This window comes from Corylus avellana, chromosome 6 (assembly GCF_965113065.1).
Source record: "Corylus avellana chromosome 6, dhCorAvel1.hap1.2, whole genome shotgun sequence".
Classification (NCBI taxonomy): domain Eukaryota; kingdom Viridiplantae; phylum Streptophyta; class Magnoliopsida; order Fagales; family Betulaceae; genus Corylus; species Corylus avellana.
This window is the reverse complement of record NC_142495.1, coordinates 1,743,612-1,804,559: the sequence shown is the minus strand read 5'-3', so window position 1 is coordinate 1,804,559 and position 60,948 is coordinate 1,743,612. Positions and strand designations below refer to the sequence as shown.

Here is a 60,948-nt window from a genome sequence, read left to right as displayed (position 1 = left end):
ATCAATCCACATCACCTTGATGAGGCAATGATACAAGACTATATAGGTCAAATTTAACCCGTCTTATTTAATTAAACGGGCAAACTCTCAAACCATAACAAGCTACTTTTGTGTTGAATTTGTGTCATGTACGCGTAAATCGTGTAAAAATCTGTCGGGCCTACATTTCAGCCCTATGACTAAGGGCTGCCCAACCCAAAATTTGAAAATAGACGCTCGACTCTAATGGGAAAATAAACTTATATTAAGGTAATACCACTACACAATCCTTCAAATGAAAAGTTCTAAAGAGGTGAGGAAACTGGCTCCCCCGGTTAGGGGGGTGGCTGCTCATCAAATAGACGAAACAATATAAAAAATTCAGAGAATATATTCTTCCTCAGATTTGTCTTCTTCCTCACCCTACTCAAATCCATCAATTGGATCTACTAAATTTCCCTGCAACCTATTCACAATTTGCCACAAATCTCCGGCACTACTCCGCACGATATGAGCGGCGCTTTCAACAGGGTCGTTCGGTTGGTCATAAAATTTCTCCAGCTTGTTGTGTAGCAAGATAAACTTCCCAGATGGTTCAAGATTTTCCACACCAAATGCTGGAGATAAGGATCGCCCCACAACTTGAACATAAGTCATGCTGCAATTTGAAATAAAGTGCATTAGAAATACCAATTTCTACATTAGAGTAATGCTACTCTTTACACTTATTTCACACTAATGGACGTGGTGTGTTTTAAAGTAGTTTTCCTTTGTCTTACAAGCAGCACACGGAGATTGAGATGCATTAAATAAGGAAAGAAAAAAAAAAGCATGTATACAATATCATATCAATAAAAGTAATACTACTCTAATACTTTTTATATTCATTTATCACACTTATTTCACATCAGTTGATGTTACGTGTTTTAAGTGGCTTCATAGTTAAAGATAAAAAAAAAAAAAAAAAGGAAAAAAAAAAGACATTTAAAATATGCCACGTTAGCTATGTAAAATGAGTGTGATTGATAAGTATGAAGGGTAGTATTACTCTACCAATAACTTTGAACCAAAGTTCATTCGTACACTCCACAAGTTCACATTCCACAGAAACTAAAAGAACCAAGCCACCAGCTAATCCAGACCCTAGTCATTTCGACAGAAGCATAGGCTAACATTAAAAGGAAAGTCAAAAAACAAAACCAGATCTCCAAGAGGATGAGCTGTTACTATAAAAATCTCTACATATGGAAGGAAATAAATTTCCAAAAATTCCTAATATATGTCAGTGGACGAGGTGCACCAAGAGCAAACTAGTGACAGAAAAGATACGAATCTTCTTGTACAAAAAAAGGGGCATGTATATAAACCAAAAGCAGTAAGACAAATACATCAACTTTTGAAAATTATTTAAGCCTATACATAATGGTACATACAATATTATAATTTATAAAATAGCAGTGCAGGAAAACAGACATGTTAAAATTAGCATTTCAAGGCTTTAATAAGTCATCCATAGAATAACCACAAATGAATATGAAACAAGACTAAAGAAAAAAGAGTTTTTCGAACAAACCAAATATAGAATAAGCCATCCGCTTTGTTTCTCTGAACCCTACCCAGGAGCTCAATCTGCAAAATTCCACCAACGCAAAGAACAGGTTCTGGAAGCTTGAACTTTTGAATGTCACTTTTCTGTTCGCGAAGAAGCCATTATAGAAGTCAGCTTTTTCTAAACAAGCATAAGTTCAAGAGAGAAGTATCATTCAGATAGTGCTCAGCTAAAAACTATTGAAGAGATATAAATAGCAAGAAAGAGTAAGTGACTAAAGAATTTATCTTATCAACCTAACTTATCATCAAAACCAAAAAAAATTTAAGAATTTGTCTATGTTATCTTAGACCAGTCCACTTTCCTAAAACAGAAAATTAGTTCTTAATGTCTGGATAAGAAGGGCACCTCTCACAAAAGGACGTAGTTATGATGGAGAGAATAACTTCTATAGGGACTTGGCACAAACCAAGTCTTTTGTGCCCCCCATTAAGAGGATAATACATCAATATGAAACAGCAAAAGTGAGTGTTATGAAAACACCAAATCTTTATTTTTCTCTTTTGATTTCTTCTTTATTTCATGTTTTTTTTTTTTTGAATTTTGTGGAAAAGTGACCGATTTGATGTTTCCACAACAATTGTTCCATGCTAATGTGTCACCTCTTAATGGAAGGCACAAAAGACTTGATTTTTGTACGAAGTCCTTATACAAGTTATTTTCTCTGACGGAAGGATCCATAATGTGAAGAAATCCACTGTTTTATCCCACAAAAGGATGTGCGTAAAATCCATTATGTTATTTTTGTGGTATAACAAAAATACAAACAAACTGAAACGCAAACAAAAATTGTAGGAAGTAGAAGATTCACAGAAACATATATTTCTGTGTCACTATGCCTTAAGGGAATTGCAGTCTCCAACTCCATTTCTGTATGAGATGCTGATATTAATGTCTGCTTCATAGCTTGTGATTGATTGTGAGAAGCCCGAATCAGGTCTCACAGAGCAGGAATACTGAGGGAATCATTAAATTGCATGGAATATCCTAGTAGCTTCAGCATTAATTCTACTGACTAAAGCGAATACGTCACATATGCGCAGATATCAGGGAGGCTCTAAACTCCACTGTTGAAGCTTTGCAGAGTGGAATGTCACATATGTGCAAAAATCAGGTTGACTCTAAACCGTTTTGTTGCTGAAGCCTTTGCTGGGGATTTCATTTGATGACTGCTGTCAAATCCAGCTTCCTCTCGCTTCAGGTTCTTCATGCAACAAAGGGGGGTTGGGGACAGGCGGCCTATACTTATAGTTGCACTCCTAATTGGCAAGTCATACCCACTATCACCTTTTCAATTTTGCTGCAATCATATATAAGCATGAACAGTGTTTCACATAGGGCAGCTAAATCAAAGGAAAAGCATATTTTGTTGGCACAGGACATTGCATTTTTAGCTCAGTGTTGACAGAGCAACTTCTGCTAAAGATTCCACTTCAGCTTCTTACTGGTTGTAATGAAATAGATACCCCTGATCCCTAACAATCCCCTCAACCCAGAAATCGGAAAAAAAAAAAAAAAAAAAGGAAAAAAAAAGTGGAGTAATATAATATAGAAGTTAGTACTACAACACACCTGAGCCATTGGAAATTCTTGTGAAGTGTAGGTCCATATGAACTTGTCATCAGCAGAAGGGTATGAGTAAGCCAGACGACCTTTCCCTACATCATCAGTACTGGTTTTGGAATAACCCAACCGAAATCGCACAGATTTGGCTGAATATATAGGTGAACCCGATTGAAAGTAAGCTGAAAAAATAAAAATATTACGTCATCATCAAAAAATGTTTAAACTGGAAAAGCACATATTTTGCAGAAATTTTGACCCAATACCTTGGAAAGGGCAAATATTGATTTCAGTAATAATACAAAACTTGCTGACCAACTCATATGTTAGTGCCTCAGGCATTGCAGGATTGCTTTGTCCTTTACTTGACCAGTAGAAAGCTCTACATGCTGACAGAGTATTCTCAACTCTTTTCCCTGGATAACTATCAGTGCTAGAAGCACAAATTGCTCTTTGAATGCAACCGTAGACGTGAGATGATCTACAACCTCGAGCTAAAAAAGTGTACACCCTATGATCCTTTTCCAAAGTTTCCAATTCCACTGAATAGCTAGATCCAACTGCAGGCTCTATTTGTGCGCATTTGTTCAATTCAATAACACCAGAAACTCTAGATAACTGAGGAAACATTCTCAAGCACAACTGCTGACAAAAACCATTCGCAATTACTGCAGAACATTAGAAGGAGGTCAGTATCTTTAGATCCTGCAGCAACTGAAACCCTTTGAAGAAGAGCTTTCAATTATTATCATTACTTAAAAAAGTTCAATCACATTGGGAATGAAGTAGTGATTAACACAACTTTCAGAGTTCTCAAAGTATCAAATTGATGGAAACACAAGGCCTGCAAGAAGTATAACATATCAAACCAAAGGATTACACCATAGGCATGGTATCCGGTAACACGCCACCTACTATTTCAAAGCTGTAATCAGACTACAACTCTAAGAGCAGAGGTTAAAAAACTGCGTTTTCAATGCCTTTCTCATTCTCTTTCTTATTATGAAGAAGATGTATACTAACACCACATCATGATGGAACGCTCTCCTAATCAAAATTCTACCACCCGTAATCCATCTGTTCTCAACCCATTCTTACACCTTAAATCGTCTATTCCCCTAATCTAGTAGGTTACCTACCAAACCAGTCATCTTTCTAATTGTTTCTACATGTTGCAAAGACTACCCATATGATCAAGTTTCTACATACATCTTTATCATATGGTAATCACTCATAAAAACCCTATATTAATTACTTGGGTCAAAATGAATTAGGGTTATGTGTTTTAGAAAACTGAGCCCATGGCATTCATGACAGCAGAAGTTAGAGCTCACCAAAATGTCGCCAAGACCGTGAGACGGAACTAACACGGACAATATCAGATGGATCCTCCAAATTCATTAGAATCTTCGACGAAAGGTCGACGCCGAGCCGATCCAAGAAATCCATACAAGCTTCCATATCAAGCAACCACTCCAAATTGTAACCCAAACCCAGTTGTCCGTTCTGCCTTCAAAACCTGAATTGGCATTGTAAAACACGATCTGTTAAAAGCATACAGTGATAATTCAGTTCCCTAGCAGAATCACCCAAACTCATCATAGACCCTTATCGGTATAATATAATTACTTCAATTTGTCATTATTCACGAAAAAAAAAATCAAAAATAATAACAAAATAAATAAAAGGAAGAGGCTAAAAAAAGGATTGCATGAATAAAGGGCAAGAAGCGTACTTCGTTTTGCCGCAGAAAATTCAAGCACAGAAACTCCGAGATAATATATATTTTTACAAGATGTTTAATTATTTCTCTAAACTTGGGTTTACGAGATACAAACCCAAGGAGAGTTTCTTTTTTAAATAAGGGTTAAATACCAAATACCCTATGGGGTTTGGTAACTTTATTTTTATCTCTTTGGGGTTTTATTTTTATCACAGGACTCCCCTAGGGTTTTGATAAAAGATCAAGTTAGTCCATCCGTTAGTTGACCGTTAGGACTGACACGTGCACCAATCAGATGTTGACACGTGGCACATATTTATTTATTTTTAAATTAATTTTTTTAAAAAAAAAAAGAAAAAAATTTGGGGGTGGCTCCTTGGCCATTTGGGGGTGGCCGAGCCACCCCCTTTGGCCATGCACCATTGGGGGTGGTTTCGGCCACCCCAAGGCTCCATGGGGTGGCTCGGCCACCTCCAGTTTTTACAGGGGGTGGTTTCGGCCACCCCCTTGGAGCCCAAGGCCACCCCCAATTTTTGTTTTTTTTTTTTTAATTTAAAAAAAAAATTAAATATGTGCTACGCGTCAACATCTGATTGGTCCACGTGTCAGTCATAACGGTCAACTAACGGATGGACTAACTTGGTCCTTTATCAAAATCTCAGGAGGGTCCTGTGATAAAAATGAAATTCCAGGGGAGTAAAAATAAAGTTACCAAACCCCAGGAAGTATTTGGTATTTAACCCTTTAAATAAATATAAAATACCCAAGATGCTTTATTTAAAAACTATTCTTCTGACTTTTTATTTTATTTTTAATTCGAAAATAACAGGAAAGACGCAAATAATAAACTTTGATTCATTCTCTACTTCAATTACAAAGAATTTGAGCAGAAAATGAGAAAGGAGAGACCCTATACTTTGAGGTGTCCGGCAAGTCGGCTTTGCACTCAGGCTGCTTGAGAAATTACCGAAGCACTTTAAGGTTGACGCCTGAAGGTCCCCGGACCCCTATCATGGATTCATGGGAGTCAATGTAACTGGTAGGAGTAGTATATTTAGGAGTCTTTATATTAATTGTTGTGAGGTGTCGTGTGAATTTCTGTTGTCCTATCCACTTAAATCAACAAATTTCTTTCTCCCTTTAGTTTTCTATTTTCAAACGAAAAAAAAAAAAAAAGCACTCTTCAAAGTATATTAAAAAAGGGGAGGGGGGGAGCCCTCATCAACAAAGCAGATACGAACAATACATGTATTTAGAGATGAACAGTGATGACTGTTTGTCACAGCATGCACACTCACCTTATATAGACGTAATGTCTTGACAAAACATCTAACAGCAAAGAGACGGTTACAATAGTACAGGAGAAGAAACAATATTCAAGGCTATGCAACTCTTGATAGAAAGACAGCATTGGAAGAAAGAAGGATTTTCTGACATAATCCTTCGTACGGAAAGGCCTTAAGAGACAAGAAACTTAGCGAAATTCTGTTCATTGAACAGCCCCAACCACCACCCCCCCCCCCCCCCCCCCCGCTGTTTTGGAGGGGGGTTGCGATTAAGTAGATACAATATATGACAAACTCAGAGATGATCTGCTTCCAAGGCTTCGTTGTTCTCTTCACCAAATTCATATTCATCAAGATCTTCTACCACATTTCCCTGCAACAGATTCACAATACGCTCCAAATCCATGAGACGTCTCTGCAAGCGATCAGCATAGATTTCGCCAGGCTCTTCCTTAGGTAAGCTTGGGTGGGTATGAAACTTGTGCTTCAAGTCATTCTTCAAGACAAACTTCCCAGATGGTTCAAGAATTTCTACACCAAATGCTGGCGATAAGGACCGCCCCACAACTTGAACATAAGATATGCTGCAATTTGCAATAAAGTGCATCAAACTAGAAACTATATACAACTTTCAGCCTTTTGTTTATTTGCAGCACAAGAAGAATGTCATGCAAAATATTAATTTGGAAAGAAAAAAAAAATGCCCCCTGCAAGCCCTTCTTTTGTAGGATGCTGTGAGGGCAGAAAGGCTGGATCACAAGCATTGATTATGTAGAACCATGCATCTTATGTATATAATAGCATACCAGTACTGCAATACTTATAATCCCTTGCAACAAAGTCCATTGGTATACTTCTCTCCACAAATTCATATTCCACAGAAACTAACAGAATCGAAGCTTAGATATGTGCCAGTTAAGCTAGTCCCTAGTCATTCTCACAAAAGCTTAGGCTAATATCAAGAAAGTGTTATAACATGGAAGTGAAGATAAAACTAGAGAAAAAAAATAATCAAACTTCCGAGAGCATGAGCTATTACTATAAAAATATCCCCATGTGGAAGAAACAAATTTCCAAAATTTACCGATATTTGTCGAAGTGGTGGAGGCAAACCAAGCAGCAAACTGGTGACAAGATACTGATCTTATCCATCCTCTCCCCCTTTTATTTTTTTAATCCTATCTGGGTATGCCTTATCCTTCTCTCTCCAGAGGTGACCTTTACCACGTGTTGACCAATTCACAAAAATGACCATGCATGAACCAGTAGTATGAGACAATACACATCACCTTTTGAAAATTATTTAAGCCTACAAATAGTGGTGCATATAATAGATTATAATTCATACATAGTGAAGGATTTTTGTGTGTGTGTATTGACCTTATGGTACTGATCTTGTTGATCAGAAAATTTGCACTTCATGGGCCTAATATGTCCTCCGCAGTATAACCACAAATCAGTATTAAACATAAATCATGGAAAAAGGAACGTATGAAACAAACCATATATAGAATAGGCCATCCATTTCTTGTCTCTGAACTCTACCCAGCAACTCAATCTGCAAAATTCCACCAACACAAAGAACAGGTTCTGGAAGCTTGAATGTCTGCAACTGACATTCCTTTTCACGAAGAAATCATTAAAGAAGTCAGCTATTTCCAAACAAGCATAAGATCAAGAGAAAGAAAAGATTTCAGATAGTGAAGGTTTAAATTGCAAAGAGTAAGTAACTAATCCAAACTATCATTAAAACTGCTAAAATTTCAAATGTGTCTACCAGTGTAATCTCATATATCATAAATAGCTTGCTTCTATATTATCCTAGAACGGTCCACTTTCCTAAAACTGAAACTTGGTTCATAATCTCTCAATAAGAATGGGAGTGCACTTCTCATAAAAGGAGGCAATTACCATGGAAGGATCTGTAATGCCAGCTTTTATGGGTTGAAAACAATGCTATTTTCTGATCAATGGTAAAATCCACCATTCCTTACCACAAGAGGGTGTACATCAAATCCATTACGTCTTTTGTTATATATCAGTTAATCCATATGCTAGTTTACTAACTAGGGTTCTTTCAAGCACACGAAATCAAACACAAACAAAAACTTTAAAGAACATAGAAGATTCACAGAAACATATATAGCTGTCATTATGCCTAAGTTCACAGTATTGCTGTCCCCAACCCCATTTTCTGTATCAGATGCTGGTATTGATGTCTGTTTCACAGGTTGTGATTGATTCCGGGAAGCTCTAATCAGGTCTCACAGAGCAAGAATACTGATGGAACCATTACATTGCTTAGCATACCCCAGTAGCTACGGAAATATTGCTATCAACTGCCCGGAGCATGTCATATATGTGAAAACTCTAAATCCTTTCATCCGAAGCTTTTGTGGAGGGGGATATGTCATATATGTGCAGACATCAGGTTCACTCCAAATCCCTTCATTGTTGAAGCTTGTCCTGAGCGGTATTGTCAAATCCAGCAGCTTCTTGAATTCGCTTCAGATCCTTGATGTGATGAAGGAGGATGGAGATAAATAGTTTATATCTATAGTTATGCTTATAATTGACAAGTCATACCCACTCTCAACTTTCCAAATACATTGCAATAAAATATAAGCATAACCAGTGTTCCACATGGGACAGATAGATGGGCTGCTACTTTCAGGTTCAGGGAAGGTGATCAGCAATGGACTTCCTAGTTGGGTTAAGACCTCTGTCCCTTTCCTGATCCTTAGTCTGCTCTCTTTTTTCAGTAGAATAAGAGAGGGGAGGAGGGCTGATTAAAGTGCTTACAAACTATTATGACAGAATGGAAAGCAGACCAGAAGAAAGAAACATATTTTCATGCTAAAATCAAAAGGAAAGCAGATTTGGACGGCATAGCACATTGAACTTTTAGTTAAGTGTCAACAGAGCAACGCCAGTAAAGATCACACTTCAGCTCCTTAATGGTTGTCATCAGAAATAGACACTTCTAATCCCTAACAATCCCTCACCCCAGAAACCACCTAAAATAAAATGTAAAAGGAAGGAAAAAAAAAAAAAAAAGAAGAAGAAAGATATAGAAAACAGAAAGTAGTCCTAGAACACACCTGATGCATTGGAAATTCTTGTGAAGAGTAGGTCCATACGAACTTGTCATCAGCAGAACCAGGCAATGAGTCACCAGGGAGATCACACGCTACATCCGCAAGGCTTCTGGGATGGCCCATTCGAAATCGTACAAATTTGGCCGAATATATAGGTAAACCAAATTGAAAGTAAGCTGGACAAGTAAAGATATCATATCATCATCAAAAGATGTGTAAACAGTCGAAACAAACTGGAAGAGCACATAGTTTGCAGAAATTTTGACACTATACCTTGGAAAGGGCGTATATGGATCTCACTAATAACACACAACTCACTGGCCAACTTGAATATTAGTGTCTCAGGTACCGCAGGATTTCTTTGTCCTTTACTCGACCAGTACGAAGCCCTCCGTTCAACAATATCCGCTGGTTGCAGAGTATTTTCAACGCTTTCCTCTGGATAATTATCAGTGCTAGATGCACTAATTGCTTCTGAAACGCAATTCCCATCAAGAAATGATGTACAATATTGAGCTAAAAGAGCATAGACCCTATCATCCCTTTCCAAAGATTCCCATTCCATTTGATAGCTACATCCGACTTCCATAGGCTCTTCTCCGCTGCCATTGTTCAATTCAATAACACGAGCAACTCTAGATAACTGAGGAAACATTCTCAAGCATAACTGCTTCCAAAGACCATTTTCAATTACTGCAGAACATCAAAAGTGCAAACCAATCATTATCTTTAGTCTCTACTGCAAATGAACCCCTTTGAAAAAAAGCTTTCAATAATTATTTTTCCCTTAAAAGTTGCATAGGTTATGCAAGAAGCATAACATATGAATCAAAGGATCGCCTCGTAAGCATAATATCATGTAGGAGAGTACTTACCATGTTAAACCTGAACTCAGACTACAACTCTATGAGAAGAGGTGAAACAAAAAAAAAAACAAAAAAAACTGGGCATTCAATTCGTTATCTTACTTTTCCCTTTAAGAGAAAATAGAAAATACGCATCTTACAAAATGCTCTCCTATCAAATAAAATTCTACCACCCATCATCCATCTGCTCTCCACCATCCAATTTTTACAACTTCACTTGATTCATCTATTCCCCTAACCTAACCTAGTAGGTTACCTACTAACAATGCCTCTTTCTAATTATTTCTACATGTTACAAAGATAACCAGAATGATCAAGTTTTCCTTTTACAGTTATGTACGTACAAATAGACAGACCAGGTTCATCAAATGGTACTTCCTCCCTTCGTAGCAAGGCGAAGGGCGAAGTTGTGGGTTCAAGTTTCATTGGGTGCATGTGTAACTTACCAATGAAAAAAAAAAATTACCATTGTATGCATAACTAAAAAGACATTTAACTGTTTTAGCTCACCCAAATGTCGCCAAGCCCGTGAGACGCGACTAACATGGAAAAGATCAGATGGATCATCCAAATACATTAGAATCTCCGAAGACAGGTAGGAGCCAAGCCGATCCAAGAAGTCCATACGAGCTTCCATGTCAAGTAACTACTCGAAATTATAATCGAAACCCAGTTGTCAGGTCTGCCTTCAAAACCGGAATTAGCATTTACAAACACAATTTTATCAAAGCTTACAGTGATAGCTTCGAAAATCACACAAAAGCCCCCACTTCATGAAAATGACCATCAAACTTCAACAGAATTACCAGAATTCTCAACCTCATCACAAACCCTTATACTCTAGGTTACAATTACAGTAAATTTTCACTAATTCTGGAAAATATCAAATTTAAAATAAAGAAAAAGCAAGAAGCTAAAGGAATTAATTGCATGGACAAAGAGAAAGAATTGTACTCTGATTTTCTAGAAAGAAAATGAAGCACGGACACTTGGAATAAAATATTTATGAAAGATCTTTATTTATTCGGAATACGAAATAGAGCAAATTAAAGCAAATGATCACCAATTTTCACATGGATACGAGGAAAAGTTGGGAGTCTTTTTTTCTTTTTTACCTTTGTTCATGAACAAGAAAGTATGACTCTTTCTATCTCAAAGACGCCCAATCTCACAGCGAGAGGGGGGGGGGGGGGTGGGGTGGTGGTTGGCGATAATCGCAGCGGAGAGAGATGAGATATTGAGTGGAAGGCAGAAAGCGACACCGAGGAAGCCTATTCGGCGATCAGACTTGCAATTCTTCCGTCTCCAATTTATTTCTTTTTTCAAATTTATCATTAAATTTGTAAATCCTATAAATTTAATGTGAATTTAAAATATATATATACGAGAGATAAATAAGAGATGAAAAAATAGCATTTTTCATTGAATTATTTCTCAGTTCCTTAACTTCCTTTCTTTGTGTTTTTTGTTTTTTATAATTTTGTTAGAGAAATATTATATATCATAGTTGAATTTTTTTTTTATTATTTAATAATGATTAATCTAACAGTTAATTAATTAAGAGGTCAAAATGGTAAGATAAAAATGTAACTTTTAATAATAATAAAAATTTGTCTTTGTTTTCTGAGGCCAGAACTGAGGAGAGAATCTATTCATAGGTAGATAATATTTCATTTAAAAGAAAAGGAAATAATTTATAAACATACCAATTTCAACCAATTATTGTGGGATTACACACGTGTAGAATCCATTGCCTAGACCCAAAAAAATAGCTCAATCGGCTGGAACTACGCTTAATGAAGCTGAGGTCACTAGTTCGAATCTCCCTCCTCCCTCTTGTGCGAACATGTAAAAAAAAAAAAAACCTATTGCCTAACCTGTTGGGTATTGGTATGAATATCATACAAATCTCTAAAATTATTATTCATGATAAACACGAAAAAAAAAATTTAATGAATTTATTTTTCTTTGTCTTTAAACTATTCATGGTGGATTAGATTGTTTATTTATTTCAAAGAAGTGAGTTTAATCTCAAGAAAAGTTAGGGAAAAATTAAGTCTTTAATTTTTTGTTTTATTAGACATGTTTTTGGTAAATTGTGCAACGATTAGGTTTAAAATTGTACTTTTTGTCTACAAAATTGTATACCCAATACGAAACTGAATAGGATCCTCTCAATTTTCGTTAAAATGGAGAATATCCATTGAGTGTAAAATGAGAAGTAAAATTGTAATCTCAAACGTACCCAATACGAAACGGAATAGGATCCTCTCCATTTTAGTTGAAATGGAGAATATCAATTGATTGTAAAATAAGATATAATATTCTTCTGGAATCAACACTGGCTGAAGCGATTGCAACTTTCTATGGGGCATCTCTCTGTCAAGTTCTGCCGGTTCAACATATCTTTTTATAAAGTGATTCTCAGGTGGTTATTGATGCTTTAGTCTCTATTGGCCGCAATGAGAGTACGTTTGGGCATATTGTGGATGATACAAAAGTGATGCTTAATTCTTTCTCTCAATGGAAATGTGGACATGTGCGTAGAGATGCAAATAGAGTTGCCCATCACTTAGCTAAGGAGGCAACAAAATATGTCATGGATAGAACTTGGTAGAATGAACTCCTGGGTTATATCAATAATATTGTAAGGCTTGAGCAATCTGCTCAGTCTTGATTTCTTTGTTTAATGAGAAGTTCTAAAGTATTATTTTCCAAAAAAAAAAAAGGAAAGTTAATATTGTCTTAACATTAAAGTTGAATAACAAAGTTTATAATATTATCCTTGATTTTATACTAAATGGATAATGGAAAGGATCCTATTCTATATGAAACTCATTGCAAGGATGATAAATTCCATTATATATAGTATTAACACCTACCATGAGCACAGGAAAAAAAGAAAGAAAAAGAATTCTCCTTTTTTACTGCTTATGACGGTGTTTGAAGAAGTGGGTCTTGTTTTTTCTTTTTTTTTTTCTTTTTTTTTTTTTTTTATAATATTGTACGTCTTCATAAGTTGCTTAATTTTTACCAATAGGCAATTTTTTTTTTTAAAAAAAAAAATTACTTTAAAAAATCTATCTGTGTTTGTGTTTTGATTTTCTTCCCCTTGTAATAGCAGTTAGAGAAGAACTTGCTACTTGGAGGCAAAAACTTGTTTGGATAATTGTTGATGAACCACCATTGACAAATCAGGGGGGCAGAAGGCAGGATATGTTTCATGTTCTGCAAATACCTGCAAGAACACCATATTGCAAGCATTATTGAGAATCATGGAATCCTAAAACACCCACTTTGATTTCATTGTGCTGTTTGTGTTTATGTATTGTGGTGTTACAATGACTGAATTTCAATTGATTTAACAGTCTTCTTTCCTTCTACTGTCAGATCTTTGTGTGAAATCTTGATCTGTTTTGGCGGCTGCTTGAAACAGAGGATCAGATCTTCTTATAGGATTTTATTGGGGTGTTGAATGATCGATTTCCTGGTGTTATTCTCATTAATTCTCAGAATGAATAGGTTGGACTTTATTCACTCCATTCTAATCCAGTGGTAGCTGCTTGCCCTAGACGAGCGGTACAGTTAGAGATTAGAGGCAATAACCACCGTCACCACTTGTACAACTCTACTTGTTAGGTTGTTCCGGGGAGAGGTTTTGAAATATCTTAAATCATATAGTAACATATTTAGGTCCGATTCCATTGACTTAGAATCAAACTATCAACGACTGGTATGTGTACCACATGCCGCATAAACATTATTTTAATTTTTTTTTAAAAAAAATAAGCTAAAGAAAAAAAGGAATTGTGGGAGAGATTCACCTTGATACTCACAAGGGGTGATTCACTATTGAGTGGCAGGGTGAATCTATCTAAGCCGAAGTTCAGCCAATGCCGAGTTCAAGCCAGCTCTGTTACCCAACAACGTGCCTTATCTAAAGGGGAATAAAGGAAATGGAAAACGCGCAGAACTTTTGTCACTTGTCAACACTGCAAACGATGTGGTTAACGATTATGGATTTGGAGCTAGTAAACAAAGTACAGAGTAAGAGTGATGCAATCACTGCTGATAGCCTGGGAAAACATACCCTAAAACTTCCTCGGCAGAAAGAACAGAAAGAAATAACAAAAATAACAAAGAGCAAGGCCAAAACTACTAGCCGCAGCCACAAACCTCTAGGCGTTGAGCAGTACTTCAATTGCCATCCTCAGTATTTCCAAGGCCAGCTTTCAGTTTCCAGCCAACTGTAGCTCCTATAGGAAATCATTCCCAAAATATATCCCAATTCCCCATGTACTGCGATGAACAAACTCAACCACCTGCAAGTCAATTCCCCAAGGACAGTGAGAGTGCCTGCCATTACTATTGATCGAATGCCAGAAACACAATTCCATAGATCAGCTTCGCTCAGTACGTACAATTCTTAAAACAGTTTCATTCAATACCCTAAGAACATGTTGAAGGAGCCAAAGGCAGTCAGGCATTCAAGCTATCCCTTTTAATTTTTTTTTTTTTTTTGATAAGTAATGAGCTATCCCTTTTAATTTTATGAGTAACAAAGCAGGGGAAACCAGAAACAGAAGGGAAATCTAAGATGGGGAAGCAAAGATAAAGCACGCATTTGACAATCTTATTAATTTGGTCAAAAACAACTGCAAACAATCCAAATAACTAACAATATATAGAAGCAAAGATTACACAATTATACATGGAAAGAACATTATGGGCCCCTAAACAAGACCTCTATTTGAATGTCCTTCCTTTTAGGGAAGCCAAGCATCTATTGGGCGGCACACCTATATATTTTTACAGCTCTCCTGCCTATAAAAACAATCTAGACTCTTTCCCTACATTTTTGGGGTATATGAACACAGAGTCTACACAGAGACCACCTTTGGTGTGAGTACAATCGATCTGAGTCAAGGAAAATTTGATCTTCATCGATGATGCATTGGTGCTCCCAACAACAAAGTCTCCCGCATGGTAGTTGACCCAGCTCCCAGGATTGTCCAAATAGCACTTGGACACAGCATGCTGACCATCAGAAGTTGTTAGCTGGAAGCTTACAGGTTTTATCTCCCAGCCATGGATATGCTCGGAATTACAAACCCGACGTCCCCTTCTCTTGGAGGACTTGCCAAGCTGGAGTCTGAAGTACAGACTGTATGTGCCAGCAGGGAATTGGAACTCAAACTCACCGTCTGCTTCCAACCACCAGATTTGTTGGAGATACGCCACCGTCTGGAACCTATATGCGAAGAAAACATGACAAGTTAATCATCTCGAATTCTCATAACACAAGGAAACAAGACCATAATAGAAAAGTACTACAGATCAGTAAAATAAAAGTTAGATTGATCACATGTATAGTCTGTGTAGTTATAGATCAACATTAGAATGTTGTCAATAACAAGTTAAAACCAACTTGTTATTACCTTAAAACCCAAAAATGGTATCAAACTTGGCAATTCATCTATCATATTTCACTTGTGGAGAAAATCGAGGGGATGAGAGTTTACGGAAACCGAGATACCCCACATTTTCAGAAAGGAATATCAATTCGAAAGTTGAAACAACACAAAAGCATGGAGACGATCGATATCTGCGTGGCTGCTTAGCAAAATGATTATCATCTGTCTAAAGCAAGCCTCATGCAGGACATATAAAAGAGTTACTTTATGAGATTATTCCTCAAACATGAAACTGAAACAATGGCATAATCACATCGTCTTTATGATAATTATCCCACCTAGATTCCTCAGTTGAAATGTGATTCCAGTATCTCCGGTCATCTATTCCGGTTATTCGAAGACCCTTCGACGAAATCGACAAACAAACGCCGCCCGTACTTTTATCCAGCCAAAGTTCCTTCACAAAACAAAAATTCCCAACAAATCAATAAAATAAAAATAAATCTTAACAGCTAGACACAGAGAGAGAGAGAGAGAGAGAGAGAAAGAAAGAGAGGGTACCTTTGTGCCATTATCAAAGGGATTAGGTCCGCAAAGCCTGGCGTAGATATCCCTTTTCCCCAATTTCACCAAAGTTTCCTCATCAAACACTTTCTCCACAATATACCGATAGTTCGGAGGCAATTTCGATTCCCATATAAAATCCGCCGAAGAAGCTGCCCGAAAAGCGCGGTTCAAAGGCGCCAATTTGCAAATCTCGGGTGGGTCCAAGTACATCAGAACCAAGGCCACACAACTCTCAGGCATATCCCCCAGCCTGAGCTTCAACGGAGGATCCGTGTCCGACACGCCGACAGATATATTACCACCCATTTCAACCCCGGAACCTAAACCCCCGAATTTGGATCCAAAAGTTTAGATCTTTGATCAAAGACGGAAACTGAATTTGGGGTTAAAGCTTGAATTTGAACCTGAATTTGTAAATTTTCTGGGAGAGATTAAGGGAGAGAAACGCAATGTCAAACCCAGAACTGGAATTCAAATTCATGGAATTTCAAGTCCCAGAATCAGGGAATTCAATTCGAGGATATTTGGATAAGGTCGAGTGATACAAATGGCATCGGATTTCAGAGGAAGCCTGAAAACCCAGGAATTTAGCCCAACTAGAATAACAAAAGAGCAATCTGCGCTCAAAGCTCAAACGGTGACTACTTTGTCAGAAAGAGATGTACTTAATGGTGGGACAGAAAGGTTTGGGCAGCGACGAGCAGAAATGATAAATCTGAAAAATCAGTATTTGGAACATGTATTTTGTGGTGGAGCTCAAAGGGTTGGGTGTGGATGAGCATGAATCCAAGGATACGGTACTGTGCGGATGCGTACAGACCCACACGAATACACAGCCAAGATACAGAAAGTTCCAGACAGCTAGAAAGAACACAAGAGCTCCTGAATCTGCTCCTGGTTTTGTTCTGGGATTAACAAGATTCTTAATCTACTTATCTATCGCCAAAATGTTGAGAAAAATGCGGACCGTTCGTATTTGACATACGGCGGCTTATGCGTTGCCACGATGGTGCCACGTCAGCCAACATAAATATTTGACAACAAACCAAGTCCTTCATGTCTACTGTTTTTTTTTTTCGTTGTTGTGTTATCCTGATCTAGATTAGTGAGTTAAATTTTTTTTAAAAAAATAATATTCATATATAATTAGGAGAACACCATAAAAACTATAACAGCAATGGTAGAATAAATACGCGCTTAACCGCCATTTATCAAGCGCTAACAGTGACAATGCAAATGACATTCATTGCATCTTTCAAAAAAAAAAAAATGACATTCATTGTGATGTTTGTGGATAAGTATAAGATACAATGTGCTAAATTGACGTGGATTTAGTTTTTTGCTAATATTTAATTAAGTCAAGGCAAGGATCTGATTTTGATATTTAACAGATTAATATTAATCAACCAACTTTGGTCACCATTGAAATTGTCAAACCAGGATATAGAATTCTATAAGGTGGTCATAATTTATCTCCACAACCCATGCATTATTATGTTAAATAAAATCCCTTTTCTTAACTCCTCTCTATCTTTTCAACAACTTTGTATTAATTAAATTAAATTAAATTAAATTACTTTCCTAATCCATCCATGGCGTGCTATGAGATTAAATATAAAATAATTATCCCTTTTTGTCTCACTTTGTGCTGTGACCAAATTTCGGTCATGCAGATAACCACAGAAGATCTCCTGATGGATAAATTCGGAACATTTGCCCAGGAAGATTTATGGTGTCACATGGTTCCAGATAATTTTTGTTGCATTGGATGAAGGAACCATGTGACTCATGATGTGCCACATTAATGCCCATTAATGACTTTTAAAATTACAGTTAAATTTGAAATATGATTTATTGACTTTTAATCTATTAGTAGTTTTAAAAAGTATATCACATTTGAGATGACTCTAAAAAAACTTATAAGGATCCGATTTACATTTTGTTATTGTATATTGTAGTTTAAGCAACAGTCAATATTGAATATCTCAAAATCTTTCTCCATTTTATTTCTCATATCAAAAATTTTTCAAAATAAATAAACTTTAAAATTTAATCTTAACCGTTACTTACACTACAATATCCGTGTTGTAATCAAAGAGTCCATCATTTTCCCATTAATTTTCGACTTTCTCTTTCATGGGATTATGGGAAAAGGATGTTGGTAGCTTAAAGATAAGTTGGTGTTACGCTAAATTCTGAATGGAGAAAATCGAGATCAAGGAGCACAAAGTGTTTTGTCGGATTTCGACAGGGTCAATAGATCTAATAGACTAATACTGAAGTTAGAGTTTGTAGAGAAAGAAGTATTTGATTAGTGTGAAGGGTTTGTACATAGTCAGCAAGTCCCCCCTTTTCTCTTTCCGAAGTGTTTTTTTTCGTAAAAACAAATGAGTTTATAAGATAACTGATTTTTTTATTTATTATTATTCAAAAAAGGTTAGAGAGGAAGACTAATTGTAGCTATACCATCTGAGTGTGATTATAATAGTATCAACCCGTGGAAGACTGCTCAGGAGAAACTTGGCCGACAAAAATTGCAAGCACACTCTCAAAATCAACCTTAATTTTGATTATATGAATGTCCTTTTATCCCTAAAAATAAAAGAGCGTTAGAAATACAAGAGATGGTAGTCAAATACCATACGCATGTCATTCGATTACTTGTTCATCCATCCATTTGAACCTGGTTGAGTTTAGTCGATTCATAAAACTCATTAAAAATGGGGTTTTCAGAACTAATTTTAAGTCGAAAATTAAGGCTCATGTTTTAGGGATTATTTTTGGATAAACCACTACCTAATTTTCCTTTAAACCACTAGTTTGGTTGATTACAAAGATAACAGCTTACTTTCAAGAAAACAAAGAACAAACTGAAGTTAGAGTTTGTAGAGAAAGAAGTATTTGATTAGTGTGAAGGGTTTGTACATAGTAAGCAAGTCCCTCCTTTTCTCTTTCCGAAGTATTTTTTTCATAAAAACAATCGAGTTTATGAGATAACTGATTTATTTATTTATTATTATTCAAAAAAGGTTGGAGAGGGAGACTAATTGTAGCTATTCTATTTGAGTGTGATTATGGTAATACAAACTCGTGGGGGACTGCTCAGAAGGAAGATAGACGACAGAGCGTTAGGAATACAAGAGATGGTAGTCAAATACCATACGCATGTCTTTCGATTACTTGTTCGTCCATCCATTTGAACTTTGTTGAGTTTAGTCAATTCATAAAACTCATTGAAAATGGGGTTTTCAAAACTAATTTTAAGTCGAAAATTAAAGCCAATGTTTTAAGGATTATTTTTGGATAAACCACTACTTAATTTTCCTTTAAACCACTAGTTTGGTTGATTACAAAGATAACAGCTTACTTTCAAGAAAACAAAGATAAAAGCTAACAAGGCAACGTTACTTTGTAAGCAATTAAACCATTAAGATAATGAAAAAGAGGAGCTGTCGCAGACCAGCACAATCATGATAAAGCTAAGTGTTCTCTCCCCAGCTGACTCAGCAGAGAGCCTGTGGGCCACAGATTAGTGATCATCAATTATCTCTTTCTTTTACTGTTGAAAGCTTTATACATTTCCATTTGTTTGTGTTTGTGTCTCTGTTGCTTATGGAGCAAAGTTGTTTGTCAAGACTCGAGAGTTTCAAAAGACAGCAAATTAGGAACAATGAAAACAACAAACTCATAACTGTGTTGGATCTAAAATGTACACGGACACAAAGCAAGCTCAAAAACTATTCAAATCAGGAATTTCAGAATGTCATCAAGTGAGCTCTTAGTGGAGGAAAATTCTAGAGGCTCAAAGAGCTATCCACTATGGATGGGTGGATGCTGCATGATTACCAAGTTAGACACAAGCGATATAATTTTTTTGAAAAAAAATAAATGATTTGAATCCCTTGTCATTTCCTGCCCCAAAAAAGAGAGCAGAAATAATACAAGAGTTGTGATAGGGGGCTTCATGGCTGACCAAGACTCCTCTGTTAGGGCAGAAGAGCCCATCTCACTTCTCACTTATCTTTATAAGAAAAGGAGGGATAAATATAATGAGCATGAAGATAAGAGCATACCTCTCCAGAGAAGTTTAATTATCAGGTCCTTATCCAAATGGAAAGGTCTTAATTGATGACCTTTGACTTGACGTTTCACTTTATTCTACTGAAAGATTCCAACCTTTTTCCTTGTAATTTTACATCTCCAAGGAGTGTTGTTTTTCTAATCCCCTTTTAAATACCAAGCTAACCAAGTGTCTTCTTTACCTACTATTTCCTCTAAACGGCTACTATTTGAGGATTAGACCAAAAAAAAGCAACAAGGCAAGATATCTTTAAACATACTGATTAAATTATGAAGAAAGCGACAGGCCGTTTCTTTTGCATAGTTAAATACATGTGATAATCCTCAACTTCTGAATTAATCACAATAATAAGCACTAAAATGGTATTCTCCATTTGGACCTGAGCCTGCGTACTCTCCCCTCCCAACAAAAAAAAAAAAAAGTCAACCATTTGCAACGAACTCCATTGCTGAGAGAGAGAGTCATTCGTTTCACTTATGCTTCACCCACTCTACTATGGCTCACGAGGCCTTTATACTAGAAACACAATGTTACTTCCTCAATCAAAATATAAGCCACCATCTCTAACACATACCCAACCATCAGTTTTGGTTCATGTGATAGTACTAATAAACAACCATATCCATCAGTTTTGACTGCCTCCTTCACCTCTGCTAGAGTTCTGCTGGAAGGGGACTCTTTCTCCCTCTGTTATTACGGCCATCAACAACACCATTCTGTGCTGATTGGTTTCCGGCTCCTATTGTTTATGACATTGTTTGCCTTTATTTTTTTTTTCTTGGTCTGCAACCAAGGTTTCGAGGAGAGCTAATCTCCGGGCACACTCCATTACTAAATGGGCCGCTTTACATTGTTGTTATTGAAGCGAACGACTTATTTTTTCTTCTTGACATCTATTAGAATCAAGAGTGGGAAAGACCTCCTTGATCCCCTCACCTATTTCCATATTATTCAGGGGAAAAAAAAAAAAAACAATTTAGGATTAAATGAACACATATATTACTTTGCAGTAAGCATGGGTATATGGCTTATGAGTTATTGGAGGTATAGCTTCCTTTATGGGCTCTATACTAGAGTTCTACAAATCGCAGTACTAAAGAAAACATTTACATTCAATTATCCTGCTTACTTAAACTAAGCAGAAAAATCTTAATTTGACAATGTTCTCTTTCTGCTTTGGCCATTGATTAGATCATATTCACTTGAACATTTCATCCCAATTTGAAAGGCAATTCTCTTATTGTGATGCTGCTCAAATTGGCTTGGAGTGCTCACACGGATCACCTTTGGATTGAAAGAATGCCAGACACCGTACAAATATATTCAGAGATGAGGAGGAATCCATCTTTAAGTCCAATATTGCAGATATCAGACTAAGAGTAACTCCACTACAAATTTGTTAGGTGGATCTATATGATAGATAGCACCAAGAACAGATTCCTCTGCTGCACATTTGCATCTGGAGAAAATCAAATGGTGAAAGAAGAATTCTTTTGAGACAGCATTCTGGAAGCAATTTTCAAGAATTAAGGGAGGCTATAAACTCCATTTCAGCTTATGTCATACTACACAGCAACAACAATAGCAAGAACAATTGCAATGGCTATGTATAAAAGGCAAACAATGCTCTACTAGATTATGAAATGAGAATAAGTACATAAGAACTCCTAATACTCTCTCTCTCTCTTCTGTGAGGTTCCTAATCTACATTATAGCAACTCCCAGCAGAGATCTTACTTGTCAAATCTTGCAAGACAAGTAAAATTGCAAACTAGCTAAAATTGTTACATTTCAAAATTTGGAATAACTAGATAACAATGTACAGTTAAAAAGTTAATACATATTTTTGTGGTTTGTCACTGCTAAGCCCCAATACAGGTATGGTTGAAACCAGGCAGTTCAAAGAGCCTACAAAATACGCATTTTTATCTGATATCCCAATGAAATGCAGAACCAAAACTGAATATTCTTGTCATCTTGTGTAGTCACTGCTATACTCCAATATGTAGGGTTGAGTGATGCAGTTCAAAGAGCCTAAAAGAGAAACTTCTTTATCTGAGCTCCCAATGAATTGCACTTCTACATCTTCAACTTCTTCCGGCCAAGAACAAGAGGCCGAATCAATGCCATCATCATCATCATCAGACACCAAGCTCCAATCACCCGAAAAAGAAGAACCACTAAGCTCAGCGTCAGTCTCGGTCCATGAAGAACTAGAAGCAGCAAGTGGCTCTTCATCATGAACGTCCAGCAAACCTTCACCCCTCTCTTCATCATCATGAACGTCCAGTAAACCTTCATCATCATGTTCGCCTACACCGGCCAGAAATGTATGATCCATTAGCATCTCAACTGTGAATCTGAACATGGGTTTCCTCACAAGACATGCCTTCAAGAAACCCCTTGCGTCTTCAGATATGCCACTCGGAATTTTGGGCAATTCACGCTGATCACCAATCAAACGCAAAAGATCCTTTGTGTTCAACTCTTCCGCCCTATCCCAAGGGGATTTCCCAGTAAGCATCTCACACACAACACATCCCATAGCCCATATATCAGAGGGAAGCTCCTGTACGTTCTCAATCACCGTTTCAGGGGCCAAATACGGTGGAGTGCCTCTCAAGTAAAGGTCCAAGTCGAACCTCCTCTTCTTACTCTGTGCTGACCTCTTCGACAACCCAAAATCCCCGATCTTTGCCACAAAATTACCACTAGAATTAATACTTGGCACAAGTAAAACATTCTCAGGTTTTAGGTCGCAGTGCACATAACCGCAGTCATGAATGTGACGAAGCCCTTTGAGAATCGATTTGGTGTAGCGCTTAACATCGGATTCGGGCAACCCACAACCACCAGATTTCTTGATTGAATCGGCTAGGGTTCCTCCAGAAGCATACTCCAATAACAAATTGTAAACCATCTCACCGTCCTCTTGGGTCGTAATCTCCTCCCCAAAGCAGTCAATCACAAAAGGGCAGCCTTTGACCTTGTCGAGAACCTCTTTCTCCTTCTGAAGCGAGGCCGAACCAGATACCTTTGCGGATTTCACAGCCATGGGCGAAGGGAAACAAGAGAACCGTGATCCGGGGTTTTTTGAGGTGGCAAGAAAAACGGACCCAAAACTCCCTTTGCCGATCACTTGCCCTCTCACCCAACTTGTTCCATGGCCACACACGAGATCCTCTGCCTTCCTCTTCATTTCTCCTTTTCTTTTTCTGGCTCTGCTCACCAAGAACACCCAAAATTCTAAATTGATGTCGGTATTTGAAAGACTTATGGCTAATGGAAAATCTTCTGAAGGAAGAACTGGAAAGTAGAGTACCCTTTAGGGTTGCGAAACAGCTTAGGCATTCTCCTCTGGATTTCTCTCGGCAAAGCAGTAGGGTTTATGAAAAGAAACGTAGAGAGAATATGATAGCAAACTGATTTTAGGGCTTCAACGGTCGAGTTCTTATAATGAAACCCGCATACCAAGTCATAGAGAGTGACTAGAAGTCTAGATACCAAGTCATAGAGAGTGACTAGAAGTCTAGTTCCTTTATTTTTCAAAAAAGAAAAAAAAAAAAAAAAAAGTCTAGTTCCTTTACTAATACGAATTAGATACAAAATTAAAGGAATATTATTTATTGAAACTTATTTAAAAAGAACATGGTGCACATTCATCTCCATAAAAGAAGAAAAATGTTAGAAACTTTTTTTTTTTAAAAAAAAAAAAAAAAAAAAAATTATCTCGTTTTATTTACCTGATATTCTAGATCTGCCATTAGATTGGAATAGGAAGAAATGGAGACGAACCGGTTGGTTAAAATTTAAGGGATAAATTTGTAATTTCACTTTTTGTGAACAATTTTGCCCCTCAAAAGTAACCAAATCGGTTCTTCTCCTTTTCAAATGAAATGGAGAGCATCCATTTGCCATTAGATTAGTCATTGTTATGACAAAAATAAAAAAAAGTTGATCAGTAGTAGTAGTGATATATCAACAAAATGATATCAAAGTGTGTTATATATAACATTACTCTAAACTGAATAAAAGGGTTAGGACAAAATCAAAATATTAGGGGTCATGTCTAATATTTGGTTTATATTTGTCTCATAATGCAATTTATGTAAGAATAAAGTTTTTCTCCCGATTGGGTTAAAAAATAATTTATTTTATTTAGTTTATTAAACTAAAATATTTATTTTTAAAGCAGGTAATTCTCTTCTTAAAAATATATGTGAGAATCATATATTAAGTTAACAGATTCTATTAAAAAAAAAAATTGTCCTTTCTTTATTATTGCTATTTCAAATTTTCAATGGCCCAAATTTAACATCTCTTTTCTATCCTTCTCATAAAAAAAAAAAAATAAATAAAAAAATCTAAACCATTAAAAATATAAATTCCCATATATTGTAAGGTTTTTTTTACGGTACCTAATTCAAATCAATTTTCAATTGTTGAATAGGAGGTTATTTTCAGTTCCTAAATGGGATCTAAAACAACAAGAGGCTGAGGAGGAGTGTGAAACGGGCCTAGGTTAGGCCCAGGAGGAACAGGTACACCTTTGTGTAGTATCCCATAATTCAAATCCTTGGGCAGGTTGTTGGAAACTTGTTTTCCATCTGTTGCATCGAGCTTTCTGGCATCCATAAGATAAGTAAATTAGGGTTCTTTACAAGTGTCGAAATTGTTTAAGAAGAAGGTTGTGAAACTCACCTATTTCGGGCTCAGGCAGGTTGGTATTGTAGCTCAAACTGCCCGAAACAGGACGAGTCCCGTTAGCCCCTCTCTATGAGATTGTTGGAATTGTAGAGAATCATAATCTTATACACAGCAATTTTTGACGGGCTACCTCTATCTTGTTCAATGTTCCAACTCCAAGTTTGTCTAGTTTTTTTAAGGCTCTCTCGTCCCTATTTAAAGAATTTCTTGAATTTTGATTGATGTCATGTTCCCCACAATCTACCTATTTAATTTTTCCACGTACTGTATTATTATTATTATTATTAGCATTAGCATTTTTTTGGGTGTACTCAATTTTCTGAAAAAGGAAAATTCATGAGAGATCGGCCTCAAATGAAGCATGTTAATACTCACTTATTAAAGAGGAGAGTTAAAATATTGATTAACAAATGGAGCGTTTTCCCAAAAATTGACAAATAGTTTGAGCCATTTTACATTTTGTTGATGATGCATGATTAAACAAAGTATGATGGCCCAAATCTCTCTTTATTTAAACAAGAGAAAAATTATTAAATTACAGTGGCCAGGATCCATATATGAAAGCCCAAGATTGTGAGTCCAGAACATGAGTCCAGAACATGTGTGTACTCAATCCACTCATGCATTGACACAATGGCTTATCTTATTGGAAAAGAACTAAAAAAGTGTTCACCACATTATTTGAACTCAGCTTTAAAATGGCTGTGAATTGGTCCCCTCACGTGTGAAGTAGACATTTATCAGGTAATTAAGAAGCAGAATGTCCAAGTTGTCTCTTTTGCATGTGATGAAGACATTCATTAATTTTTTAAAATATTTTAATTCTGCCATACCAATTTAATTACCTTCCTAAAAAGTTCCATGAGTTTGTGGGACTGGATCAGAATTCTCTATATATAAATTCTTTAAAATGGTAGATTCTCGCATCGAAACACTTAAAACTTAAAAGATGCTACATGTTAAAAGGGTGACGTGTTATCGAGGTAATCAAAAAGATTTTTTCTCCAAAAAAGCTTTATCTTTACTTTTGTAGAGATGCTTCTTCTTCATGAGATTATAAGACAATTGGTAATATAAAACTTTTTTTACAACATAGAAAGCAATAACCTGATAAAAATATATTCAATTATCAACTATAACATACTATATTTTTAATATATGGTATTTTCAAGCGTTTTGATGTCTAAAAATGACTAAAAATGGCTAAAATTGCGTAATTTAAAATTTTGAAATTGCAGAAGATCTTAATCCAATGCTAGGATCCTCTTTGTTTTAAGTGAAAATTAGAGAAAATATTTCATAATTCATTTTAGATTTTACATATTTTAGTGAATATGTTGTTACATCATTTAAAATTTCTTAAAATGATGCAACCTAAAGAATACGCAACAAAACAAAATTCTAGCCATAAAATAGTTGGATCTCTTAATTTCACTTGAAATTGACAACTTCTTTTTCCAAGTTGATGGGGGTAGGTTCCACCCATAATGGTTCATTACATTAATTGAAATGTGTGAAGTGTATATTCATGAGCCATATACATCATCTCGATCAATTTCTCGACTTAATTACACGTGTCCTTTTGTTCCTTTCTTTCGCTTTCCTGCCCATAGCCCCTCTGTAATTAACAAAATCTAAGCTGTAATCTTTTTTAATTGCATTGTTTAATTTGTAATCTTAAGATAGACAAAGAGTAGACAGACCTTAATTAACAAAATCAACGGTTCTTAGAATCCTAGTAAAAACCAAAGAAACTACAAAAGAATAGGTCTATTTTGCGAGTATTAATGAAATATTCGGAAATTTTCGACACAGCCAAGGGTTACAAATAGACAACCATCACACCTTTGACGTTTCATATATATGTAAACATATATGTCTGTCTTTTTATGAGCTTACAAAAAACGCGGTTGAAAAAGAACGGATTCAGTTCGTTTGACAAAACTTTTTAGATATGTCATTGTAAAGTAAAAATAATTTTTAGACGGTAATGATAAACACAACGCTGGCGTGCATGAACAGTTCATATACGTCCAATAATTTTTATTTTTATTTTTTTAATTAAAATATTAAAAAGAAAAAAAAAATTGCTAAACATGCATAAACTATTTATATATACCAGCATTGTGTGAATCATTACTCAATTTTAAGATCCGTGGCTAAACAAAATCATTGTATTTTTAATCGGGAAAAGACAAGGCATGACGTAGTGCATGCATGCACGTTCCAGTCTAGAGAAAGCTCAGTAAAGTTTGGAAATATTCCATCAAATTAATAACGTTGATGGGCGGGCGGGCGTCAGCATCAAGATATATCTAATTTCCCAACGAAGCTTTTCAAGCACATTTTATGTCAACCCATCCTACAAATCAAAAACCCTTATCAAAGAAAAGTATATCTTGCCTTTCTAAAAGGATGGGACTTTAATTTATAAAGTAATTTAGTTCGATTATTATATATATGTCCTTAATTAAACACATATAACTAAATATGTAATTGGGTAGAAATTAATATATAATTTAACACACAAACGAATTAAATGAACCTTTCTATTTACAAAAGATTTTATACAAATTCCTTCTAAGGAGTAAGGACGATCTCTTTTCAATCTTGGTCAATCTTTCTTGAATTTTTTTTTTTTTTTTTTTTTTTGAGTGATCTTGAATTGTTATTTCATTTAATTTAATTAAATGAATTATTAAGCAATAAAAAAAAAGATATCGTACCTTTTCTTTTTTTCTAAGAAAAACGATGCCGTACTTTACAATGGATTAATGGCTATTAAGCAAGAAATAGCCTAACCAGTATTTTAAAACGATCGAGGCCGAGAGGGTCACGCGCCAAGCGCGTGGTGTCTGCCTTCTCTTTTCGGTTTAGTGATTACTTTATAATTTTTTTAAAGGAAATCTGCTTAAAATCTCATGCATGTGAATAATCAGGTGCCTCGTTGGCCTACAACTTTACACTGCTCCAGGTGTCATCATGACCATTAATCTTTTACGGGGGATTGAGATCCCATGCAGTATTGTTGCTATTGCATGGATAGGAATAGGATACAATACCATTTTTTTGGACCATGATAACAAATGTAACCAAAAAATAAAAATAAAAATGGAAGGTGGCCTTTTTGGTGACAAAGGGTAATGGTTCGGAGGTCGTTACGACCAGTACTCTCGATGAATTTAGTGGCCGGTGGCTAGAATTATTGTCGAACCACCCTCTAGATTATTGCATAGGATCTTAATCCCTTTATGGGAAGTTATTATATGTTTGAAAATGGCTTGGGTGCTTTTTTGAGGGCGTTTGGCCTAGCCTCACAACTTCGTAAACGTTTTAAAATAAAATCATAGAAACATATTCAATTTAGGAGTGCATTTTTAAAATTTGCGGTTTACTATAAATATTAAATTACGATTTTATCAAACGCTTAAATGCATTTTCAAAAATATAATTTTAAAAAATCTTTACTTTTTCAAACCCCATGTTTTAATACCGCTAAACCTACCAAACAATTGGTGTGTATCGCCAACACAACAAAAAATAAAATAAAAACTTTTTTTATTTTTTTATTTTTTTTACAAGAATCTTAAATTGTGATTTCTTTTTTTTTTTTTTTTTTTTTGAAGAACCTAAATTGTGATTTCGTGCATGAGAGTGACTTGTCAATTTTATATATATATATGTCGTTTGGAGGGTTGGTAGATCGTTAAATTAGATTAGGCGTCAGACGACTTATGTATCCTCAAAAATATATGATTAAAAATAATAATAAGAAATAAATGGAAATGAAGTTGAAATACAAGTTATGTTGAGGGGGCCAGTTTAAATCTTTTAGAATTAAAGCCTATTTAAATAGATCTAAGTAACAACCAAAAATTAAATAAAAGCCAGTCTGACAGCCGTAATCTAACCGCCCTTCAACTAATATTTTCTTTTTTATAACCAACTAATATTTTAATGTCAAGTGTCTTTGTCAAAATCATATATATATATATATATATATATATATATATAGTCCATTTAACCCTTTTAAACTACTATTCCAATAAGAATATACCCCCAATGCTAGTAAAATAACGAAATTACCCCTATAAAATTTTTAATAAGACAAAAATACCCTTAAAATTAAAAAAATAATAATAATTTTTAGTATTTTTTGTTTTTATTTTAGTAAGGATAATTTTGTTATTTTTTTAAAATTTGGGGTATATTGTCATTGTTTTTATAGTTTGAGAGGTAAATTATCGCAATTGATAGTTTGAGGGTAGATTGTTATTGGAGTGGTAGTTTGAGGGGGTTAAATTAATTTTATATATATATATATGCCGTGCAAGTTTGGGATGTCTTCTAAATTTTTTAAGCCTTGCAATTTGAAAGGGAAAAACATTTTGTGGCAAAATGGGTACCTGACACGAAAAAGTATATTTTTTAATATATCGTGAAAAGTGTATAATTTGAAAGTATGTTTGAAAAAAAAAAAAAAAAAAGTATGTTTGAAAAAACATGATGGTTTGAAAAAGTGAAAAAATTTACACACGATTTTAAAGGTCGAATCACCATTTCACCAAATATTTAATTGAGTTTTAAAAAATGGAATTTTCATTTACTGTGTTTTAAACCCGATATTTTTTTAAACTTCATGTTTTGAAACTATTAATCGAACTGACCCTAAGAGACAAAGCTATTGAAATATATACTAATGTTTACACAAATACAATTAAAAGTGAGGTTAACATAAAAGTGTGTGCTCTCTTTTCATCTAAACAATACTAAGAATAACTTGATGGAAGATTTAGATCTAGATCGTCTCTCTTCTCATTTCATGGTAGCAGTGCTTGGCGTCTTCTCTGTAGGCTCCACCAATCTCTGTGCGGGTTGCTTTAGACCTAGTTTGTAGATCTAGATCTATATCCATATATAGTCTCTTCAACCTTAGATTTGATTGTTTTTTTCAGCCAAGGCGTGTCTTCTGAATGGATGTTTACGATGTCGTGCTTCTTTACTGCTGCTTGTGCGGTTTTTTGTTTTTGTTTTTTTGTTGTTGTTTGTTTGTACGTTACTGTTGTTTTTATTTTATGGTCCTAGCCGTTGGGTTGAGGACGTGAATAATGCTTCTGGCTTTTGGGTTGAGAGGGAAATGATTTGGATGTGAGTTTTTTGCTCATACTTGGGAAATGATTTCCTGTGTTTCCGGAAGGAGTCTGCATTAGCAAATCTGTTCTATAATATAAAGATTGAGCTAGGATAGCAGATGTTTGACATCATAGATTGATTTTTCATTGTAAGATCTGTTATGTTTTCGATTTTATGACGTGTAATATTTTAGCTTCAGCTATGATTTTGCAAAACTATATGCTCTGTTATTGTAAGAGCTTTTATGCTCTTGACAACTATTAATGAAATCAAATTGATTTTTCCTAAAAAAAGAAAAGAAAAGAAAAAGTGATATAAAAACGCAAGCATAGTTTTCTTTTTGGGTGTTGAGTGTAAGCATAGTTAATGTAATTAAAGGCAAAATTCTCTAAATTTGGGAGGAAGATAATATGCTACGAAATCCCTACATTTAGATTGGTGCAGATAACATGCCATGGACTTGTAAAATGGCGGTTTCCTAACAAAAGTTGAGAGTCAAAGATGAATGATTCTAGTGAACAGAAAGGAACAACTACCTGGGCCCCCTTCTATCTAAAATGGGGCCCAATCGACCTACAAGAAAACCCCACATACAAATGAAATCAATTAATCGATCAAGAAAACTCCAGGGCAAGTAAGGTTTTCTGTCTAGGAAAAGAAGAAGAAGCAAGATTGAGTTGTTGGCACATCAAGTTCTTGCTGCAATTATCATCAGATAACTTCAAGTTGTGGTTAGCTTATGGGTAAAAATCATATTCCACAGGTTGCTTGTCTGTTACGTCGGTTCAAAAAAATGCTTAGGGTTTCAACGGGCAATTAGAATGATAGAGATTCTTAGCAATTTTGTCTTTTGAATTTGGCAACAAATACGAGAAAGCCTGGCTACCTGTTTGAACAGGTGGATCTCATAAAGACTCTCTCACATTTACTGTCAGAATTGTTATCAATCCAACCAATAACTTTTCGATATTTAAATCCATCTTATATAGGTAGATACTAATCAGTAATCAAGATCTTTTGTAATTGGACCGTCCAAATTTGTAAGATTTTTTTTTGCAATTATGAGAGACCTTAATGAGACCAAGTTGCCTGAATAAGTGCTTAGATTATCCAAGCACCAACTCCGGCGAGTATGTCTCATTGGGACCTCTCAAAATCAAAAAAATTCTCAATTGCAAGAGGTGTTCATAAGAGTTTTCTTATATTTACCTAATTAATCCAATAATCCCAACGGCAAATTGTTGGAAATCAAGAACGGCGAATGCTTAAATTGAAAATTAAATAATAGGTGAAGTTTTTCTTCGTAGTTGACCACCGCGTATGTGATCAAATCTGCTTACATAGATGAAAACGAGTCTGGCATGTTTTCCATCCGTTGGATGCAAAAGCACGGTCAGGATTTAACAATCAGAAATTGGATGGGAGCCGATCCGAGTTGAACAGGGGAGGGGGCGCAGGAGAAGGAGGCACTGAGATTCATGCTATATATTCTTCCCATAACAAAGAAGACACGTTATGTAGTAAAGTGTGCATTAATTCAGACAAACACACTCGTGGAGGCGCCTCTTCTTTGCGATCCTTCAATTCATTTCAAGCGCGTCTTCCTCACGCGCAACCTTGATAACTCCACTCGTCAACCCCACAATTCATAAATAAACACACGCTCTCTCTCTCTCTCTGTATCTCTCTCGCTTTCTCTCTGTGTGGTGGCCGGTGGCGGTGGGGGTTGATTTCAATGGCTTTCCAAAACCCACTGTTGCATTTGCTGTGCTTGAAGAGCAAAAGAGCCAGCCTCTACTACTTGGGTTCAACAGCCATCCTCTGCTCCCTCTTCTACCTCGTCGGTCTCTGGACCCACTCCTCTTCCACCACAGCCGCCGTTATATCCTCCGCCTTCTCCGGCGTCTCATGCTCCGACCAACCCCGCAACGCCACCACCACCACCACCACTGTCCACCTTGACTTCTCCGCGCACCACCAGGGTCCGGACCCTCCTGTCAATTACGATGAGCGTCGTGTCGACCGAATTCCCCCCTGCGACGCCAATCTCTCCGAGTACACGCCATGCGAGGACGCCCAGAGGTCCCTCAAGTTCGACCGCAACATGCTCATATACCGAGAGCGGCACTGCCCCGAGCCGCACGAGGTGCTCCGGTGCCGGGTCCCCGCGCCGACCGGTTACAGAGTTCCCTTCCGTTGGCCGCAGAGCAGGGACTCGGTGTGGTACGCCAACGTGCCACATAAGTGGTTGACGGTGGAGAAGAAGAAACAGAACTGGGTCCTGTTCGAGCGCGACCGGTTCAGGTTCCCCGGCGGCGGGACCATGTTCCCCAACGGTGCGAATGCGTACATTGATGATATTGGGAGGCTGATCAATCTCAAGGATGGCTCTATAAGGACCGCCATTGATACCGGTTGTGGGGTACGTACGTACATTTCAGTTCTTTTTTTATTCCGTTATGACTGCCCGTCTGGTTAACTCTCCGAACCGGCTGGTTCATTTCATTTCTGTGGGGTTGATTAGGATTAAAGATGGGTTTATTGGGATAAACGTCTGCCATTAGTTGGAACAGTTTTACAGGTAAATATTTCATCATTACTTTTTGTGATTATCGTAGGCCGGTGACTACCCAGTTGACTTTTGAACCAGATGGTTCACGGAGTATGTGATTCAGAGTTGGGAAATTGTTGACGATGGAAATGGCAATTGGGTTGGACGAACGAAATTATTATTAGATTTATTATTTTTTTTCTTCTAGGATTTTAAGAATAATTAGGTAAATCAAGAATATCGATCTCATTAATTTACATAAATCAAATGCGGGTGTGATGACCTCATAAAGGTTAATAAAAGAAAAATTCAAGAAACAAAAGTTAAAATATTTTTCCTAATTAAGTAACTGTATTTACTGAGATTTGCTCAAATCCCAAATCTGGCAGACTATTACTGCCAGTGCCAGTAGACAGAGTCGACAGACTAGGTATATAAAGGCTGTCATGAATATTTTAGGTAATATATTGTTGACTCTCCAAATTATATTTAGGTAATTTCTTCAAATTGAAGCAAAGTATAATAATGCATGAAAGACCGAAATTTTTTGAGTATTTTATATTTTTAATTTATTTGTTCGTAATCTGTGGGAGCGGTTGATTCAATGCACACGGTAATTACTATCTTAATTAATACCCATTAAAACACTAATTAAATGTTAATAGAACGTAGGAAAGGAGGAAAACATGTACTTTAGACCAAAGTCCCCATAATCACAGCACCTTGTAACTACTCCATATCCACCCTTTCTTCATTCACTACTTACTTTCTAACTAATTTCAAATTCTTTCAACATGTGATTTTCACGCTTTAAAGACAGATGTTAATATTTAATAGACAGAATTTGAAGAAAATGTATAATGTCAATTTTGTTTGTTTCAGGTGGCTAGTTGGGGAGCTTACCTTCTTTCGAGGAACATTGTGGCAGTATCATTTGCACCAAGAGACACACATGAAGCTCAGGTCCAATTTGCTCTTGAGCGAGGGGTGCCTGCATTGATTGGAGTTATTGCTTCAATCAGGCTTCCTTACCCGTCAAGAGCCTTTGACATGGCTCACTGCTCACGTTGCCTAATTCCCTGGGGCCAGAATGGTAAAATCCCAATTCCTAAGCCTATCATCATCGTCATGTCTACATTCTCATAATTTCGTTTACTTTTGATATATATATATATATATAATGGGTTGTGAATTTTGAATTGGGATTATGCAGATGGGCATTATTTGATCGAAGTTGATCGAGTTCTTCGTCCTGGTGGGTATTGGATCCTGTCGGGGCCGCCGATAAACTGGGAGAAACACTGGAAAGGCTGGAACAGAACACGCGAAGATCTTAGAACAGAGCAAACCATGATTGAGAATGTTGCCAGAAGCCTATGCTGGAAAAAATTGAAACAAAAGGATGATCTTGCTATTTGGCAGAAACCAACTAATCATGTCCACTGCAGAATGAACAGGAAGGTTTTCAAACATCCACGGATGTGCCAAGCTCAGGATCCAGACAAGGCATGGTAATGCAGATTTTTTATTTTAATGTGTTTGAAATTTTGTGTTTTTTCACAATGCTTCTTACATGGTAGGAAACACACGGCAATTTCATAAACTAATTTGAAGAAAGTTCCTCTAATCCAATTTGGAGAAAAATTATGTTTTGCGCTTTTGACGCCTCTACAGATTTCGAAGCACATGTTTAAATGCTTAAAGCAAATTCTTCTCACTGCAGCTGAACACTTTAGCAGTGATACCAAAACCAATAGAGTGGTAAAGGCAGTGGGAATTAGATGTGGGTATTAGGTAAAATGTTTGCTTATTTGAAATGAATCCTTTGTTAGTTAATCCATATCCAACCACTGAAACTTTTGATGTGTCCTTTTCTCCTTTAACTCCATGCCGCTTTTGGATGCTTAAGATATAGAATTTTTTTTTTTCTTTTAAAAAAAAAAAAAAAAAAAAATCATTTATTGTTTGTTCCTAAGAGTTTGTCATTTCTGCAGGTACACTAAAATGGAGAGTTGTTTAACCCCACTTCCTGAAGTTTCCGACATTAAAAAAGTGGCAGGTGGGGAACTAGCAAAATGGCCAGAGAGACTGACTGCAATTCCACCAAGGATTAGTGGAGGAACTTTGGAAGGAATTACAGCTGAGATTTTCAAAGAGAATACAGAGCTATGGAGAAAGAGAGTAGCTTATTACAAATCCCTGGACAATCAATTAGCTGAGCAGGGGAGGTATCGGAACTTGCTGGATATGAATTCTTTCTTGGGAGGATTTGCAGCTGCATTGGTTAATGATCCTGTGTGGGTTATGAACATTGTTCCCGTTGAGGCTGAGATCAACACCCTTGGGGCCATCTATGAACGAGGATTGATTGGAACCTATCAAAATTGGTAAGATAATTTGATAAGCAAAAACAAATAGGATAATAAGTATCATTGATTGTGTTTATTTTGTTAGAAACTTCCAAAGGGTCTTATCTTTGTGGCTTTATTTTATTTACTAAAGACAACTTACTTTTCAGAAATAATAACAAATTGTTCCTTGTTTGACAAACTACATTGGCATGACTTAATCTTTAACTGAAAATTTGTCGCTATATTCAGCAGTTTCAGAGGTTGTTGCTAATATCTTGTCTCATCTTAGGTGCGAGGCCATGTCCACTTATCCACGAACTTACGACTTTATCCATGCTGATTCAGTTTTTAGCCTCTACAAGGGCAGGTATTGTCAGTTTAATAGTAATTTGTCGTTCGAATCATTAATAAAGTCTTTATAAAGCTTACTTGTCAAATAGATCTCGAGCAGCCCACTCTCTTGTTTGGACAGATAAGCTATATAAGAGTTCTCTCACATTTATTGCCTATCAATCTAGATAGCAAATTGTTGGGAATATATATATATATATATATTTTCTATCCTGAACTTTATAACATTGCACATTAAAATATTCAATACATGAAAATAACTAAGACATTTTGTATTACAGATGTGATATGGAAGATATACTTTTAGAGATGGACCGGATTTTGCGGCCGGAAGGTAGTGTGATTTTCCGTGATGATGTAGACTACTTGGTGAAAATCAAGAGCATCATAGATGCAATGCAATGGGATAGCAGAATTATAGACCATGAAAATGGGCCACATCACAGAGAGAAGATTTTGTTGGCATCCAAGCAGTATTGGACAGCTCCAGCCCCTGACGGGAATAAAGGAGGAAGTAAAAGTGCTTCTTTATAAAAGCTATTCTTCTTCTGCTTTCTTGAATCAAATTTTCAATTTTTCTGTTAATAACTTTATCAGACGCTGATTCTTTGACGCCCACTATTTTTTTATTGTTTGGGCAACGGGGGTATATAACATTTACAATGAAGGCCTTGATTTTGTCCTTTCTTTGTCCAAGGGTTTTTTCCTTTTGTTTTATCTTTGCATTCATCATTGAAGCTCGTTTAATGTGAGGAAGACTCAAAGGGGATGCTTAAAGCCTTATAAAGAGTTAAAGGGGATGCTTAGTTTTTTCCTTTTTGTTTTATCCCTTAATACTCATCAGTACCTTAATAATCTATCAGCTCTATGTGAACTTTTCATCTTCCTAATATTGGAGTAAAGTGTTGCAGAAATTCTCTCAAGAATTCTGTGGTCCATGCCACCTAGCTCTCTACGAGAGCTTTTACAAGGAAGTTTGAAGGTCACCCAAGTTTTCAGATAATTGAGCAAAGAGTTATGCTAAAAACAGAAAACCACAACCATTGATTTCAAACACTAAATGCCATTGATGTTGCAAATGGCATGGAAAGAACCAATCAAACCACCGATAGTTCATCACCATCATTAATCAAAACAGGCCCTCTTAGTTTGGTATCCACTTGATCGCCATCAGTTTCTATAGGGTAACCCATCTCAGATTCTAGTATTCTTACCAAAGTATACGAGCCACAAACAAGTACAGGCCATATTTTGTGATAAACGGTACAGCTTACCGGGTGAATTTTCAGTACAAAAGGGCGGTGATGTTAAATCAACTCCAGAAACAAAGCTTCCTGTTTGCTGGTCAGGCCTAGTTCGCGGAAAGTCAATGAACTGTCAGCAATGCCGAAAGCATGCCGGGGGTATGGCCTAACCTGCTCATCATGGAAACAAAATGAGAGTCAGAAACCCTATCAATTCAGCTCCATTTTTCACATTCCATTCAATCTCTGCTTCAAGCGTTTCCATTTTAATACTTGCCAAACACACTTGTTGGAATATTAATTAAATAATTATATTAACTATTTTCTATTTTCAAGATAAGTGGTAATTTGATAACTCTTAATGCTATACATGCCATCCTAATCGGAAACCTAACTGTTTACAGAATGTAAAATCATAAATCAATCCAGAGGAAACGGGAAACACTTACCACTCTGTAAGTGCCAGGCTTCACCAATCTACCAACATCAATGAAGTCAAAAAGAAGCTAAAAAGAAAAGAAAAAACAAAAAGTCAGTGGAGCGAATATAAAATGCATGATTTCTTTTTACCGGGACAGAAAAGCCACATAAGCTTCCATATGTACAATCATGTTTACCTGAAGCTTGTCAGACTTGAGAAAGCGACGGCCATGGCGGCTGCCATCTGGCATCCGAACTAGGAGAGTTACTGCATTCTCATCATCTGCTGCTGGTTCCTGAGGAAGCGAAGCTTCTTTTGCAGCTAGTATTCTCAGCAATTTCTGTCATCAATGAGAGAGAGAGAGAGGAATAAACTGTCTAGCCTTGTCTATACAAATACAATTATAATGGGACTTCTCTGTCTGTTAATGAAATATACAGAGCTACTCAATTATCACTTCCGATTTAAGCGATACATCTAAGGCTGATATCATCTCGATGTTTTAATGCAGGAAAACACATCACGTTTATTACTACATGCTCAGAGTTGGCAACCATCAGTAATTCACCGGGCAAAAGGTTTCATTATTTTTGGCAAAATCAAAACTTCTACTTTTCGCATCAACATTTCCACTAAGATTAATTTATCTACAGGTAGCAAAAGTTCTTTTCATCACAGAAACATTGCTCAACCTCAAATTCAGGCAGCAGATAAGGATATAATTTATTCTCCGCCCCAAAAAAAGAAATGAAAGATAGATTATATATATATGTATGTATATATATATATGTATGTATGTATCTGGGAAAAAGTAAAATCATTGCATTTGAATTGTAAATGTAAGCCACATTTTTCATCTCACTTCTTCTACTAATAGAATTATCATTGTAAAACTAAGAAAATAATTTCTATAAACACCTAAGAACACTAGTGTCATGCGAAAAAGCGGAGCCTGGAACCTGGCATACAGTGACAATAATTATAGTTTTGTAAACACTAGGCTGATTCATTCAGTAACGCCAAAATTAACAGATCCACAACCTCTTCCTCAAGCAATTTGTTGCAAGCTTTGTCTTCCTTTAAGTAATGACTTTCAGCTTCCTTAAGAGCATTTATTTCCTTTTCCTTGTCAGCTAAGAGGGAAGCAAGATATTCAGCATCCTGCACACAAAATCTGACCAATCAAGCCATACATAATACTACCATCAAACATTAATTGCAAAAGGCAAGTTAGAACCTGTTGTTCTCTTAGCAATTGCTGAGCTGTTATAGAGGGTGATGGTAGATTGGGTACAGAATGAGGACTGGAACTCTTATCTTGATTAATTTGCAGATGAGGTGAATAATGAAAGTGATTTGTACTCCCTTCACCAAAAAGTGCATTTTCAAGCATGACAGCTTCATCAAGCTCTTCCGAAGAAATTTCACCCCACTTCATTGCAAAAAGATGCAATTGGGTGGATTAGTGTACCGGCCATAACTGTTACAGTATTATTTTATTATTCATGCAGCTGATTTCTATTGCTCTTAACAAATACGTCATACCTCTTCAGAGTGAAAGGCATCTTTGCTGCGTGGAGGACAATTACCAATATTACCAGTATCCGAGTTGGACCCCCGATTCACCAGTGGCTGTTCTTTCACATTTCCAGCTCCTTCCTGGAATGATGAGCTCCCAGGCTTTAACTAAACAAAATGTCTCTTTGTTAGAAACCACATCCACACCTTCACAATGGAAAATTAAGAAGCACATAAAATTTTATTCTGTAAGTCAGAGAGCTTTTATTTATTTCCTTAATTTCTCGTTTCTCTGTAGTGTTGTAATATGCAGAATATAGGCTGTAGACTCTAAGAAGAGCTAAACCCAAGAGAGATAGGGTTTAACTTGAAATTTTAAAACCTTTTTTGCCACAATATCAGAGATTAGTTTCTTCCATAAACAAATTGATGCCTGAAACTGAAATTATGCTTGCACTTCCCATTAACCAATGCTTATCAACTCAGATGGCATCAATTAGCAGAAACATTATAATGCATTTAGATGAACACCATGTTTGTGCAAGTATTTTATGTGTGTCCGCGTGCATGATTGACAAACATAATCTGCCATTTGAAGTACATACCTTCCATCCATTAACCTTAGCTTTCTCATTTCTACGAGTTAAATCATAATATCCGACTTCTTCATCTTCAGTTTCCACTTGCTGCTCACGCAATGCTTTCTCTTGCTCCGCTGTCTGAACTCAATTCATCTTAGAAACCAAGGACCACGGATATAGGGAAACAAATAACAAACACAAAGACAAGATCTGAAATACCTTCAAAGACAATGAAATTGCACGAGAAAAGTCATCATCTTCTAGGTGCATTTCCCTTTGCAGAAGCCCATTCCCAGAAGAATCCTGCATCAAAATGTGGATAAAAAGAACTTCAAGGAAACATTAAACAAAAATACAGGCTAAGGCAGTAAAATTAGCTGTAACATACGTTGGGAGCACTTTGTTGCTGATTTAGATAACCCCTTTCAACCTCCTTCTTTGAAGCCTCAATAGCAGCTTGAATCATTTCTTCCTCAATATGATTTCCATAAGTTCCCTGACCAGGAGATAATCCACTCAGATCCTCGGTCTGCCTTAATCCTGAATGATGAGGCTGCTCATTCACAGTGTTGAAGCGCTGAGGAAGCCTCCCTACCTCTCCCGATGGTGAAATAGATGGCCCACGATTCGTAAATGCAGAAGCACCAATCCGGTTATAGAGATCTCTCCTGTAATTAGGGTCAAGCAGTAACGAAGGCTTGAAACTTCTAGCAGCGGAAAGAAATGGTAAAATTCCACGTGATCCAGCCTGATTCCGATCATTCATACCCATGTGACCATATTGCTGGGGAGCAGCAGGTGTTGGGTTTGTCCTGGACGAGAAAGCACGAAAATATTACAGGTAAGCTAAAATGAATAATAATAGAGAACTAAAAGAAATTCAAAACAAGTGAAATGAATTGACATGCCATACGTGTGTCTATCAACTTCACCAAAATGTGCATCAACAGCTTCATCGAGATTGCCTCCATGTTCCTGTTTACCAATCAAAATATATCAAACAACTCAAAAAAAAATGTTGGGACTCAGGAGTTGCTCCAAGACCATCTTAAATCACCCTTTATCCCAAAAAAATTAAATTAATAAAAAAATAAGGAATTTAATGATTTAAATAATATTCTAAATTGATGCAAATGTCACATACAAACATCGCTTTTCTTGCTCATACCAACTGAAATTACAACACCGCCACAATTAAACGATTCACAAGCAACATTTGGTCCAATTGACTGCAAAATTAAGTCCATAATTAAACTGCTTGTGTACCATCACTAGAGGCGACTCTTCCATTTTCTTCGACAGCACCACTCCGAAAACAGGATAATTGACTGATAATGAAATCCAACCGCGTCCTATAGACGCAAACACACATACTGACATATACATACTTATTATATATGACAGAGTCACTGACCTTGGTGAATCTGCGCATGAATTTACAAATTTTCACTGCGCGACGGATCACATTCTTTACGAATAAAAGACTAATAATTAGAAATTTTTTTAAAAAAAAAAAAAAAATCAAGTACTAGATAAATCCCTAAGCAAGTGATACAATGCTTCCTAATCTTGAAAAGAGATGATAACAAATAGTCATAGAAGCATTTCGTACATGATGTCGAAAAGGAAATAGATAATATGAGTGAATAACTTGATGGATAAAGACGAAATGGTAGATCGGAGAAGCGCACCTCCAGTTTCCGAAGCGCGAGGGACTCGGACGCGCCGGTGATAGCCATGAACGAGTCGATCGTAGCCTGCGATGGCCTCGCCATTGCCGTCGATTTTCAGAGAGAAATGAACAGAGAAAGAGAGAGTGAGTGAGTGAGAATTAGGAAGTATTCTCTGGGACCCAAACGGTGTACAATGGTATTTATACGTATTGAAATGAAGCACAACGGAATTGCGCGCTTTTACTTTTTGTTCGATTTTCTCACCAGGGAGTGCATTACAGCAATGAGTACATGACTACGTGGCGCTCTGTTAGCATTATTCGTGGAGAGTACTGTCCCAAAATCCATATCCGACCCATATATTTTACGAGAATTTCAATTAACTCACCTACAGGTTACTGCGGGCTACAAGGCTACAAGTTTAAAATTACAGCAATTAATTACTATATTAAAGTGTGCTTTAAAAAAGTGGGTGGTTTTTTTTTAAAAAAAAGGGGTTACTTTTGGTTATTTTGATGATTAAAATTTGCTAAGATCGCTAAGAATGCTCACTATCATTATCTGCAGTACGTACTGTTCACTCACAATTTTATTTTGGTTAAAATGATGAGCCTGAAAAGTGAAGATTTACATCACTTTTATTAAATTGTCTTACCAAAATAACCAAAAAAATGGTTTTGATGAGACTGCTAGGAGTGCTCTTACATACATTTTGTTAGAGCTGCACAAGCGGTTATTGGCTATAACCCCAAGCGCCTAAATGGTTAGCGGTTATTCAAATCAGTAATCGGTGGTTTTATAACTACTTTTTTTATATGAGTTTTTGAGCTTTTTATGTGTTTTGAGCCATTACTGTGTCTATTTTTTAAGCTTATTTTAAACGTTTTTGGCCAAAGTGTTCCCAAAAAGATGAAAAGAACATACTGTTTTTTGGGCCAAGCAATGTTTTTGAATAAGGCTTGGCCCAAAACATCACATACTACATTATATTTTACATACATACAGTCATACACGGCCAAAACAGCGTCATTTTATATATATATATATATATATATATATATATATATATAAGGGTAGGCAGTTACCCATTATTAACCGTTTTTCCCTACCCTTAAAACCACTAACTGCCTATCCTATCTTCTTATCTTGAATTTGTGAATCGATTATTGAGTTTGTGGGATCCACTTGGAGAGAATAAACACAAGAGAGTCAAACAAGAGTAAATTAATATACATAGTAAGATACCATTTATAGTCCAAAAGCCTAAGTTAATGGGCTTAGTCCATTTAAGTATATTAACTATTCTTATGAATCTTATTCTTTATATTTTCTCAATATATAACACAAATCTCACAAATGCATGCATAATAATGAATTTACAAAAAAAAAAATATATACTTTAAAGATAATTAAAAGAATGATGTGTAACATTACTGTGCTAAAACGAGAGAGAAACCAATAACAAATAAAAGGGCGATTAGCTATATTTAGTGGATTCAGCTTCCATGTTGTAGTTAGAAAAAACAGGAGATCTGCTATACTTAAATAAACAACTAGGATTGAAGGTTTTGTAATTGTAATGTTGCTAGTTGTTCGGTGGATTTCATTTTTCTGTTTGGTTTTTTTTTTTTTTTTTTAAATGGAATTTGAATCCCACTTGGCATGAAAATGTGGGACAACAATGGAATGTGGGATAGAGGAAGAGGGTGCCTGTGAGAGCATTTGAGAGTCACTCTCTCAAACTCTGCCATGGAAGCCAAATCCTTACAATCCAAAACTTAAGAGCATCTGTTCCGGATGGGAAAGTGGTGAACCGGATAAGTTTGGCCTTATCTATCTTTCTGGCAGCTTGCGTTTTTGGTTTGGGTGGAAGTGAGGAGGAAAAGGAGGAGAGTGAAATAAAATATAATGCTACGAAATATAAAATAAAAAGCCGAATATGTTTGGTCATTGACTTATGTTCATAAATTAAAGTTTTAAAGATTATATTTGTCCTTATTCAATTGATAATATTAAAAAAAAAAAAATTGAAGTACATAAATATGATAATAAATTTAATTTAATTACCATCGCATCTCATTATGGTAAAATATTTAAAATCAGTACATCCACACGGGCTAGCAGAACTAACGGTAATTTGTCATAAAATTATTGGGTAATTATCTTTTGTTCCCATGAACTATATCATTTTGATACTTTCCCCATGAACTATCAACTATGACACTTGACCCATCAAACTATCATCTTATGACAAAAAGTCATCTTCCATCAATCAAAGTGGTTAAAATTGACGGTCAACAGTCATGTACAAGTCATGTGTCATTTTAAAATTTTTTCTTCTACTTTTGCCCTCACTTTAGACCGAGAAAATGACGCTTATACCCTCCTAAACCCTAATCCAACACATAAAAACAATTTAAAATGAGGGCAAAAGTGGAAGAAATTTTTTTTAAAATGACATATGACTTACACATGACCGTTGACCGTCAATTTTAACCCTTTTGACCGACGGAAGGGGTTTTTTTTTTTTTTTATATATATATTTTTTATTTTTTACCAATATTGATCTAGTAATTATTAGATCAAGTTGTATAGCAGTCGTATAACAGTTTACTAAATCGCATTACTCATATAGATTTGTGTTATTTACTTTAACCAAACACCATAGCTAGTCATAAGTGGATAATTAGGAAGATGGATTTTCTTAACATATAGTTAATTGATATTGGGAATTTAATCACCACTTAAAAGGTTAATTAATGAGTGGTCCTTTTTACGGGATATACAATTCCAGCTGGTTGGATGGTCATGATTGTTTAATCGGTTCTTCACTTAAACTCGGATATGTATGCTGACCCCCTCACATTTAACACATGGTGATGGGAGGTAATTAAATTTTCATTTAATTTATATTCCTCCAAACAGGTTATTTTTATAATTTTTTGTACTGACCCTTTTATTTTTATTTGTCTTTTTTCTTTTTCTTTTTCTTTTTTTCAAAAACGGAATTGGAAATCAGGGAAAAGAATTGCATGCAGGGACTAAATCTTTCATGGGGTTTGGTGGGGGTGTGAGACTTTGTGTAGGAGCCGACTTTGCAAAGCTTCAAATGGCCATCTTTATCCATTACTTGGTCACACAGCACAGGTATATATATATATATATATATATATATATATATATATATATATATATATGAACACCAGAAGAAAATCACCCTGCTTTTTATTTCCTAAAAAATTTAACTAATAAAAAGTGGTTAATTTAATTATTTGGGAAAATTATTCTTTCCTCCCATAAATTACCACGCGATAATCGTTTCTCTCCATCAAACTATCATTTCGTTACCAAAACCCCTCCTTCTGTCAGTCAAGGTCGTTAAATCGGACTATCAACCCTGTGAACAGTGTCGTGAACGGTACCTACTCCGTGAACAGTATGATTGACCGTCCGACTTAACGGCCTTGATTGACGGAATGGAGATTTTGGTAACAAAAAGATAAGTTTGATGGGGTCATAATGTAAAGTTGGTAATTAATGGGAGAAATGATCATCGCATGGTAGTTCATGGGGGAAAATATAATTTTTCCTAATTATTTAATTAATATTCTAATATACATATGGTGGAAAGTAATTGGTGGAGGGGAAATGATTCGAAACCCTGGTTTGGTGTTCCCAAACGGATTACAGATTGAAATCTCTGAAAAGGACAAGGGATGATGAGAAGCTTCAATGCTGCATGCAACATAATTAGTCTGATGATGTTATCCTTTTGTTGTTCTCATCCTTGTTTGATCCGTTAATTTACGCCCTACTCTGTTTTTGTATGTTTATCTAATAAGTTGGTGGAAAAGTATAATTATTTACTTTAACTATTATTTTTTCACTACACACTCCAATAGATTTTCTATTTCATTATCTACTAGCTTCAAAATATTATTTCTCATTCTTTTTTTATTATATTATTCCCAACACTTAATTAAAGGGAAAAATAAACACATATATAAATTTAATTAAATTAATAACATAAATAAATTTTTTCATCAAACTGCAATTGATTTGTTTCCATCCGTGTGTTTACATGCAATAAATTTTTTCATCCAACTGCAATTGATTTGTTTCCATGAAATAAATTTTTTCATCCAACTATGTGAAGAAATTTTGTGAGCGAGAGAGATGAATTTTGTGTGAATAAATTTTGTGCTTGAGAGAGAGACATAACAGATGTGCAGAGGTGTTCAGAAGAAATAAAAAAAATTTGGTGAAAAGATGTGAAATCAAAAGAAATAAATAAAAGAAAAATAAACAATATTTTATTCATTTAGGTTTGTCTCTCATTTTAAATAGGTTCTTTGGTTAACTTTTCAATTAATTAATGGTATAAATTAAGAGAAATGTTATGGGTCAATATTTTCTCTATATTTGGCCCATATTTTCATACAAATCAACTATTAGATTTGTGGACTTATGTTGACTCTACATAAGTCAATAGTAGACTCCACAAATCTAATTGTTGATGTATTGAATTTATATAAGAATATGGGCATATCGCTTCGACTAAGATTGATTCTTTTCTCTCCACATCCACAAGCAGCATTTGATCCAAGAAATCACCCCCAGACGCTTTCCTCTCTTCCAACGTATCCTTATATTAATTACCTTCTTAATATTTTTTTCAGACCCTAAAAAAATCAAATATAAACGAAAATTTTATTACCAGATGATCAGATCATGCAGCTTCTTATACAAAGCAAAATAAATAAATAAGTGATCACTTAATTATATATTGAGCATTGGCATCAGCTTAGTATATATTTTTAATCATGTTATTCATTCGAAATAAAAAAAACACACATTTATTCATGTTCCTCACAGATTGAGGTTACATTGCCATCTTTATTCTTTAGAGCTGGGATATCTTAAAGCAGCGTTAATGCAGCTTCTTATCACTTGTCCTTTTCGGAGATTTCAATTGGTAGTCCATTTGGGAACACTAAGCCAGGTCTTCGAATTATGTCTCCTCCACCAACTACTTTCCACCTGATTTACAGTTTCAAATCTCATAAAAAAGTTGTGGCTATCTGAAATTATTTATGTATGTATTGTATTGTGCTGCTTGTCAAATATTCTCTTTATTTAAGGATTCAAAAAGTTTTATAAAAGAAAAAAATAAAAATAAAAAACTTTTATACCTGTATTTTGTGACCAAGTAATGGATAAAGAAAGTCATTTGAAGCTTTGCAAAGTCAGCTCCCACACACAGTCTCGCACCACCACCAAAAGCCATGAAAGTTTTAGACCCTGCATGCAATTCCTTTCCCTGTTTTCCAATTCCATTTTGAATTAAGGGGGAAAAAAAAAAGAAAGAAAAAAAGAAACAAAGTCAATACAAATGGTAATTAACCATAATCTTGCTTGCAGGGAATTAATATAAATTAAATGCAAAATTACCTCCCATCGCCATGGGTTAAAAGTGAAGGGGTTGGTATACACATCTGAATTTAAATGAACAGCTGGTGGAACAACAACGACTACCCAGCCTGCAGGAATTGTATATCCTACACACACACAAAAAAAAAAAAAAATGTTCTCTTAATTTTGAAGTGGTGATTAAATGCATCATGTAAAGTACTAAAATAATCCTTATTTTTCTTGTATAAACTCATATGTCACTGTGTAATCGTCAATTTATCAAGTAAATATTAAGACTATATAAGTTAATATTAACCCGACCCATTTAATTAAATTGATTAAATTTTTTTAATCCTAACTTGTTAATTTTGTGTTGAGTTCGTGCCGGGTTTGCAGCTCGTGTTAAAAATTATATGTCATAAATATCGAGTGTCGGGTTTAGGTCGTATTGCGGCATGCATGCGTGTAAGACTATATATGTCAATCATAACTCAACCTATTTAGTTAAATGGATCTTCAACTATAACCCGCTAATTTCATGTTAAGTTGGTATCAATTTATGAATTGTGTCAAAAAAATTGTCAACTCTAATATATATATATATAATGCATGAGAGAAGTTAGATTTTATTTTAGCATGTACTCATTTTTGAACTTGCCCTTCAATTCGATATCTTGAACAACTTTTCTGAAAAGCCCCGGGGCAATATTTGCCAGCCTCAGTGTCTCATTGATAACCTGCGATTATAAATAAATTAAAGGACCCATTATTTCATCAACACCAAAAACACTATAAAATCAAGTGGACAAAAAGGTTTTAACTCAAGCTTAACTCATATACCATGTGTGTGAAAGTCATTGACTTGTATTCTTGCCATGTAATTTCAGACTCCTCATTGTCTCGCCTTCTTAGAATTTCCTCATGCTCTTTCTGCAATGAAATTGAATGTCGTGAAATATTTTAGTTTTTACTACAATTTTCGGCGTAACAATTAATAATAGCTAAATTTGAAACAAATTTATTACAAAGTACCGTTAGTTCTGCTAACACGTGTGGATGGTCGGAAATAAACACGGTTCCTAATGTCATGACTGCTGACGTGGTTTCATAAGAGGCAAAGAGAAGCGCCACGACCAAGTCAATCGCCATTCCTTCGTCTAAAATTGATTCTTTCCTCTCCACTTCCACAACCAAATTATCCAAGAAATCACCATGAGACGTCTTTGACGCTTTCCTCTCTTCGAACAAATCCTTAATTACCTTCTTAATATTTTTTATTCCCTACAAGTCAAGTATAAATGAAACTTTATTTTACCAGATTGTCAGATGCCATCTTAGCAATGAAAAGGATAAAAAAAAAGTATTCACTTAGAGGAATTATTTCATATGGCTCCAACTTAATTCCTTTTCCCCTTTTAACTTTAGGTTAATTATATACTTTTTTAGTAATTGCGGTTTAATGTGAAATCAAACGGATTCCTTGGTTTTAAAAAATACTATAGATAATTTTTGTGGATATGTCATTTTGTCCATGTTCCATCTAACAATTTAACTATATCATGTCAAACTAATCAACAATTTCAACTTGTTTCATCTATCACATTAATATTATTAATTTTTTTTTTAAATAAAAAAAAAATGTTAATGTTATACGAGATATATATGTAGCAGTGGCTAACTGATTTAATGTGGCAAGCTGTTAAATTATTGGACGAAACGTGAACGAAATGACCAATTGTGTTTATCAGAGAACCACAAATTAATACCATCTGCGATACTATTTAAAACCGAAAAATTCATTTGATTTCCCATTAAATCACATGCAGATATTAACCCTTTTGATTTTTTTAGTCTTCTAAGCAGTAAAATGAGTACCTGAAGACAGGCGTGGTATGAAGTACCCGGGATGTCAAGAGGAAAAGTGAGAAGACCATCCATGAAAGCTTTGAAATTCTCTCTCAATTCCATGGGACTGTTGGAATCATCGTAGCCAATCAACTTCTTAGCAGCATAGCTAAATAGCATCTGCAATTTAAAATTAAAAAATTTATAAAAAAAAAAAAAAAAAAAAAACCAAATCAATCCACCATAGGAAAACTTAATTTGGGTCATAAGAAAAAAAATTAAATTGAAGACTGAAATATAAATAGTTACGTTCGAGGCAACTTCTTTGAGGTCCACAGTTGCATGTGTAGCCCATGAACGTAGATGACGACGAATGAGTTCATCCAATTCATGCACTATATTTGCCTTGAGATTTTCAGGGCCAACAAGGTGTCGAATCAAGTTCTTGAGGTACTTGTGAATCATTCCATGCTGCGCAACCACACTTTGTTGTCCAAAAATATTTGCAAAACTCTGTGTGTACCATAATATCACAGACCTACCTTCCTGTTGGAATATGTAATTGTTTATTTCTGGATCCGTGGATATAACCACCTTTTTCCCCAGCAGACTAGTTCGAAATATCGGCCCATACCTGAAAAATAAGCTCAAATATTTAGTGAGTAATTATATGTAATTAAACTTTGAAACGTTGCATGATGCTGGCATGGAGTTATCTTACGTATACGTACCTTGTGATTCTCTTTGTAATGAATGGTGGCATGTTGTTGAATGAATGGGGGGCGAAGAACTCCAACGTCTCCCCGAGAAAGGGGAAGCCCATTGAACCAGGTGGCAGTTTCCCATTGCATTTTGGGTTACTCCAACTATACACCCACTGAGTTATCCAAACTATAACCAAACCGGTGAGGCATACAACAACAACCAACATCTTTGCCGGAAGTGATTTTAGTAGAATTAAGTACAAAGACGAGCTATTTACTTAATATATATATATAGAAATATAGAAAGGGAGTTCTGGCGCAACACTTTTATCATCAAGCATTATTGCTTATCCTCTCTCACTCACTGTCACGGGCAGTGTTGGTTATGACTTGTATTTTAAAGTCAAAAGATTATGGTTGCCATAAATGTTTGAAAGAGAAAAATTGGCATGTTATATTTTTCTCTAAAAGATTGTTGACAATTGAGGCTAATTGGTTTCATTAGTCTTCATCCCTCTAAAATCCTTGATAAAAGAGCAATAAATACAAGTCATATTGTCAACAATTGTAAGATATTTTTAGAAGAGAATTGTGAGCTATGCTTATATATAGCCATTCGGCCATTCGGCTATTATTAGAGAGAGAGTAATATATATAGTAACATCTTTGCCGCCTTGCCGGAAATGATTTTAGTAGAATTAAGTGCAAAGATGAGCTATTTATTTAATATATATATATATATATATATATAGAGAGAGAGAGAGAGAGAGAGAGAGAGAGAAATATAGAAAGGGAGTTCTGTCGCAACACTTTCATCATCAAGCATTAATATTGCTTATCCTCTCACTCACTCACTCTCACAGGCAGCTCATGGTGGTGTTTGGCAACCGGGTTGAATGTTGACCAGCAAACTTTTTTTCCCTTGAATCCAAAGGTCGGGGGCCCACTTAACCAAGAGGAGGAGTGAGGACGAGAGGGGAGCTGCGCCTAGAAGGATGTACAGATTCTCTATGACCGGCAAATTTTCCACATTTGTCTTTATTGCTTTCTGCCAAAAAATAATAATTCTAGGTGACTTACTTGTATCCTACTAAGAATAATGTGACTATTAAAATCACCATTGAGCTTGTGATTGATCATTATTGAATTTTGATCAAATGGTGATTTGAATATATATTAAGTACCGAAAATGATTTTAGTATAATTAAGTACAAAGATGAGCTATTTATTTAATATATATATATATATAGAAATATAGAAAGGGAGTTCTATCGCAACACTTTCATCATCAAGCATTATTGCTTATCCTCTCTCACTCACTGTCACAGGTAGCTCATGGTGATGTTTGGCAACCGGGTTGAATGTTGACCAGCAAACTTTTTTTCCCTTGAATCCAAAGGTCGGGGGCCCACTTAATCAAGAGGAGGAGTGAGGACGAGAGGGGAGCTGGCCCGCCTAGAAGGATGTACAGATTCTCTACGACCGGCAAATTTTCCACATTTGTCTCTATTGCTTTCTGCCAAAAAATAATAATTCTAGGTAGCTTACTTGTATCTTACTAAAAATGATGTGGCTATTTAAATCACCATTGAGCTTGTGATTGATCATTATTAAATTTTGATCAAATTGTGATTTTAATATATATTAAGTACCGGAAATGATTTTAGTAGAATTAAGTACAAAGATGAGCTATTTATTTAATATATAGAGAGAGAAATATAGAAAGAAAGTTATGTCGCAACACTTTCATCATCAAGCATTATTGCTTATCCTCTCTCACTCACTGTCACAGGCAGCTCATGGTGGTGTTTGGCAACCATGTTGAATATTGACCAGCAAACTTTTTTTCCCTTGAATCCAAAGGTCGGGGGCCCACTTAACCAAGAGGAGGAGTGAGGACGAGAGGGGAGCTGGCCCGCCTAGAAGGATGTACATATTCTCTACGGCCGGCAAATTTTCCACATTTGTCTCTATTGCTTTCTGCCAAAAAATAATAATTTTAGGTGGCTTACTTGTATCTTACTAAGAATGATGTGGCTATTAAAATCACCATTGAGCTTGTGATTGATCATTATTGAATTTTGATCAAATGGTGATTTTAATATATATTAAGTACCATAAATGATTTTAGTAGAATTAGGTACAAAGACGAGCTATTTATTTAACATATATATAGAAATATAGAAAGGGAGTTATGTCGCAACACTTTCATCATAAAGCATTATTGCTTATCCTCTCTCACTCACTGTCACAGGTAGCTCATGTGTTTTTTTTTCCTTTGAATCCAAAGGTCGGGGGCCCACTTAACCAAGAGGGGCAGTGAGGATGAGAGGGGAGCTAGCCCGCCTAGAAGGATGTACAGATTCTCTACGACCGGCAAATTTTCCTCATTTGTCTCTATTGCTTTTTGCCAAAAAATAATAATTCTAGGTGGCTTACTTGTATCCTACTAAGAATGATGTGGCTATTAAAATCACCATTGGGCTTGTGATTGATCATTATTAAATTTTGATTAAATGGTGATTTAATAGCCACATCATTCTCAGTGGGACACAAGTAAGACACAAGTATGACACCTAGAATTATTCGCCAAAAACACCAGACAAGGCCAGACTTATCTAACCTCACTTTCCTATTCCAAAACTAAAAGCATATGTCCCTTGGATAGTTCAATTGGCCGGAAACGTTACTAGTTTGAATCTTCATCTATCTTTTTCTCCTGGACATGTCAAAAAAAATAATAATAATAACCTAAGAGCGTATAAGTGAAGCTATTCCGAAAGAGTATGAGAGAGTGATCGTTATAAGGCTACGTATATTCTCATTTTTCAGATTTATTTTTTCATATTCATAGGTGAATTTTAAAATCACAATTGAATTAAAATCTAATAAAGGTTCATCGCAAATTTAATGGTGATTTTAAAAGCTACATATAATGCGAAAAAATATGAGTGTGTGTAGCAAAATGCTCTCTCACACGCTCTCTCTTCCTCTAGGAATTGGATCCGGCCTCTCCATTCCACTTAAAAAGATCAAAGGTTAAAAATGGGTCATCCAAACCCAAATTCCTTTCTTCCCTCTCTAGAAGGATAGAATCTACCATCAACCCAATAAATTCGACACAAAAGGACACAAAACTCCTACAAATTAGCCTCTAAAAGCAACATGTGTCCTTTATGCATGTTATTAAAAAAAAAAAAAAAACATGTATTTTTCACATGCTAAGGGACATGCATAGGTCACTTTTAGAGGCTAATTTGTAGGAATTTTATGTCCTAATCTATGAGTAAGGTTTGTATGGACTAAAAATAAAAAGAGTAATGTTATTTTGTATACTGGTATGAGATTGCCATACAACTAGGATGACGTGGCCGTAAAAGTTAGACTTTAGATCAACAATGTGTTTATAAAAAGAAAAATAAATAGCTTATTTTAATTGTTAGGTCATCATAGTTGTATGGTAGTCGTATACTCGTATAAGAGTCTGCTAAATAACATTTTCTCAAAGTAAAATGAAGAGTGTTTATTCACGATTATTTATAACTAGAACTTGGTGAATACACATTTGCATAAATTTAATAAAGATTATTTGTTAAAATTTAAGCAACATTATTTTGTGTTATAATTTAAGAATACATTGGTTATTGTGGTTTGGAGAGGAAGATAGTAGTGAATGTTGAGTTGTAAAGTGTTTTTTTTAGTAGCATTATACCTACAACTTTTTTAATTTAATATATAGGTTTTCAATTTCGATCATTATTGTTTTTTACTTTTTAATATTTTTTTATTTAGAATATATTTATAATTTGAAGTAGTTGTGTGATCCAGCAAATACAATTAGCACGTGTGCCAAAGATATATGGAACAGTTGGCACCAAAGACGGAGGGAGGGGGGGATCGGCTGGGGCCATGGTCCACCTCCCACCAGCAAATGCAATTAGCACGTATGCCAAAGATATATGGAATAGTTGACACTAGAAACGGCAGGAAGGGGGACCGGCTGGGGCCATGGTTCCCCACCCCCCCCCTCCTCCCCCACCCACTTCTTAAAAAAAGATATTACCGATTATTCAAATTGCTATAGCTAGCTTCCAAAAAGTCTCTATAATTAATACATGTTTGCAATGACGTTGCCTACACACAAAGACGGAGGGAGGGGGGACCGGCTGGGGCCATGGTCCCCCCCCCCCCCCCCCACTTCCTCAAAAAAGATATTTTAAGGAGTAAAAAAAAAAAAAAATTATACTGGTCCCCCACAAAATAAATTGATAGGTCCCGGTCCCCCCAACTCTCCTCCACCGGTTGGTTCTTACTTCTTAGGTTAAACCTGGGGTTTTCTTTTGGTTAATTTTTCTATTGTTTGGCTTGGAAATTTGATTAAGAATCTGAAAAGTAAATTTTTTTTTTTCCTTATAGATTGGCTATCGGCTTGGAAACTTGGAAATTCTTGTTGCTACTTGGAAATTTATGTGTTTTTTGTTGTTATTTTCTTTATGTATGTATGTAAATCTTGGATATTTTCTCTGTGAGGACTTCTGGTTCTTGATTTAGTATGGTCGTATGAGAATTTTTGATGGGTTTTTTATAACTAATGTCATTGAGAAATCTCTAGTTTCTCTTTGAGTTTTTGTTCCACCCATGGAATTTCAAGTTTGAAATCATAATGATTTAGGGAATTTTTGATTAGGTCCGAATTTGGGGGAATTGTAGTAAGAAGCTAAATTCCTAAAATTAACTAAGGGCTTTTGTGTGTAATGGATTTCTATGCATGATTTAAGATCCGGTTTGTTAGATTAATGGGTTTAAAGCTTAAATTTCACTATTGTTTATAGTATGGACATAAACCCTAATTTGTATAGTATGAATTAAATTAGGGTTTTTAGTATGTGAACACTAGGATTGCTAATTGGATGTGTTAATTACATTTAAAACGTTAATTAACCCTAGACTTTTATGAGTTTAATGGAAATTGATGCCCATGGGGTTTAGGTTATAATATGTCATATTATTATCATATTGATTATTGTATGTGAATACGAGTATTATAAATTTGAGGTAAGTTGCTAGATCAATGGAATAGGAAGAGAATAATAATTAAAGGGTTAAAGTGTAATGTTTAACTTAGAGTCTATGTGATAATTATGTTATTCATGTGAGTTTGTTCATTGTTAACCTACACATATTTTTTCTTTATTTTCTGAAGACTCAAAATGATCATGTAAATTTATTTGTAGATGATGAGAAAGTCAAATACAATACTTGACTATTTCAAAAGAAAAAATGCACAAAGTTTATTAGAGTTTGATCTTGGATTGTGTGTCACTTATGAGAATATCATGTTAATCAACGAGGTGCAAAATAACTCAACGCAGGTCGCACTTTTTGAGGTTAGTACTCTAAGCTCAATTCCTAATCTAAGTGGTCTTGTAATTTGGATATTATGGTTATTAAGTATTGAGAATATTGTTTGTTAGAATTTAAACATTTAGTTGGAGAGATTCTAAGCTCAATTCCTCATTGTATTTAAGTACCAATGATTAGAAAAAGAAGAAGAAAAAAAAAGTACTAGTTCATTACACGCTGCAAAGAATAAAATAAAATAAAATAAAATTTGCTTTGGTCCCCTCCCATAAAACTTTCTGGCTCCGTCCCTGGTTGGCACATGACAATCTGAAGGATTAAAACAACAAATTAAAAGCTACTTTCATTACATAACATCTCCAGCTTAGCTAAAAGACCAATATTAGTTATACTTAGCTATTATTGCTCTATTTTTTAGCTCTAACAGAATAGCTTGTCATTAGCTAGAATAGCTACATTGCTACAATGAATAGCAATTTGGAGCTATTCACTGTAACACACTAAATTTACTTTGGCTTTAAGAGATTAGTGAGAGATTTACCAATTCTCTTCCTTTTTACTTCTGACTCAAGCCCAATGAGATTTATCAATTGGCTATTGATAATATAAAATGGATACTAATCTCACTAATCTTTCCAGGCTCCAGTACTTGTTTACTAATTATTTGTTCTCCATTTTAAAAATTTATATACCACATGTGACATAGTCCTAATCAATCAATTAATTTATAACATTACTCGTATTAAGTTTTTAGAATAAGTGATTTAACCAACTCTTCCAACAAAATACTTCTTATTTCATATTAATTAGCATTTGAAGTTGTTGATTCAGCCAAATTTAAACACGAGTGGATTCTACTTATAATAAATAAATGGGAAAATTACAGTTTACCCTCTCAAAATTGACAGCGTTTTTCAATTTGAATATCAAAGTTTCAATTTTTGCAATCCACCCCCACAAAGTTCCATTTTTTTTTTTTTTCAGTTCGACCAATATTATCCCAAAATTTCCATATTGCCCCTAATTTTTTTTTAAAAAATTTTTAATGAAAAAAAAAAAAAATTGGAGGTGCAAAAATGGCCAGATGGCCAAATGGGTGGCTACGGTCACCCCGATTTTTTTTTTTAAAAAAAAAATTATAAAAAAATTAAAAAATAAAAATTATGGGCAACATGAGAAGTTTTGGATGCAATTGGTCAAATTGCAAAAATTTGGAACTTTAGGGGGTGGATTGCAAAAATTGAAACTTTGGTGTTCAAATTGAAAAACGCTGTCAACTTTGGAGGGGTAACTGTAATTTTCCCTAAATAAATAATAAGCACGAATGGATTCTTTGTGAAACCATTTATCCAAAATAGCATTCGCTTCTTTCCTCATATCGAAATTTGAAACTCAATAAGGGGAAATTATTAAAAAAAGAAAAGAAAAATAAAAGAGACCACTTTTGAGAATAGTATTTCACGCGCTCAGATATAATTTTATTCCGGGATCTCACCCCATCTCAAGGAATTAGGAGCTACTTGAAGGTTCATGAAGGTTTTACTTGAAGGTTCATTAGTAAAATCCCGATTGAGGTATGTTTGTAAGTGTCCTTTGGATTGTTGTTTTTTGTTTTGTTTTTTTGTTTTGTTTTTTTTTTTCACTTTTAAAAATGTTTGAAAAAGTATTATGATGTGATATAAATGTGAAAATTGTCTTTATGTTTTAGGATTGTCCAAAGTATGAGTGTGTGTAATGACCATGATGGGCAAATCAATTAACTGGTAATTGACCCGATGGTTCGTCTCCCAGCCCTATCGCTCACGGAATAAGAGTCAGGGATCACAACCTCTTATAAACGAGAGACCTCAGCGGAAGACTTTCTAAACTATAGGAATATATAGTAATAATGAAGCAATCACACATTCATACACCAAAGTAAACATAATTCCTCATAATATAAAAGTAGTAGCCAAATGTATCGGTCATCAGATCATCATCAAAATAAAAGGTTACATCCAATAACATAATTGTCTTACAAAAGATTAACAGATCAAATCCTAAGTTTAAGCAATACTAAAGAGATAATAATCTCGATCATGTCTGCCCGGGTAGTTCCTCAGTCATCCCACATAGATTTTAACCAAACTGAGTCTATATCCTAAAAAATGACTCGGATCAAGTCCTGCGCAATCCCCCATGTCCGGTCTGTAGGCATCCTCTTCTATGCTAACTAAACCACGCAATTATTTGTAATGGAGGGGGGAAAACATAAAATAAAGGAGGTAAGTCTAAAGACTTAGTGAATGTTAACGCAGATAATATCCATGCCTGTTTAGTGATGAACTCTATTTTATAAAATATGCAACAGTTCTATCATGACAGTTTTTCATAAGTGTCATATAGATATATGATATATGCATATGATATAAAGTAATAGTGATAGTTCAACAGTATGGTCTACCCAATATATTACCCCTTCTCAGCAGGGTTGACGCTGTTCTAAGGGACTTGTAATACAACATATGTGCTCCGGATATTGTACGCTACCGTATATCGCATTAGCGGCACGACCTATTCCGACCTTGGGTGGCCCACACCACTAATGATGTCCGTCCTATAGTGACCGCCCGTTAAGGCTGTGTCGGTCACCAAACAACCATTGGATCAAAGGCTCATATAACACACACATTTGACCATAAACTTAACATATATAGTAAGCCCATGACAGTTATCCCGCACGTACCGGTGTACCATGTCATACAATGGAATTAATATTGTTCGTATTTTACATGCATGCATTTTTTACAAGTCTCACTTTCATTAACATGTTCAGTACAACGTTTTTTCACAAAAAGTTAGAGTTCATGTGCAATAAAGTGTATATCGTGAGAGTTGAAAATATGCATGTTTTGGAAGACACAAAGTAGATGTACAATGTGGAAAAATAAATGGCGGGCATTATGTGAGTTAAAACTCACCTGGGTCGAACAAAGTCTTCGAATATTCCTCCAAACAGTCTGGGTTCTCCAAATCTGTGGGAAACCTTCTATTAGTTCTAAGTCTAACTTAAAACACTCCTAAAACATGAAAACATGAGCTATTGGACAATTGGCCAAAATAGCGTTCCCTAGGGTGCTTCTAACCGTACGTTCGGGCTCGAGGCCATACGTTCGCCCATAGGGTTTTCAGGTGGAACCTCATTTTGTCCATGTGTCCTCCTATCCTCCTAGACCAATTTCTAAGGTTACCAAAAGGCTTTCTTAGACTTCCTATATCAAAATAAGGTCTCCATGCATATGAAAACACATTTGATCTTAACGACATGCTAACTCAACTTTAAACAAGATCAAAGGCATAACCTAACAACAAGTATGGCTCAGAATGTTACCGCCTTGAAGCCAAGCCTTCACGAAATCACTTCCCCTTCTCAACAAAACACACAATCTCACAAGAACACACTCACAAGGGTTTCTAGGAGCCTGGGGGCAAGTTTGAACGAGAAAAGGGCGAGGGTGTAGGGGCATTTATAGGTGAGAAAAAGTAAAGGGCGCTACCAACTATTTTGAAAAGTAGTGAACGTTGTACGTCCGATACTATTTACGCAGCGATTCAAAGGTTGTAGCGTACGTATATGTATTATCCAGAGGTTTTCCAAAAACAAGCGTACGTCCAGTGGTCCCTCATCGTACATCCTTGTACTTTTTGCATGCGTATGTACGGTGGTCCCCCTGCGTACGTCCTTCACTAAAGACAAGAGTGTACGTACGATACTATTGAGCGTACATACGGTCAAAAAGTCCAAAATTTTCAAAGTGTCCCTCTGGTTGTCCTTAGTGACTCAAAACCCAAATTAACCCTTTAACTAAGCTACCTAAGCTTAGTTAATTATTTGGGTCACTACAATGTGCAAAATCATTGTTTGTCGTCAATTGACCGAGTTTCGGCCGTCACAGCCATGCCACCGACATCAACGACCTGTAGGCGGCTAAGTTTTTGAATTTTCGACAACATCGTCGGGTTGATAGGTGGAATATATTTTAATAAGTCGAGGTTCTAACTCGATGTGAATTTGGCTTTATTATTATTATTTTTTAAAAAATTACATAGTGAAAACGACATTGTTTTTAACTTTTTATCAATAAAAAACAATGCCATTTTTTTTTATGCATCTCACTCTTGAAGTTTCTCAGCCCTAACTTTCTTTGTATCTTGCTCTTAAGAGTTAGCTTTCAATCTCACCCACTCGAGCACCATCTCTCTCACTCTCGATGCTCATTGAGCTCAAGTTCAACCACCGTCCCACCTCGCATGATGACCTTAACCCATTCCGAGTACTGTCTATCACCGCCACCGACTTGATAGTGACAATTAATTATGAAATTGCCCCTCGTCATAAATAGTTGGTGAAACTATCGACTTTCTAATGAGAGGCGTGGTTAGCATAATAACTTTCTAAACATAAGAGAAATGCTAGGGGATCAAATTTTTTACCAAAAGAGGCTTACCAAACTGATGTGTAGCTTATTCATTGGTACTCGTTACATTTATCTTAATTAATTATTTTATTTCTCTTCAATAAATAAGTTACACATTAGCATGGTAAACTTCTTTTGGTAAAAAAAATTAGTACTCATAACATTTTTCAAATACAGCAGATTTTGGACTCAATAGAGAGAAAGAAGAGAGACAAAGAGAAAGGAGAGAGACTAGCCAGACCCACAACTAGGTCTGGCCGTGACCCAACCGCGGGTCACCCTCTTCGGCGCCGTGAGTCACCCTCTCCGCCTTTTAGAGTGATAGAATCCCTAAAAGGTTAACCTTTCACTTCTATGTTTTAGTTTTGAATTCAGAAACGGGTTTTAAAGCATTCAGAAAACGGGTCATGGCTGGTTAGATGCCAAACCCAGGTGGTGGTGGGTTTTTTGGGTTGTTGTGGTGGCTTGCAACGGGTGTGTGTTTTTTGTTGGGTGATTTTTCTCTTTTCTGTTTGGAATGGGGGTGGTGGCTAGTTGGGTAATGGGTTTTCCGGTTGGGTTTGGCCGGTTGGGTGATAGGTGATGATGAAGGTGACTCTTCATTACCTGGTGAGGCTGTATGAAATACCAGTGATCGGCAGACTCATCCAAATATGTCTTGCATTTGTGAGTGAGTGAGTGAGAGAGAGAGGGATGATGAGCGATGGAGTTTCCGACGATGAAGAAGAAAGGGGGCTACAAAACTTGCTTTTGAAAACGTCAAACCTGCTGCAGAAGAAAGGGGGCTGCAAAATAATCCTGTGTTTTTAATCCTATTCTATAAGATGAGTTTAGCTTACGTGTCAAAAATGTATTGGGGCTACAAAATGGGTCTTTTACGCCAAGACCGAATAGCAAGGGCTCTCGTTCCATAATGTGATAATAAAAATTACCATGGATGAAATAAAAACTCATGAGACAACAAAACGACAACGTTCAGTATATCGAGCAACTCGTATAACATCCCGCACGTGCCGGATTCATCTCCTTCCGCTCACGCTGGACAGAAAGAGCAAAAGAACAAAGACGGCGAGCGACTGAGAGAGAGAGCACTTAATACTCCCAACCTTTTGCAGAAAAAACCCTAACTCTTACCCTAACCCTAATTCCTAAACCCATCAGTCACGCCCGGCATGGAACCTGAGGACGAGATCCACGCAAACGGCGGCGTGGAAGACGAGGAGGGGAGCATGAGCCGGAGCAGCAGGCCGATCATAAGCAGCGGCGAGCAGTTGGACGTGGAGGCCTACGCGAGCCTTTACCAGGGTCGCACGAAGATCATGCGGCTCCTCTTCATCGCGGACCACTGTGAGGACCACCCGGCAATGCGCGTGGAGGCTCTGCGCATGGCCTACGACGAGATCAAGAAGGGCGAGAACACCCAGCTCTTCCGCGAGGTCGTCCAGAAGATCGACGGCAAGCTCGGGCCCGACTATGGGATGGACTCCGCCTGGTGCGACATGGTCGACCGCAGGGCGGAGCTGAAGAAGGAGAAGCTTGAGAACGAGCTTAATGCCTATAGGGTATGTAATTCCCTTCTTTTATGTGTTAGTCCTCATATTGAATTGTATGAATACGAATTTGTTTGTGTATGGATGTGCTATAAGTGGAGATATTGTTCTCTATGTGTATGTGTAAACAGGGAATTTTTATTGGGGTTTAGATAAAGCTCGAGTAAAACTTGTATGTACAGGGTTTTAATAGGATTGACTTTTGAATGGGTTTTATTTATTTTTAATCACAATTTAGCTTATGGTATATTTGATTTCATGTTCTACCGGTTTTTCCCTGCATATGTTTCTTAGTGATAGGTGTATAGAAAATGAAGTGATATGAGGTTTTCATCTTATATTAGTGAAGGATGTGGTATCGTTGTAAGGTATTTTCTGGTATAGTTGAAGTGCGGTTGTATGGAAACATGTAGTCCTGTTGTATTTGTTTTTCGTAGTGTACATGTGGTTACTCATTTTTGTAAAGTGCTTGTTAAATGCTGAGTGGAAGTGCCTTTAGGTCAGAATAAGGTAATTTTTAAAAGCTGCAATTTCAATGCATATGAGTATGGTCTTTTTCTTTATATATATATATGAACCGATCAATATATATATATATATATATATATGAAACAGTCTAAAAATTTAAACATTGTTGGTCTGGTAATCTTTATGGTATGCATTCCATAGGGGTGTGGTCTTACTTTGTGCTTTACTTGTTGCCAATAAGTTAAACAATGTGAGATGATTTTATCTGAACCTTAGATTTTCATCTATTCAAACTTTAGAAAGAAAAACCATAAGCACCCAATAAGCTCTGGATATACAAATGTTTGGCTCAGTTGAACTATGCGTATTAAGAACCTTGTTTGTGGCTTTCCTTCATTTGAGATGGCCTCTTTGAAGCTTGCTGATGTGCTCGCC

The 60,948-nt window shown here is 35.8% G+C and overlaps 7 protein-coding genes and 1 pseudogene across 12 annotated transcripts in view; 2 read left to right on the top strand and 6 right to left on the bottom strand.

Moving 5' to 3' along the window:
• Nucleotides 1-221: 221 nt before the first annotated feature.
• On the bottom strand, nucleotides 222-4,774 carry LOC132188655 (F-box protein At4g00755). The gene is made up of 5 exons (XM_059603173.2): nucleotides 4,486-4,774; nucleotides 3,418-3,819; nucleotides 3,161-3,333; nucleotides 1,553-1,671; nucleotides 222-637 (listed from the first exon to the last, which is right to left on the bottom strand). The coding sequence occupies exons 1-5, from the start codon at nucleotides 4,610-4,612 to the stop codon at nucleotides 403-405; spliced, it is 1,056 nt and encodes a 351-aa protein (XP_059459156.1). The 5' UTR covers nucleotides 4,613-4,774; the 3' UTR covers nucleotides 222-402.
• A 1,609-nt stretch (nucleotides 4,775-6,383) lies between these two features.
• Nucleotides 6,384-11,405, bottom strand: LOC132188841 (F-box protein At4g00755). Of its 3 annotated transcripts, none has more exons than XM_059603405.2 (6): nucleotides 11,240-11,405; nucleotides 10,635-10,810; nucleotides 9,532-9,951; nucleotides 9,262-9,434; nucleotides 7,663-7,781; nucleotides 6,384-6,744 (listed from the first exon to the last, which is right to left on the bottom strand). In XM_059603405.2, the coding sequence occupies exons 2-6, from the start codon at nucleotides 10,759-10,761 to the stop codon at nucleotides 6,456-6,458; spliced, it is 1,128 nt and encodes a 375-aa protein (XP_059459388.2). In that variant the 5' UTR covers nucleotides 10,762-10,810; nucleotides 11,240-11,405; the 3' UTR covers nucleotides 6,384-6,455. The 3 variants fall into 3 exon arrangements, with proteins under 3 accessions (XP_059459388.2, XP_059459387.2, XP_088373585.1); XM_059603404.2 differs by having other exon boundaries at nucleotides 10,635-10,806; XM_088517459.1 differs by lacking the exon at nucleotides 11,240-11,405 and having other exon boundaries at nucleotides 10,635-11,233.
• Nucleotides 11,406-14,731: 3,326 nt separating this feature from the next.
• PP2-A13 (phloem protein 2-A13) lies at nucleotides 14,732-16,466 on the bottom strand. Its single transcript, XM_059603406.2, has 3 exons — nucleotides 16,100-16,466; nucleotides 15,877-15,995; nucleotides 14,732-15,375 (listed from the first exon to the last, which is right to left on the bottom strand). The coding sequence occupies exons 1-3, from the start codon at nucleotides 16,409-16,411 to the stop codon at nucleotides 14,949-14,951; spliced, it is 858 nt and encodes a 285-aa protein (XP_059459389.1). The 5' UTR covers nucleotides 16,412-16,466; the 3' UTR covers nucleotides 14,732-14,948.
• Nucleotides 16,467-22,021: 5,555 nt separating this feature from the next.
• LOC132188169 (mitogen-activated protein kinase kinase kinase 20 pseudogene) lies at nucleotides 22,022-23,628 on the bottom strand (annotated as a pseudogene).
• A 7,948-nt stretch (nucleotides 23,629-31,576) lies between these two features.
• LOC132186911 (putative methyltransferase PMT15) lies at nucleotides 31,577-35,962 on the top strand. The gene is made up of 6 exons (XM_059601028.2): nucleotides 31,577-32,448; nucleotides 33,460-33,670; nucleotides 33,791-34,088; nucleotides 34,572-34,964; nucleotides 35,218-35,295; nucleotides 35,561-35,962. The coding sequence occupies exons 1-6, from the start codon at nucleotides 31,762-31,764 to the stop codon at nucleotides 35,811-35,813; spliced, it is 1,920 nt and encodes a 639-aa protein (XP_059457011.2). The 5' UTR covers nucleotides 31,577-31,761; the 3' UTR covers nucleotides 35,814-35,962.
• Nucleotides 34,865-40,867, bottom strand: LOC132186912 (plant UBX domain-containing protein 8). 4 transcript variants are annotated; one of them, XM_088517325.1, is made up of 12 exons: nucleotides 40,735-40,867; nucleotides 39,957-40,018; nucleotides 39,432-39,855; nucleotides 39,263-39,346; nucleotides 39,068-39,181; nucleotides 38,490-38,630; nucleotides 38,182-38,376; nucleotides 37,986-38,105; nucleotides 37,141-37,284; nucleotides 36,973-37,029; nucleotides 36,554-36,694; nucleotides 34,865-34,952 (listed from the first exon to the last, which is right to left on the bottom strand). In XM_088517325.1, the coding sequence occupies exons 1-11, from the start codon at nucleotides 40,816-40,818 to the stop codon at nucleotides 36,587-36,589; spliced, it is 1,533 nt and encodes a 510-aa protein (XP_088373451.1). In that variant the 5' UTR covers nucleotides 40,819-40,867; the 3' UTR covers nucleotides 34,865-34,952; nucleotides 36,554-36,586. The 4 variants fall into 4 exon arrangements, with proteins under 4 accessions (XP_088373451.1, XP_059457012.2, XP_088373452.1 ...); XM_059601029.2 differs by lacking the exon at nucleotides 34,865-34,952 and having other exon boundaries at nucleotides 36,303-36,694; XM_088517326.1 differs by lacking the exon at nucleotides 34,865-34,952 and having other exon boundaries at nucleotides 36,303-36,694; nucleotides 38,490-38,624.
• Nucleotides 40,868-45,472: 4,605 nt separating this feature from the next.
• On the bottom strand, nucleotides 45,473-49,099 carry LOC132186092 (cytochrome P450 87A3). The gene is made up of 9 exons (XM_088517495.1): nucleotides 48,705-49,099; nucleotides 48,283-48,607; nucleotides 48,004-48,153; nucleotides 47,161-47,409; nucleotides 46,969-47,058; nucleotides 46,787-46,865; nucleotides 46,168-46,274; nucleotides 45,909-46,036; nucleotides 45,473-45,756 (listed from the first exon to the last, which is right to left on the bottom strand). The coding sequence occupies exons 1-9, from the start codon at nucleotides 48,902-48,904 to the stop codon at nucleotides 45,663-45,665; spliced, it is 1,422 nt and encodes a 473-aa protein (XP_088373621.1). The 5' UTR covers nucleotides 48,905-49,099; the 3' UTR covers nucleotides 45,473-45,662.
• Nucleotides 49,100-59,515: 10,416 nt separating this feature from the next.
• Nucleotides 59,516-60,948, top strand: part of LOC148584768 (COP9 signalosome complex subunit 1-like) — a 6,808-nt gene continuing 5,375 nt past the window's right edge. The window contains exon 1 of the mRNA XM_088517454.1: nucleotides 59,516-60,057. Coding sequence (XP_088373580.1) covers nucleotides 59,668-60,057 — 390 coding nt within the window. The 5' untranslated portion in view covers nucleotides 59,516-59,667. The remainder of the gene's footprint in view (nucleotides 60,058-60,948) is intronic.

Excerpts from the sequence above, each read along its gene's own strand:
- LOC132188655 (XM_059603173.2), bottom strand. The coding sequence starts at position 4,612 with ATGGAAGCTTGTATGGATTTCTTGGATCGGCTCGGCGTCGACCTTTCG. Across the intron at positions 1,672-3,160 it reads AAGAATTTCCAATGGCTCAG|AAAAGTGACATTCAAAAGTT; the intron begins GTGTGTTGTAGT and ends CTTCGCGAACAG. Across the intron at positions 638-1,552 it reads GATGGCTTATTCTATATTTG|CATGACTTATGTTCAAGTTG; the intron begins GTTTGTTCGAAA and ends TTCAAATTGCAG.
- LOC132188841 (XM_059603405.2), bottom strand. The coding sequence starts at position 10,761 with ATGGAAGCTCGTATGGACTTCTTGGATCGGCTTGGCTCCTACCTGTCT. Across the intron at positions 7,782-9,261 it reads AAGAATTTCCAATGCATCAG|GAATGTCAGTTGCAGACATT; the intron begins GTGTGTTCTAGG and ends CTTCGTGAAAAG. Across the intron at positions 6,745-7,662 it reads GATGGCCTATTCTATATATG|CATATCTTATGTTCAAGTTG; the intron begins GTTTGTTTCATA and ends TGCAAATTGCAG.
- PP2-A13 (XM_059603406.2), bottom strand. The coding sequence starts at position 16,411 with ATGGGTGGTAATATATCTGTCGGCGTGTCGGACACGGATCCTCCGTTG. Across the intron at positions 15,996-16,099 it reads CCTTTGATAATGGCACAAAG|GAACTTTGGCTGGATAAAAG; the intron begins GTACCCTCTCTT and ends TGTTTTGTGAAG. Across the intron at positions 15,376-15,876 it reads ATTTCAACTGAGGAATCTAG|GTTCCAGACGGTGGCGTATC; the intron begins GTGGGATAATTA and ends CTTCGCATATAG.
- LOC132186911 (XM_059601028.2), top strand. The coding sequence starts at position 31,762 with ATGGCTTTCCAAAACCCACTGTTGCATTTGCTGTGCTTGAAGAGCAAA. Across the intron at positions 33,671-33,790 it reads AATTCCCTGGGGCCAGAATG|ATGGGCATTATTTGATCGAA; the intron begins GTAAAATCCCAA and ends GGGATTATGCAG. Across the intron at positions 35,296-35,560 it reads TTTAGCCTCTACAAGGGCAG|ATGTGATATGGAAGATATAC; the intron begins GTATTGTCAGTT and ends TTTGTATTACAG.
- LOC132186912 (XM_088517325.1), bottom strand. The coding sequence starts at position 40,818 with ATGGCGAGGCCATCGCAGGCTACGATCGACTCGTTCATGGCTATCACC. Across the intron at positions 38,377-38,489 it reads ATGCCTTTCACTCTGAAGAG|TGGGGTGAAATTTCTTCGGA; the intron begins GTATGACGTATT and ends TTTGCAATGAAG. Across the intron at positions 38,106-38,181 it reads AATTGCTAAGAGAACAACAG|GATGCTGAATATCTTGCTTC; the intron begins GTTCTAACTTGC and ends TTTTGTGTGCAG.
- LOC132186092 (XM_088517495.1), bottom strand. The coding sequence starts at position 48,904 with ATGTTGGTTGTTGTTGTATGCCTCACCGGTTTGGTTATAGTTTGGATA. Across the intron at positions 48,154-48,282 it reads TCAAAGAAGTTGCCTCGAAC|ATGCTATTTAGCTATGCTGC; the intron begins GTAACTATTTAT and ends TTTAAATTGCAG. Across the intron at positions 45,757-45,908 it reads TACTTGGTCACAAAATACAG|GTGGAAAGTAGTTGGTGGAG; the intron begins GTATAAAAGTTT and ends ACTGTAAATCAG.